The sequence below is a fragment of the Periplaneta americana genome, chromosome 2 (assembly GCF_040183065.1).
Source record: "Periplaneta americana isolate PAMFEO1 chromosome 2, P.americana_PAMFEO1_priV1, whole genome shotgun sequence".
In the NCBI taxonomy this organism is placed as follows: domain Eukaryota; kingdom Metazoa; phylum Arthropoda; class Insecta; order Blattodea; family Blattidae; genus Periplaneta; species Periplaneta americana.
The window spans coordinates 35,298,733-35,370,821 of NC_091118.1; the positions used below are offsets into that span (position 1 = coordinate 35,298,733).

Here is a 72,089-nt window from a genome sequence, read left to right on the forward strand (position 1 = left end):
TTTCACATAAATCGGTTCAGCCATTATCGCGTGAAAAGGTAACAAACATACAGACAGACATACAAACAAAAATTTCAAAAATGCGATTTTCGGTTTCAGGGTGGTTAATTATATATGTTAGGACCAATTATTTTTGGAAAATCGAAAATTACCAGAAAAATTTCTGCTACAGATTTATTATTAGTATAGATTGATGACTGTTTGCAAAGTTGAAACTTCGCCAACAACATTCAGCTGATATATTCTTATTTTAAAGGTAGGACGGGACAATATTTTCACGTTCTGTGTATGTATGGTTTTTATATTTTTTCTCTTGAAAGCTGCTCGCATACCTCCTAAATATCATGCGCGTACTCCTAGGGTTACGCGTTCCACAGTTTGAGAACCACTGGTTTATACCATTACCATGGATGAATACATTCATATACGTCATTAATATTTATATTATTTGTAGTAATACTGTTTTTAAAATGAATTCTATCCTCAACTGTAAGTTATCGTCGCAATAGAAGTTCAAATTAAAAATCTAGAAATTATATCAGTTAATGAAAGACTTATTGAAATGGAACATCTTTCAGCAGCCTTCTATTGACCTTCACATATGAATAATTCGTTCGTCATTTGTTCATAGATTTCTTTTCTACTTTTCTCATATATACATTAAATTTCTCTCACACTTCTAATAATAACAAAATGTCATTTTCTAGCCATTCACATCGTCTTCTTTTCTTTGCTATGTACTGCATAATACAATGAAAGGGCCAACAAAATTTCACTCCGACAGCTATCACACCTTACTAAATAACAGGAAACATCAACATGTCAAGACGATTCGAACCAAAGACTACTAAAATCTAATATTCGTCCACTGAGCCGTGTCTCAGTAGGCTGAGATTATCCAGTTCTGGAAACAGGATTAAGCTCCTGATCGCGATCGGGACGTGGACGAACTACAACCATGATGGCGATTAGGTAGATAATCGAGATTAGTGATTGTAGTCTGTCATTAGTACTACCTTCAGGTTTTGCAAGCAGGGAACAGGAATAAACAGGAGAGCGGTCGGGGCTATTCAAGGATGCTTTAACTTGGATAGGATAAAAGAACGAAAATTAAATTAAAACGGTATTCCAGTCATACACATTGTTTTATTTCACAAGGAGTGTTATAAAACTGCTTATTTAATGAGTAGTTTAAATCGAACAATTCGTGTTGTTATTGGGCATGAATTTACTTTCGTCGAGTCCCAAACTCTTCAGTGCTTTGCTTATCTTTTCTTTATTGTAAAAAATTAACGCTTCAGTGTCAGTCAGAACTCTAATAAAAGCTGAAAAGTGAACAAGAATATGAAATAAATAAACATTAGGGATTTAATGAACATAACATTCCAGCTATTAAGACTTAATTAGGGCTATATGAATAACAAAATTATAGAACAATTGAATACACTAAATGCCTATGTTGCAATATAAAATACGGAAATTACCACAAAATAAAAAACAAGATGGATCAATTCGTGTAGTTTTATGGAACTATACATCGAATTTTGGGGAGAAAATTTAGCAAAATTTGAAATTTTACAAAGTTGATAACATTTAAGTTAAAAAAATATATACAAATTTTCTCAACTTACTTGAACATCAGACAACAGTACGTATCAACTATATTTCTCATATGAGCGATCTGATTTTTTTTGTAAGCTATTCTATCTTTCGTTCACCACTAAATTATTTGAGCATATAAGATAACTTTTAGCACTTGAGGGATAAACTGAAACATGAAAGTGAGTTATGTTTCAGGGATTTTTAAAGGTAGGATGCAGAAAATTTTATGCAAAAAAGTTTATTATTGTACGAGAAATAGTGTTAGTGTTTTCTTCAAAATAGTGTACTTAGAACTTAAAAATAGCTTTTAGAGAACCCGGAAGTTCATTGCCGCCCTCACTTAAGCCCGCCATTGGTCCCTATCCTGAGCAACATTAATCCAGTCCCTAGCATGATATTTCACCTCCCTCAAATCGTTTTAATATTTTCCTTCCATCTACGTCTCCGTTTTCCAAAAAGTTTTTTTTCCTCCGGTCTTCCGATTAACACTCTATATGCATTACTGGATTCGCCCATACGTGCTACATGTCCCGTCCATCTCAAACGTCTGGTTTTAATGTTCCTAATTATGTCAGGTGAAGAATACAATGCGTGCAATTCTGCGTTGTGTAACTTTCCCCATTCTCCTGTAACTGCATCCCTCTTAGCCCCAAATATTTTCCTATGCACTTTTTTCTCAAACACTCTTAGCCTCTGTTCCTCTCTCAAAGTGAGAGTCCAAGTTTCACAACCATACAGAAGAACCGATAATATAACTGTTTTATAAATTCTAACTTTCAGTTTTTTGACAGCAGACTAGACGACAAAAGCTTCTCAACCGAATAATAGCACACATTTCCCATATTTATTCTGCGTTTAATTTTCTCCCGAGTGTCATTTATATTTGTTACTGTTGCTCCAAGATATTTGAATTTTTCCACCTCTTCAAAGAATAAATTTCCAATTTTCATATATATATATATAGTGTATAATTTGAATTTACAAAAATATTAATTCATATAATGTTGGACCAAATGAGATGAAATATTCTCTAAAGGAGAACTTTATATGCAGCACGATATATGTACAAATTTTGAAAGATCTGTCTCAAACGGTTAATCCTGCGCCTTCCAAGCACTTTCACTAAACATCAACGGCGAGTTGTAACAGTAACAGACTTGAAGAGGCAGGATACTCCTAGGCACAGCTATGCATACCTCATTTTTTTAGATATCGTTAAACGACGCTTCGGGTTATGTAAGGAATCAAATAGACTACTACCTCTTCCTCGGAATGTTGTAGGTTAGCGTTTTTCTAGAAAATTGAGTTAAGTTACGGAATTACATAAAATTCCTCCCAACGAGCCAGTAATCATTACTATTATACCACTGAACTCAAATTAAATAGTATTTCCAAATTGAAAGTTAAACTGATGGGGAACCTGAAGAAAATCGTTCCCACCAATTTTTCCGAATCCGCATTTCTGAATGGACGTTTTCCCGAAGCTACCTTTTTCCGAAGCCACAGTCCCGAATTTCATTTACTGTTCATTTCCCGAATATATTATGCGATAAATTCCCGAACAGTAAAAGACTTGAACTAACAATCACTACATGCTGCCACGAAACAAAAAAAATTACAAAGACTGCAGTAAAATACATGACCTGACAATCACAACATGTTTCCAAGAAACAAAAGATTACAAAAACTACATTTAAGCAAACAAATTTATGCAATTTATGTTATGAGAATCATGGCAGGTGAAGGTAGAATTATAACCAACGTGAGGAGGTAAAACGCTTTTGCTGCAAAGTAACGTGTATATTAAGAGCAGGAGTGCGGCTGGAGGAAAAATATACTGGGATTTTGCAAATGTACCTTCCAAAGAATGTTCTGTGTGGGCGATTACTTCTGGACCGCCTAATAACCTGCAAGAACTGAAAGGGTCAGCCGCAGAGAGAGTGGCTACAACTTCAAACACGAATACGAATTATCGTGCAGGATTATCACACCTATGCAACCGATAACAGACACCTCGATTACCTGAGGACACTTGGATATTATTTCACTTTGTAAAGTGAAAGTGTAATAATTGATTATACCAAAATTTTATTAAAAACATTTGTGTGGTAATATAAACTACTGTATTAGCTATCGGGAAATGGAAATCAAAGAATTCGGGAATTTTATATTCGGGAAAATGGATGTTCGGGAATGCGGATTCTGGGAAATGTTCGGGAATTGAAGAAAATAGGTGTGGATTAGAAAGAGGGAGGCTGTTCAGTAACAACGAGTCAAAATGATATTAGAGGAAATGTTAGGAGGAAGAGAGATAGGGAGAGGAGTACGTCAAGGATGTCCTTTGTCACCTACCCTATTCAACATCTACTTGGAATATTTAGTGAAGAACTGTTTCAGAACATGGGAAACGTGATAGTAGGAGGAAGAAGAATAAAGTGCTTAAGATTTGCTGATGATATGGCTTTGTTAGCAGAAGAGGAGGTGATACTAAAGGATATGCTACTGGAGCTAAATGACAGCTGTGAGCAGTATGGGATGAAGATAAATGCAAATAATACGAAGACCATGGTCATAGAAGAAAAATAAAGAAAGCAAATGTGCGAATTCTAAATGAGGCACTAGAGAAGTGGACAGCTTCAAATACTTGGGGTGTACTATAAGCAGTAACATGAGCTGCTGCCAGGAAGTCAAAAGGAGGACAGCAATGGCCAAGGAAGCTTTTAATAGAAAAAGGAGCATTTTCTGCGGACCTCTGGAAAAAGAAGAAAGAGACTAGTGAAGTGCTTTGTGTGGAGTGTGGCATTATATGGGGGGCAGAAATATGGGCATTACGACGAAGTGAAGAGAACGAATACAAGGATTTGAAATGTGCATATGAAGGAGAATGGAACGTGTGAAGTGAACAGTCAGAATAAGAAATGAAGCTGTGTTGGAAAGAGTGGGTGAAGAAAGGATGATGCTGAAACTGATCAGGAAGAGGAAAAGGAATTGGTTGGGTCACTGGCTGAGAAGAAACTGCCTTATTGAAGGATGCACTGGAAGAATTGATGAAGGGAAGAAGAGTTCGAGGCAGAAGGTATCAGATGATAAACGGCATTAAGATATAATATGGATCACATGCGGAGACAAAGAGTAAGGCAGAAAATAGGAAAAATTGGAAATACTGGGTTTGCAATGAAATACCTGCCCTTGGGCAGAGAAGTATGAATGAAACTATGAATTATTGAATTGAAAGTTTTAAATTATAGTATTCTGCCTCTACTTTCTGCGTTCATTCTTATAGTTCCTGTTCTGTCTCAAATATTTATGTACATTTTTGCAATTCTGTCTCATTTACTCACGTTTTTCAAAGTCTTCAAGGCAAGCACCCAGTATTAAATAGCTCACATAGTCCGTTGCCAGTACAGTGTAGGTACCACTCAAGACTCTAAAGATTTCTGAAATCAAGGTGAAATAGACAAATTACTGTACTTATCTTTCATTGGATATATAGCCCTAGTAATTTACTCCTAAGCAGTACGCTACTTACAACTATATTAGTTGCAATTAGATACGACTGTAACAAACTGATATAAGAAATACAGTTTTAAATTATTTTAGTTATTTTCTGAAAACTCTACCTGCTTGCAATTAAACTAAAACATTTCAATCTTATTATACAGAATGTCCCAAAATTCGCACACACAGACTACATTGACCCCCAATTTCGAAAGAAAATTGTAATAGAAAATAAAATACTTTGGACATGTTTTAAAGTCACATAAATGCTTGCAGGTAGTCTTTTACATTCCAAGATTCATTATAGATACGTGTATAATTTTGAATTTTGACATTCTTAACTGTAAATAAATTTTAAATTTAATATTACTCACATACTGGCCGAAAATTTTCACCCACGCCCAAAATGGTCGCCAATTGCTGCAGGCCCCCACCTGCGCCTCAAGCATGGCGCAAACTCTAGGTCGTAAGAATACTACGAAATTACACACCAACCTAGTGTCTCTTATTTCCCTCCTAATAATAATAATAATAATAATAATAATAATAATAATAATAATAATAATAATATTATTATTATTATTATTATTATTATTATTATTATTATTATTATTATTATTATTATTATTATTATTATTATTATTATTAATCATTCATTTATTGTGGACTCTCCTAAGTTCGACTGAACAGAATTGAAAGTTCAGTCCAATAAGGGTAGTGAGCTTGGCAGGTGAAATGAATACAAATTCTTATTGGTTATCCATCAACGAATACAGTACTGTACTTGCATTTCCTGCCCGCCCCGAGACGTGTGTGCGCTTCTAGTACCACAGTGGGTTTCGACAGTTCCGTCTCACAAACGGCACAATTCTCAAATAGAAAAAGAAGAGTTCATTAGTTTAAAATCAGTGATTAAATATGGATGTCCTAATCAATAAAATAATCTGTTTTCCTTTAACAAAAGTATCACTACAAGGCACATTCAAATGGCAAACCCATTTGAAGAGTCCACTGCAAGAATGATGGATGTCACTTTCTTGTCGAAAATGAACCAAGACTGTCAATGCATAGCTTAAGAAATTTAGAATGTACATAGAGAGTTATATGGCATTAACACTGATAGTCATTGTCCAGTAATGATCGGAAAATCACAGTTAAGCTTTGAGCGCTAAGCATTTCAAACTTTCAATTGCTTCTCCTGCAAAATGTATTCCAAATGACATCCATCATTCTTGCAGTGGACTCTTCATTTCTTAGTGCCCGTATAGGGGTGTGTCTACTTCTCCTAAGTAAGCAGTCGAACTTAAGAGCTTCCACTATATTTATTTATTTATTTATTTATTTATTTATTTATTTATTTATTTATTTATTTATTTATTTATTTATTTATTTATTTATTTATTTATGTGCTGGACAACAGCTATTGGCCAATAGTTACAATTAATACAATGATAAAATGAACAACAATGTTATACATTAACTATATAACGGTGACAATAAAACATATAAGAACATATTTTGCAATGGTTATTTTAAACAAACAATGCAGTTGAATAAATATTACAGAAAATATTACAATTTTGTGTAGAAAAACTTTGCAACTAACACAAAATCAAATGACATCGTCATGATCTAATTTACTTCTATACGTCTACATTGAATGGATCGAAATCACATTCATGCAAGTTGGCAATTTTAGTGCATCTGGAGATTGGAGAGATACATTTAGAATTTCTAAAATAGAAAAGTTTGTGAAGTCTCATATCCTTCATCGGAATATGAAAGCTGAGACTGCTTAAGAAATATTCACAGTTAATGTCACCTTAAAGGACCTTACATAAGAATAAGTAATATAGCTCCTAACGTCAAGCATACAAGCTTCGACATTTAAAGTACTCGCGTCTTTGCTCATAATTATACGTGGAGTTACTAGGCAGAAATCTGTACGAACATAATTATATAAATTTCTCTTGAATATTTTACAATTTAGCCGAATCAGTAATTCATTCCTAACATTCTTATTTCATGGTTTAGCCTATTCATTGTGGTTGTGAAAATATAATTTATTGTCGATTAATACACCAAGGTGTCTTATACAATATTTTCTGTTAATTAATATATGGTTTTGATGATAGTTTTGTAAGGATGGAAAACTGAGGAAGTTGAATAACGGTGATCTTTGTACTTTGGTTCATAATAAAATTGCACTCTTACTTGTATGGTTTTCAGGCAAGTAATCCATAGTCAGTGTATTCTCCCCGTAGTTTATACTTCTGTGTCCCCTTCGCACGAACTGTTGCTTTTTTTCGCCGAAGCTATTCCTGAACAAACATAAAACCATTGAAATATCCAATCATATATTTCTGCATTCATACAAAATCAAGGAAACTCAAAAGTTGTTTCATCTAATGGTAAGAACTGGTATTTTAGTCAGTAAGTTACAGCACAGATAAGTCGGGCTATATAGCTGTAAGTCCCTATTTACACTTGCTATTTGTCGTTCGACTTACAGCGCGGGCGCATGCGCAGTACGGATTTCGTTCCTTCCCTTTCGACATCTGCTGAGTAGAAGCTGTTTCTATTTCTGTGCGACATTTCCTAGGTGGGCCAGCCGAATTGACGCGATAGGACCCGAACATGGTTCGGAAAAGCAGTAGCAGACAACTTTTAATCAGCTGTTTCTCTCTGTTTCCGCGCGCTTTGTAGCATAATGTCAGAGTGGAACAAAAACCAAGTAATGAAATTAATCAAGCTTTACGGGGAATTTCCATACTTTTATGACATCAAAAATAAGGACTATCACAATAGGATTCGGAGGGAAAATGCACTGGAGTTCATTTGTAAAAATTTGGAGTCTGTTCGTCCCAATACTATTCCCTCCGACATCAAAACAAAAATAAAGAACATCAGGAGTCAATATGCAAGAAAAAAAATTAAACTTTCAATTTATTTTAATATAATAAATATCTATTGGACAATTTTGTTCCAGTTTGAAATCTTTACTGAGAACGTGGAATAACCCTTTCTCCTGCCTTCTGGACCTCCATCTCCATTCCTGGTCTCTCTCTCTCTCTCTGTTTTTTTTTTTTTTTTTTGCGCTTCTCATTAGTGTGCAAGCTAACAAAACACATGAAGCTGCAGAAGCTAAAACAGCTACTTTTTATTGTTAAAATCCATTCTGTTCATTTAAAAAGCTCACCACATCATTCACACGTTGCTCGAGCTCAACAACTAGCCTCGAGTAGCAGACGAGAAATCTGCCAAGAGTGAACGGTGATGCTACATATAGCCGACAGAAAGCGCTTGATGTTGCGCGACAAATGGCAAGTGTAAATAGGGACTAAGGATTCAGGATCTAATCTACGAGCGGGCCCGGGTTCAAATCCTGGTTGGGACAAGTTACCTGGTTGAGGTTTATTACGGGGTTTTCCCTCAACCTAATAAGAGCATAACTTTCGGCGTTGGACCCTATACTCATTTCGCTGGCATTGTCATCTTCAGTTCATTCAGACGCTATATAACCATAGGAGATGAAAAAACGTCGTAAAATAGCAAAACAATTTAAACAAATCTAATCTCTATATTCGAACTTCTTTTCTCGTTTTAATTTCATACCTAGAAAAAGTATGGTGGAGATTCAAAATATAGATTTCCAGATTTTCATGATATTGTATAATCTTTACGCTGTTAATATAATCCTTATGTAAACACAAGCACGTGGCTGTCATACCCGTGATTGGCTCGCAGTCGAAATAATCACACGACGCACAGTGTGCAATTTTCCCAATCTAGGTGGACAAGAATCAAATTTTGACTTGTTTAGTTGATCATAGGTGAATATGAATTCATGTTCTTTAACATTTGGAGAATATTGTGAGGTATAGCTTTTACTTTTTATTAGCTGTAAGCTATTTTTAGAAGGGTATGTTCAATTGTATACAGAGAGGGTTATTATGTGGGTGAAAAGAGCCAATAGTGATTTACTGTGTTTTGAGACATGGGATCTGTTCAGATAGGTAGTTTCTTACTAATGAAACTTCAATTTCAAGTGTCTGAAGTATTTTTCTTCTGACAGTACGGTTTAAATATTGCAACTGAAAAAAAAAATAAAGTTTTCCAAATATAATGGGAGTTTTAGTATAGCCGATCACGCCCGGTTACAGCAATTCTTTTACCATTTAATACAGCATCATTTAGTGTGCTGAATCCTTTTTTTAAAATTTGCGCGTTCTTGAGCATTTATCTTTCTTTTTCTCAGTGGTGGGGCGCACCATAACACGGCGGCAAATGTCCCATGTTTGGTTTAACAGCAGAAAAGGATCATGGAATAATGAAGTTTTTAACCACTGTGTGAGTGTTTTAGGCCTCCAAAATTATTCACATGGCATTAAACATCAGGTCAAAAATATATTGAACGCATTTTAATCTAACCTTAGCAAACGCACCGTGGATCAGAACGCAAATCTAGTAGCTGGACAAAATCAGTAACTTCTCTCCCATCTAACAGATTTTATTATACTTTATACAGAAGTTGCAGGTAGAATATATTTTTGTCTACAAAGTCTGATTATTAATTCTATAAGAGAATCTGCCCTTTACAGTAGTGCATTTAGACAAATGTAATAACTTCTCTCCTATATGATAGATATATTTTTATGAAACTTTGTACAATTAGGCCTATAGGTAGCATACAGATGTAATGAGAGTTCTATCTGTAACTCTTGTACAAAGTTTCGTAAAAATTTGTTGTGTAGGACAGAAGTTAATTTTATGTAAATGCACTACCTATAAAGGAGTAGTTCTTGTTATGAAACAATAAATATAGTTTGTACATAAAAAATATGCTAACTTTAATTTCCGTACAATGTTTCATAAAAATCAGGTAGATAGAGAAGTTACGAATTTTGTCTAAAACCACTCTCTATAAAGGGGTAGTTCCTCTTACACAAACGTAATCAGAGTTTGTAAACAAAAATATGTGCTAGGTATAATGTCTGTACAAAGTTTCATTTCAATCCGTTAGAATGCAGAGAAATTATTCATTTTGTACAGCTAAATTTGCGTTTTTGCGACGCAGAAAAATATACTTGATGACCACAATTTTGTATTTATTTTAAAAGAAAATTTGAATTGTAGTTGATAAACACGATAAAAGATATAACTTGACTCTAATGTGCAATATTAGATAAAAGAAAATAAACTTTTATAATTGTGAGTTACTACGAAAGTGGGTGAATACAAAGAGTAATATTTACCAAGTCTGTTCTTGTAACAAGCTGGCGTCACTTGACCTTCAGCTTGTCCACGTAAGCATCCTTCTGCATCCTCAGTGTGTGTGGTTAAACATTAACTGTGGTAACACCTTTATTCGATAGCGATTGATCTTACACGCAAATTTAAAATAATTAAATTCATTATAAAGTACTGTAACTATTTCCAGCAATGGAATGGAATAGGGATATCCTGAACTAGCACCAACAGATAGCGCGCGTGTACTTTGAGGGAAGCGCTTTGCGTGTGCATTTGTTTTCCGGTATATAAACATTGAGGATTTACGTAGTATATTAGTACATTAAATACTCTTAAAAACAACTCAAAATGCCAAACTTTTGTTGTGTTCCTGTATGTAAAAACCAGGGAAAGCCTTTTGTCTTCATTCAAGTCCCGAAATATTCTGAATATATGCTTTAAACCTTAAAAATTTAACTAATTAAATTGCGCTTCGAAAGTGCTAGCAAATAAACAAAAAGAACTGCTTCAAGTAAGGAATGGCTGGCTACAGTTTCATTTTGGAAGAAAGAAAATAAAAATTGATAAAAACCTATGCAACCTCGACAGCAAGTTATGTTAGCTTAGTACTTCTCCGAGGTTTACGCCTGCAGTAAACTCTCGATTAATTGGGATGTTTATTATCCAGGACGATCCATACTGAAATCCATTTCGTGAATAATGTTTTTAATGTGCTGTAGACTAATTAATTATTAAATCTATGTTTTTACTTCAAAATCATTCTATATAGTATTCAAAACTGCATGTCCTTAACCTACAAAACACAGTTATAATCGTGATACTACTGCGATCATATATTATATGATTTTATCAAATAATGCATTTGATCTTTCTGCAACTAGAGAAAAAAATACGAGGAATTCAATCTCGATAGTCCGTTCCCTATAAAAAAAAACACATTGGTGGCTGCATGCCCTATTTTTAGCGTACGGTATTTACAATACTAATGATTAAAGATTTAATATCCACCTTCGACAAAGTTTCTATTTTTTTATTTATTATTATTTTTATTCGTGCACCTCGGTCTCAAAGTTCTCGTTTAGGTTCATGAATATTCAATTTACTCGTACCTATATTCTGCATATTGCAGAGTTTCCCATCCATCTCTTAAGGAAAATCGCTTAGTATTTTACAAGTTTACGCTATCATTTATTGTAAATTAAATTAAATTAATTATGAGGTAAGAAAATATTGAATTATATTAAGTTATACTAGGCTATACGAAATAATTATAAATATAATTTTCATACGCACAGAAAACCAGCAAGCGGGAGAACGTAATTAACTGTAACATTTGGCATAATATAGCTCTACAACATGTTGTGTCGCATGGAACGCTTCTGACATCTAACGGTAAAACTTTGCATAAGATATCCCTATTTACGGGAGATGGGCACTAAGGGTACATACAAGACGGAGCCTGGTTCGTTACCGAGTTGGTCGCTCGTAACCTAGTTGGTCGCTGGGCAGAAAGTCGGGGTGTACAAGACGGAGCCTGACTGGTTATTGTCCAAATTTCACGAGAGGATCCCTGGGAGGGGAGTACGGTCCTTGCGGGGTAAGAGGAGAGTGTAAGCCAGTAACTCGCGTTCTTGAAGAAGCAGGTGGATGGGAGTGGTGTCATTGGCCGGACAAACAAGGTTCAATCAAGGTTTACATTACTTATCTTTGTAAGAGGCTTCGTAAAACAATTTATAAATTCGTTAATCTTCGATGCTACTTACCTATTAGAGTTCTACGAAATGTTTATTTGGCCATTATTCAGTCTATTATTCAATATGGTATAATTGTTTGGGGTGGAAGTACAAAAATTAATCTTAGTCCGTTAAATTTACTACAAAAACGAATAATTAAAATTTGTTTGAAGAAACGTTTCGATTATCCAACTAAATTAATTTATTCTGAATTTAATGTATTTAATATTGAACAAATTTATAAGTATACGCTGTTAAAATTTTATCATAAAAATCGTAATAAGTTTGTATTACAGACACACAATTATGACACAAGACGAAATATTAATTCAAAATTAGTAGAACCTAAATGTCTCACATCTGCTGGTCTAAAGCATAGCATTAATTTTGGCCCTCGGTTGTACAATGCTTTAACTACACCCAGAACTTCTAACATGTAACCCACTAACATATAACAAGAAAATTAGAAACGTGTTAATATCTTCAATTTGATTAAATAAATTTATAGCCTATGTGTATGAATTAATCAACCTATATTATATTTGTATTCTATAATTTTGAAATATATATTAGTCCTACTTTTCACGTGCGATATTATTCTTCTCTAGTGTTAATATTATATTATATAATTCCATTGCCGCTGTAATTATATTTTAGTTCCTATTTTATTTTACTTATTTATTTATATTATTATTATTATTATTTTTTAATATTATATCTGAACTGCGACCGAGCACGAGCGCTGCTCATTCGGTCTCAAATTTTGTTAATACTACTGTATCTTCTTTTTATATTGCTTGTATTATTTTATTTGTATTTCTCTTTGTTTTGTTTTGTAATTATATTTCTTTATTCTGTATATTTGAATTAAATAAATAAATAAAATCAGTGGCCGGCCGGTTTCGTGTCGGGGGTAGGTTATAAGAGTGGGGGAAAAACTCGCATTCCTTGCTCGGATCGTCTCGTGAAATGCGGACTGTACCGTGTTGGTCGCTCGTAAGCTAGCTGGTGGCTGCGCAGAAGGTCGGGGTGATGTGCCTGCCAGTCAGTGTAGCTGAACTTACTCTGCTTTTTCAAAATTGTCTTTTAAAAACAATAATTTATAAAAGTGTCAGGATGGATTGTATTGGTCTTCGAGTTATCCTAAACGTACCTTAGATATTTGGGTATTTTCAGTACGGAAATAACCACGTAAATAATTCCACTTTTCTGGAAAGCATCATAATGAAACCCTTTCATTAAATCCCATATAGTTCCTTCTTGTACACATAGAGTATTGATAGAATAACATGTATTAATTGCCAAAAGGTCAGTACCGGTAATTATATTGTATCTAAAATCGCCACTTTCTGTAAAATATAAATTATTCATTTACAAAGTTATTTATTATTGGTATCCATTTCACACCACCTCATTCTAGTGCCGAGATCAAAAAAGCATGGGGCTCTATACCCATGATCCCGAAGTGCATTTATGGCATGTGAAGGAGCTACCTTTACCTTTATTAGTATCCATTTCAACTCCTCCTTCATCTCACAATTTCACAATATGATGTGGGCTTTGGTGGTCGGGTTGAACCGATTTCAAAATTTGTAAACATCCTACAGAAAAATTGTTTTTAGAATTTAAAGTTTTGAAAATACATCAAATTTATAAGTAGATAAGGAATGGTGGGTACCAGTGGTGGTAGGCTGGCTAAATGGAGGTAGGGGGTTCCATGTGACGTCACAGGTGGGCGTGGCCAAAGCATTACGTCAGACGTGGGCGTGGCCAAAGTATTGCGTCATGGGCGGGGCTTAAGTTATGACGTCACGGAGGGGGTGGGGGGCTTAAATTATGACGTAGGAAAGAGGCGTAACGTCATAAATGGCAATCTAAGAGTTCAAGGTTAAAGTGATGACGTAGGAAAGGGGCGTAACGTCATAAATGGCAATCTAAGAGTTCAAGGTTAAAGTGTGACGTGCAGGTATGTAATGGCATGACATGTTTATCTCCTCAATGTAGAAATTATGACGTAGGAAAGGGGCGTAACTTAAATTACGTCAAGGTTAAAGTGTGACGTGCGGGTATGTAATGGCATGACAAGTTTATCTCCTCAATGTAGGAATTATGACGTAGGAAAGGGGCGTAACTTAAATTACGTCAAAGTTAAAGTGTGACGTAATGCGGGTATGATGTTTATCTCCTCAATGTGGAAATTATGACGTAGGAAAGGGGCGTAACTTAAATTACGTCAAGGTTAAAGTGTGACGTGCAGGTATGTAATTGCATGACAAGTTCATACATGTTCATCTCATCAATGTTGCTATGTGTGCTGAGTCATATCCGGCAATTGTTCTAGTTCATACATGTTTGAAAACTGCTATGTGTGCAAATATTACACATCCGGCGAAGAATTAATCTATCACACTTAAACACATACATTCTTTTAATGTAATGGTAATTTAATTGATTGGGGAATGGGTGTTGGAACGTGGGACATAAATGGATAAAAAATTAATCTAGCACACTTGTAAATTAAACAGGATGTGGCTGAAGTGACGTTATAAATATGTAATTGAAGTTGGAAATGGGGGAGGGGGGGTAAAAATGTACTTTAAGCCAATTGTTGAGTAATTGATAAAAAATATTAAGATTCTAATGTACTGGTAATTGAATTGATAAATATTAATGGCAAATGGAAATTGGAATGTGGGAATTATTGATGGCGTAAATGGTTGTACTTTAAACCAATTTATAAAAAAATTAATCTAGCACACTTGTAAATTAAACACATACATTCTTCTCATATTATTATTATTATTATTATTATTCCAATGTAATACATTTTGAGTGGTTTGTTTAACGTATTTAATACATTATTACCAACATTAATTTCATCAGAATGTGACATTATTACGATTTAGAGCAGTAATTGTAGCAGATAAATCAACGTAGATAAATATTGCATGATGCAAATAATATGCAAGCTGTTAAATTCACATCCGGTGAAGACGCAAGTGCTGAATAATGGCCAGCTATCCAATGGATGTCCTGAAATTGGTTGTACTTTAAGCCAATTGTTGAGTAATTGATAAAAAATATTAAGATTCTAATGTACTGGTAATTGAATTGATAAATAGTAATGGCAAATGGAAATTGGAATGTGGGAATTATTGATGGCGTAAATGGTTGTACTTTAAACCAATTTATAAAAAAATTAATCTAGCACACTTGTAAATTAAACATACATTCTTCTCATATTGTTATTATTATTCCAATGTAATACATTTAATGTAGATGTATATGTTGTGTAATGCATAAGTGTGCAAATATTATGCAAGCTTGCTGAATCACTTCCGGCGACGATGCAATTGCTGAGTAATGATAAAAGCATGTTCTTTGAGCACCTGCAACGCGTCATATTACACAAATATTGCATGATGCAAATAATATGCAAGCTGTTAATTCACATCCGGTGAAGACGCAAGTGCTGAATAATGGCCACCTTATTATTATTATTATTATTATTATTATTATTATTATTATTATTATTATTATTATTATCGTTCCAATTTAATACATTTTGAAGTAAGATTTATTGGATTGATTAATAATTTAATACATTTTGAAGTAACATTTATTGGATTTATTTTAAGCCATATATTATTACAGAAGCACTTCGTAATATAGTAATTGCTTCTTCTTCTTCTCATTATTATTATTATTCGTCATAAAGAAGATTAAAGTGTGACGTTATAAATTTGTAATTGAAGTTGGAAATGGGTGAGGGCTGTTTATAATTTGAAATACATATGTCATAACTTAAAGTGTGATGTTATAAATTTGTAATTCAAGTTGGAAATGGGGGAGGGGAAATTTGATAAAATTCTAATGTAATAGTAATTTAATTGATAAATAGTAATGGGTAAGGGAAATTCGCAAGTGTTAATTGAAATTGGAATGGGGGAATTATTGATGGCGTAAATGGTTGTACTTTAAGCCAATTGATAAAAAAATTAATCTACACACTTATAAATTAAACACATACATTCTTCACATATTATTCCAATGTAATACATTTTGAAGTAAAATTGAGTGGTTTGTTTAGCGTATTTAATTTAAGCCATACATTATTACCAACATTAAATTAATCAGAATGTGACATTATTATTTCGTAATACAGTAATTGTAGCAGATAAATAAATGTAGATGTATATGTTGTGTAATGTTATTACATATGCATAAGTGTGCAAATATTATGCAAGCTTGCTGAATCACTTCCGACGACGATGCAATTGCTGAGTAATGATAAAAATATGTTTTTGAAACACCTGGAACGTGTTATATTACACAAATATTGCATGATGCAAATAATATGCAAGCTGTTAATTGACATCCGGCGATTGTTCTCACAGCGTTTTATGTTATACAAATATTGTATTGATTACAAGTAAATAATAGCTATCTGCTATGTGTGCAAATATTATGCAAGGTTGCTAATTTTATATCCGACGATGAAATTGCTGAGTATTGATAAAAAACATGTTTTTGATAATGACCTTGGAGGTAATATGGCTGGATGATGAGGTGAATTATTTAGAAGTGTAATGAAAGAAGTATTGCAGTTTGGAATAATTGACATTGAACAAGTTTAGACAGCAGTGGGAGGGGGGGCAAGATGATGAATAATACGCTCGAATTTATACAACTATTACACTATCACATATTTTATAAAAGATCTTTGTCAAAAAAAAATTTGGTAGTGTAATAGCAGCCATAGCGTTAATAATGTCTCACAATATTTATTTTTAATTTTAATTTAGATGATACTGCATCTCCAGTCTCGGTTTGAGCTGAAGAAGAAGAAATCGCACAATTTAAATGCTCTGAGTGTAAAAAACAGTGACCATGATGAAGCGTGGTGAATGTTAAGCTTGATTATGAAGAATGTAATAAATGTTCTTTTTGGAAATAGTTTTGCACTGTAATTTCTTCTATGTCTTAACCATCCATTTCCATCTCACATAACCAAAGGGTTGGGTTCGTTTAGAGAATTAAACTATAACACTTTCCTTTCAGATATTAGTAATCCTTTTCCAATATTGAGAATTGGTATATAGGTTTTCAAATATTAATAATCCTTAAGAATTGGTGTATAAGTTGAGATTATTCTAAACATATATGTTACAAGAATATAACATAATTCCAGTGGTAGCTTATTGATTTGGGAGCGGTGGATTCATTACATGTTTGTATGATAAAACCTGAGGATGATTGAGAGAATGTCAATGATTAAACTGAACCTAGTCATTGGGGATGGGGATGTGCTTGGTAAAAGAAAATAGTAACAACATAAAATTATGCGTATATATTTATTCATAAAAAGAAATACAATGCATTGAGTATTGAAATATATTTTCAGTTAGTGAATCCCAATTTTGATAATGTTTTCACCAAAATTGAAGAAATTTCTTCCAAATTATACACATAACTGATGATAAATAATTTTTCCACACCCTTTGTTTAAACACAACCAATAAGATGGCGCCAAGTGACGGGGTGTTTTCAGCATCCTTGCTGCAAATTGCCATGGAGACGGCGAGTTCATTTAAAATGCAGTTGTTTGTCCAATCTTCTCGAAAACCATGTACATCATAATAGACGTTCTGAAAAAAAAAACGGTGTAGCATCATACATATTGTAAATTGTATAATATCACAGAAAATAGTAACACATACTTACATTTTTAAATATATGAAAGCACTTTATACATAATCCAATAGGAAACCTTGTACATCAATGGACGTCCTGAAACAAAATAAAAAATGTGTAGCATGGTACTTATTGTAAATTATGTCACAGGAAAAAAGTAACACATACTTACATTTTTAAACATATGATATGAGTAAAAGCACTTTATACATAATCCAATAAGACACTTTGAACATTGCGTTCGAACAACGCTCTTACACCCTTTTTGCACACATCTCCTGCGACTTTTGAATGGGATATATTGTACCAAATGATTTATACCATCATATCGATATTCTCTACTGTTATATGTAATCGGAGAACAAGTTAGTCTCACACCCGCTTTCTTTGTGATAAACATTGCAACTGATACGAAAATCGTAATCTTGTGACATATACGTTACAACTTGTCGAAAATCATAATCTTGTGACATATATGTTACAGCTTGTTGAAAATCGTAATCTTGTGACATATACGTTACACCTTGTCGAAAATCGTAATCTTGTGACATATATGTTACAACTTGTCGAAAATCGTAATCTTGTTGCGATAATGCAACACCATGTCGAAAATCGTAATCTTGTGACATATATGTTACAACATGTCGAAAATCGTATTCTTGTGACATATACGTTACACTTTGTCGAAAATCGTATTCTTGTTGCGATAATGCAACACCATGTAGAAAATCGTAATCTTGTGACATATATGTTACAACTTGTTGAAAATCGTAATCTTGTTGCGATAATGCAACACCATGTCGAAAATCGTAATATTGTGACATATACGTTACACCTTGTCGAAAATCGTATTCTTGTTGCGATAATGCAACACCATGTCGAAAATCGTATTCTTGTTGCGATAATGCAACACAATGTCGAGAATGATTTTCTACAAGTTGTAACGTATATGTCACAAGATTACGATTTTCGACAAGGTATAACGTATATGTCACAAGATTACGATTTTCGAGAAGGTGTAACATATATGTCACAAGAATACGATTTTCGACAAGGTGTAACGTATATGTCACAAGATTACGATTTTCGACAAGTTGTAACATATAAGTCACAAGATTACGATTTTCGACATGGTGTTGCATTATCGCAACAAGAATACGATTTTCGACAAGGTGTAACGTATATGTCACAATATTACGATTTTCGACATGGTGTTGCATTATCGCAACAAGATTACGATTTTCAACAAGTTGTAACATATATGTCACAAGATTACGATTTTCTACATGGTGTTGCATTATCGCAACAAGAATACGATTTTCGACAAAGTGTAACGTATATGTCACAAGAATACGATTTTCGACAAGTTGTAACATATATGTCACAAGATTACGATTTTCGACATGGTGTTGCATTATCGCAACAAGATTACGATTTTCGACAAGTTGTAACATATATGTCACAAGATTACGATTTTCGACAAGGTGTAACGTATATGTCACAAGATTACGATTTTCAACAAGCTGTAACATATATGTCACAAGATTACGATTTTCGACAAGTTGTAACGTATATGTCACAAGATTACGATTTTCGTATCAGTTGCAATGTTTATCACAAAGAAAGCGGGTGTGAGACTAACTTGTTCTCCGATTACATATAACAGTAGAGAATATCGATATGATGGTATAAATCATTTGGTACAATATATCCCATTCAAAAGTCGCAGGAGATGTGTGCAAAAAGGGTGTAAGAGCGTTGTTCGAACACAATGTTCAAAGTGTCTTATTGGATTATGTATAAAGTGCTTTTACTCATATCATATGTTTAAAAATGTAAGTATGTGTTACTTTTTTCCTGTGACATAATTTACAATAAGTACCATGCTACACATTTTTTATTTTGTTTCAGGACGTCCATTGATGTACAAGGTTTCCTATTGGATTATGTATAAAGTGCTTTCATATATTTAAAAATGTAAGTATGTGTTACTATTTTCTGTGATATTATACAATTTACAATATGTATGATGCTACACCGTTTTTTTTTTCAGAACGTCTATTATGATGTACATGGTTTTCGAGAAGATTGGACAAACAACTGCATTTTAAATGAACTCGCCGTCTCCATGGCAATTTGCAGCAAGGATGCTGAAAACACCCCGTCACTTGGCGCCATCTTATTGGTTGTGTTTAAACAAAGGGTGTGGAAAAATTATTTATCATCAGTTATGTGTATAATTTGGAAGAAATTTCTTCAATTTTGGTGAAAACATTATCAAAATTGGGATTCACTAACTGAAAATATATTTCAATACTCAATGCATTGTATTTCTTTTTATGAATAAATATATACGCATAATTTTATGTTGTTACTATTTTCTTTTACCAAGCACATCCCCATCCCCAATGACTAGGTTCAGTTTAATCATTGACATTCTCTCAATCATCCTCAGGTTTTATCATACAAACATGTAATGAATCCACCGCTCCCAAATCAATAAGCTACCACTGGAATTATGTTATATTCTTGTAACATATATGTTTAGAATAATCTCAACTTATACACCAATTCTTAAGGATTATTAATATTTGAAAACCTATATACCAATTCTCAATATTGGAAAAGGATTACTAATATCTGAAAGGAAAGTGTTATAGTTTAATTCTCTAAACGAACCCAACCCTTTGGTTATGTGAGATGGAAATGGATGGTTAAGACATAGAAGAAATTACAGTGCAAAACTATTTCCAAAAAGAACATTTATTACATTCTTCATAATCAAGCTTAACATTCACCACGCTTCATCATGGTCACTGTTTTTTACACTCAGAGCATTTAAATTGTGCGATTTCTTCTTCTTCAGCTCAAACCGAGACTGGAGATGCAGTATCATCTAAATTAAAATTAAAAATAAATATTGTGAGACATTATTAACGCTATGGCTGCTATTACACTACCAAATTTTTTTTTGACAAAGATCTTTTATAAAATATGTGATAGTGTAATAGTTGTATAAATTCGAGCGTATTATTCATCATCTTGCCCCCCCTCCCACTGCTGTCTAAACTTGTTCAATGTCAATTATTCCAAACTGCAATACTTCTTTCATTACACTTCTAAATAATTCACCTCATCATCCAGCCATATTACCTCCAAGGTCATTATCAAAAACATGTTTTTTATCAATACTCAGCAATTTCATCGTCGGATATAAAATTAGCAACCTTGCATAATATTTGCACACATAGCAGATAGCTATTATTTACTTGTAATCAATACAATATTTGTATAACATAAAACGCTGTGAGAACAATCGCCGGATGTCAATTAACAGCTTGCATATTATTTGCATCATGCAATATTTGTGTAATATAACACGTTCCAGGTGTTTCAAAAACATATTTTTATCATTACTCAGCAATTGCATCGTCGTCGGAAGTGATTCAGCAAGCTTGCATAATATTTGCACACTTATGCATATGTAATAACATTACACAACATATACATCTACATTTATTTATCTGCTACAATTACTGTATTACGAAATAATAATGTCACATTCTGATTAATTTAATGTTGGTAATAATGTATGGCTTAAATTAAATACGCTAAACAAACCACTCAATTTTACTTCAAAATGTATTACATTGGAATAATATGTGAAGAATGTATGTGTTTAATTTATAAGTGTGTAGATTAATTTTTTTATCAATTGGCTTAAAGTACAACCATTTACGCCATCAATAATTCCCCCATTCCAATTTCAATTAACACTTGCGAATTTCCCTTACCCATTACTATTTATCAATTAAATTACTATTACATTAGAATTTTATCAAATTTCCCCTCCCCCATTTCCAACTTGAATTACAAATTTATAACATCACACTTTAAGTTATGACATATGTATTTCAAATTATAAACAGCCCTCACCCATTTCCAACTTCAATTACAAATTTATAACGTCACACTTTAATCTTCTTTATGACGAATAATAATAATAATGAGAAGAAGAAGAAGCAATTACTATATTACGAAGTGCTTCTGTAATAATATATGGCTTAAAATAAATCCAATAAATGTTACTTCAAAATGTATTAAATTATTAATCAATCCAATAAATCTTACTTCAAAATGTATTAAATTGGAACGATAATAATAATAATAATAATAATAATAATAATAATAATAATAATAATAAGGTGGCCATTATTCAGCACTTGCGTCTTCACCGGATGTGAATTAACAGCTTGCATATTATTTGCATCATGCAATATTTGTGTAATATGACGCGTTGCAGGTGCTCAAAGAACATGCTTTTATCATTACTCAGCAATTGCATCGTCGCCGGAAGTGATTCAGCAAGCTTGCATAATATTTGCACACTTATGCATTACACAACATATACATCTACATTAAATGTATTACATTGGAATAATAATAACAATATGAGAAGAATGTATGTTTAATTTACAAGTGTGCTAGATTAATTTTTTTATAAATTGGTTTAAAGTACAACCATTTACGCCATCAATAATTCCCACATTCCAATTTCCATTTGCCATTACTATTTATCAATTCAATTACCAGTACATTAGAATCTTAATATTTTTTATCAATTACTCAACAATTGGCTTAAAGTACAACCAGTTTCAGGACATCCATTGGATAGCTGGCCATTATTCAGCACTTGCGTCTTCACCGGATGTGAATTTAACAGCTTGCATATTATTTGCATCATGCAATATTTATCTACGTTGATTTATCTGCTACAATTACTGCTCTAAATCGTAATAATGTCACATTCTGATGAAATTAATGTTGGTAATAATGTATTAAATACGTTAAACAAACCACTCAAAATGTATTACATTGGAATAATAATAATAATAATATGAGAAGAATGTATGTGTTTAATTTACAAGTGTGCTAGATTAATTTTTTTATAAATTGGTTTAAAGTACAACCATTTACGCCATCAATAATTCCCACATTCCAATTTCCATTTGCCATTAATATTTATCAATTCAATTACCAGTACATTAGAATCTTAATATTTTTTATCAATTACTCAACAATTGGCTTAAAGTACATTTTTACCCCCCCTCCCCCATTTCCAACTTCAATTACATATTTATAACGTCACTTCAGCCACATCCTGTTTAATTTACAAGTGTGCTAGATTAATTTTTTATCCATTTATGTCCCACGTTCCAACACCCATTCCCCAATCAATTAAATTACCATTACATTAAAAGAATGTATGTGTTTAAGTGTGATAGATTAATTCTTCGCCGGATGTGTAATATTTGCACACATAGCAGTTTTCAAACATGTATGAACTAGAACAATTGCCGGATATGACTCAGCACACATAGCAACATTGATGAGATGAACATGTATGAACTTGTCATGCAATTACATACCTGCACGTCACACTTTAACCTTGACGTAATTTAAGTTACGCCCCTTTCCTACGTCATAATTTCCACATTGAGGAGATAAACATCATACCCGCATTACGTCACACTTTAACTTTGACGTAATTTAAGTTACGCCCCTTTCCTACGTCATAATTCCTACATTGAGGAGATAAACTTGTCATGCCATTACATACCCGCACGTCACACTTTAACCTTGACGTAATTTAAGTTACGCCCCTTTCCTACGTCATAATTTCTACATTGAGGAGATAAACATGTCATGCCATTACATACCTGCACGTCACACTTTAACCTTGAACTCTTAGATTGCCATTTATGACGTTACGCCCCTTTCCTACGTCATCACTTTAACCTTGAACTCTTAGATTGCCATTTATGACGTTACGCCTCTTTCCTACGTCATAATTTAAGCCCCCCACCCCCTCCGTGACGTCATAACTTAAGCCCCGCCCATGACGCAATACTTTGGCCACGCCCACGTCTGACGTAATGCTTTGGCCACGCCCACCTGTGACGTCACATGGAACCCCCTACCTCCATTTAGCCAGCTTACCACCACTGGTACCCACCATTCCTTATCTACTTTTATATCAATGCATTATTAAGTGTGATATATAAAAATCACAAATATTTCAGATCATATACTCACAAACAAAACCAAAAGCATGAATACAATACGTTCATTGGAACCCAAGTGTTTAACGAGCACTGCTTTCAACCAAAGTACTAATACCTGCCCTAGAATTAATAACAAATTAATAAGAAATACGCAGATTTATTTACCTCCAACAGTTTGAAATTTAAAAATGTATGTAAGCAATTTGTTATGAGTAATGATTAATTTTTAGATGTTGTTATGTTGTAATTTGTGCGTCTACATTAATTATGTATCGAATCCTACTCTGAGTACGAGAACACTCTCTTCTAGAGGGGTGCTACAATGTTGCAAATTTACAATTTCTTTGTATTGTATTTATCTGGCAATAAACTTTATTATTATTATTATTATTATTATTATTATTATTATTATTATTATTATTATTATTATTATTATTATTATTTGAAATTAATCTTTCCAAATCCATTATACGCGTCGAAATGACGAGCAGTAGGCGTTTAGCACTTGGGGAAGTTCTACGGACGCATGCGCAGTAAAGATATTTAGGTGGTTGGTAGCTGGAAAAATGAGGTGATTCATTCTACGAGCTAACAGGCGACGTAGCAGTCTACCGACCAGGGCTCGTCTTGCACGTCTCCATTGCTTAACGTTCGGGCATTCCTTCCGACTAGGTAACTGCTCAGGCTACCAACTACCAACCAGGCTCCGTCTTGCACGTACCCTAAGGCCCAGCACTGCTATCTGTTTCGGTCTATTGCGCTAACCCTCAAGCAAGTTGCATTCCTAAACCCACACCGGCTGACTTCACCTAGGTTTGCTGCGTTCCCAGGTTTCGAGCAGGCAACTCCCTTGATCCCTAAGCCAGCCCCCTTCGTGCGTCGCCAGCCGGCGATCGGGGAATGCTATGGAATGATGACGAAATGGTGAAATGGTGACGGAATGATGTAAATGCCTAATATGAGAAAAAAACAGGAGGCAGGGTCACGAATAGAGAATCGGTGGCGCCAAGTACAACCAATAAAGTCTCATTTCTCAAGCCACGTGATATAGTTTACAGAACCAGCAGTTGGAAATGCTTGCTCTTTAGTGATGAGAAAAATATTCAGATTAACAAAAGGGTGAAGTTTTACCACCTCCCACACCATCGTAACGTCACGCCAGTGGCGGTTCCTCGGAGGAGGGAAGGGAGGAACGTCCTCCTCACATTTTCCTTCTTTTGAAAGTAAATACCAAATGAAATATATGCCTTGAAATTCGAGGAAGATTCGATAATTTTTAAGTTCACAGCTATAAGAAAACCTCGGTTGATCGAATTTTAAACGACGCGCACTCATGTGCCGCTAGAAAACAGTGAGAAGGATGCGAGATTGTTTGTGTGGAGGAAAGTCAATCCATTCCTCCTTTACTGTAGTTAACACACATAGACAACAGCGCGCTAGCGGCCAGAGAAAGAAGCAGAGTTTTAAAGCAAGTAAATGAACGGAGAGGGAGGAGATCCTCCTCTGAATCAGCGCATGGGCGGGAAATAGAAACCGACTGATCTTGCAGCAAGCTCGCTACCGCTGCCATCTAACGATGCTGCATTCAACCAGACTATAACACATCTAGGAGGAGACACAATAAAAACAGTTTTAATGCAAAGCTATGAAAGACACCATATAAACTTTCTTAAAATTATAAATCAAAATTCATTGCACTTTATAATAAGCTACTATTCATGGTTTGAAACTTTCGAGGATATCTGGAAGTTGAAGTTGGATTTATATAAAACAAAGAGATACGTTAGTATCGCAGATCTTTTTGGCCCCTGAAATTCACTTCCATTCATTGTCTACTAGACAGGACTACAGCCAAGTTGTCAGTTTTGTACAAATATATTTGAAATTGAAAGTACTGCAAACTACATTATTTTTAACATAAAAAAATTAATCGGCCACCGGCAGCTTTGAACAGTAATGGTAGTATGACTTTACAAGAACTGACATTCTTCAAAAGCATGTGATACTGAACTTGTAAAATGTACATGTGGCGACATAGACCACATGGGTGGGTGCAGTGTTCTCGCTTTCCTAACAGATTATTTCTCATTCCCATTTCCGCGGTTCCGATTACGTGTTAGCAGCTGGTCTCTTCCAACACGTGTGATGCTGTAGTGTGGGCGAAAAATGCTGCGAGGTTGTGAATTTCCTTGTAATTGTTAATTTGTGCAATTATTCAACAACGAATGTAAGTGAAAACATATTATATTTTGGGCAATTTAGGAAACTCAGTTTACAAAAACAGATTATTGCTATACACCCCAACACTACCTGGTCTTACATGTATGCATGTAGGCTAATTTGTAGCATGTTTCTCTCAAGAAGGTGTCATTTTGAGCTGTTAACTTCTTTCCTCCTCTTAAGAAATATGCAGGGCCCGCCACTGCGTCACGCCTATACTTCTATTGGCTAGTGATGATAGTGATGTGATGACGTAGGCATACGGGCTAGAAATTAGTTCGCAGTTTCTTAAGAGATGTTCTTCGTGATTGATGATTTGGACGGAAGTGGAATGAGTTAAAATCATGAACCGAGATTCATGGCACGTGTAGGATGCATATACGGGTTACCACAATCTATTGTTTATAGTGGGCGCCAGCGATTTCGGCAAATGAATTTAGTTATTGTGAACTCGAGATCGAGTTCCTCACCGCTACAAGTTCGATTGTTATCTCTGTCGCAGCTGGAATGGGTAGGACATAAGAGTAAACATGCACGCCCGAGTATTCTATTGGACTCTGGACAGTCACCTCCAAAAACTAAACAAATATTACACGTACTGGGAGACATACTGTAAAATCATTGCGCACGAAAGTCGCTTGCGGCACGCTACAAATTATCCACTCGGACTATGCTGTGGTCAATTTGTATGTTTCATAACAATGATAGGCCTACTACTCTATATCCAACTAAAGATTGAAGTAGACGTAAACAAAACCGAAATGTATTACTCCGCAATCGCAAGCTAGCTACCAAAGCAGCCACCAGGGCGCATTATTTTCAGCAAGTGAGCACGCAGGGCAGCCACCGTCTGATATATTGCAGACATTTCAACATATTCATTGAACTAACCCGTAAAATGCTCACAGAGGGTTAATATTTATTATTTATCTACTGGGAATAGTGGACTTTCATTTTCTGTAGATTCGTGATTAAATGTTATTCTTTGAAGAGTGAAGAATTTCTTTAATTTTACAGAAATTTATATGAGGTTGACAACACTGAATCTCGCACTGTGTTATACCAGCTGTGCTGATGTGCTCTGTGAAGCTGCAAGTCACCTTGGGAGGGATTTAATGCCTATTACGCATGCGCGTTGCCATAATACACGTTACAATGATTTAACACGCAATGTCTGAAACTACTAATATAAACATGTTGTTTAAATTGTAAGAAAGTGTTCTTATAAGCATGTTTAATTCACTCGTATTCCATGTATATTATACATTTTATTATTTTAGAAGGAACTATTTTAATGTGAGGAAGAAGATGACAAGCATGAGTTTGTAGGTGTTGTGCGTCCAATAGCGAAGCAGGAACCATTATGCCACGTGCATTTATTTATATTTACTTCAATCTTTAGCTGGAAAGAGAGTAGCAGAGGAAAACGTTACCGCCATCTCATTCATGAAGGACAACAAATAGCTCGTCAACTGGCACTGTCAGCAAGGTCATTCGCCAGAACCGGTGGTTCCAACTGTAAAGTAGGCGGGATTGCGTTAGTCCGTATTGTTGTTTTTCATGCAACTACGTAAGCCACGATGCAACTATAACTGCGTCACAACCTAAGATAACCTGTACCTTTCGAATGTAATGCAGAGACTTGTCTCGCTCTTTCGTAATGCTACTACTCCCGTACGTGCATTTAAACATTAGACTATTAATATTATACTGAACAGAACACTAAGAGAGATCGGAATCTATGCTGTAGCATGGTGTACAATGCACAGAGGAATAGCATTAAGACGACTGCGTAATACAATTGTTTTAGTTGGCTATTTAATGACGCTGTATCGACTACTAGGTTACTTTATCGCCGAGTGATTGGTGATAGCGATATGGTATTTGGAGAGATGAGGCCGAGGACTTGCCATAGATTACCTGACATTTTCCTTACGGGTAGGAAAACCCAACCAGATAAATAATCAACCCAAGCGTGAATCGAACCCTTGCCCTATCGGAACTCCAGAGCGGCAGACAAGCGCCTTAGCCGACTGAGCTACGCCGGTGGCACGTAATAGGCTACAATTTGCATATAGTTATCAAATATTTATTTACCTCCATATCGTTCTTATGTGGAAAAATCGGACTAATCATTAACAAGGTATTATAAAATGCGTTATAGAATTCCATACATGTCTCATAGTAACTGAAACTAATTTCCATGTTAACAGACTGTACCGAACGCACGTGGACAGTTCCCGCGCTGCAATAATAAGACAAATCACGTTAGTATTTATTTATTTATTTAGTATTTATTTATTTATTTAACCTGGTAGAGATAAGGCCGTCAGGCCTTCTCTGCCCCTCTACCAGGAGATTCCAACTACAATATCAACAATAAAATTACAATTAGTATTAGATTTACAATTACAATTACAAATAACATTACAATTAGTATTAAATTTACAATTAGAATAAAATCAAAGTACGAAAAGATTATCTGAATAATTAAAGCTAGATAATTTATCATAGAGAAACAACGAATATTTTATATTTACTGAATTACAAATTAAATCTAGAATAAAAAATTTTATAGAGATGAAATTACTGAATATTGAAATATTTTGTGATAGATTAAAGAAACTATTTACAAGTAATCAATTACTGACCAAGTGCCTAGTAAGTTTTCGTTTGAATTCAATTTTATTTCGACAGTCCCTGATGCTAGCAGGTAGCGAATTCCAGAGTCTTGGCAGGGCTATTGTGAAAGAAGATGAGTATGAGGAGGTGCGATGGGATGGTATTGTTAGTATTGTTTCATGACGAGAGCGTGTGTTCAGATTATGGTGGGAAGAAAGGTAAGTGAAGCGAGACGACAGGTACGAAGGAATAGAAGAGTTCAAGATTTCGAAGAGAAAGAGAAGTGACTGTAAATATCTTTTCTTATCTAGTTTAAGCCAACCTATTGCTTCCAGGGATGGGGTAATATGATCATATTTACGAACATATCACAGCGGCATAATAGGCCCTACACTTCGCATCAAATGTTTCTTTACCTGAATATTTTTCTTATCTGGAGTATAGAAGTAGCCTCTGACGTTTAGGGTACGAACCGACCCACCTCAGTCCTCGCCTCTGCAGTATCTTCCGAATCAGCACTGTTAACGATCGTGGTGCCAATAATATTAAAATATACCCAACTTGTAACGAAGGTAATTTGGCTATTATAACCTAACAACACCGAGCGAGGTGGTTCAGACGGTAACGTTTAAGACTCTCATTCGGGAGGGCCCGGGGTCAAACCTCGTGGCCGGCCAATCGCACTGGAGTTTTTCATGGTTTCCCTCAGTCACAAAGACAAATGTCGGATTGGAAATTTACACAGCCTACCATGATTAATCACCGCCTCAGTCACAAATATCATAAACGTTAATCAAAATCTATCAGTTACGGTACATGAATACAAGCCTTCGATAATACACGGCAATAGAAACAGGATCTCAACAATGGTAAAAACGGCCTACTGACATACCCACAGACCATTACACGCGATATGACCGCAGATGTTAAAGCATGTATTAAAAACCTAACAACACACACTGGGATAAAGTTTCGTGTATTGCCTGCTCGTATTAATATGACTATTACATTTTTACTACGTCATACTACTTTTGACCAATAAAACGGTACGAAAGGACGTCTTTCAACCAATCATGGCTGCTTATCGCACAATTTTATCGCGTCCCTAGCATTTGTTTAATTTTATCGCTTCCCTGGCATTTGTTGTTTTTTTGTTTGCCAACATTTCAAACTGCACTGGCCTGGACGTCAAACAGACATAAAATTACAAACCACTCCAGTCGATGCACAGCAGTTTCAAATATGACTCGCATTGGCATTCAAGAACAAGAATGAATAAAGATCACTGGTCATATGTAGCTATGCATCTTCCCTGATATCTTATTTACAAATAAACGAAGAGCATCACTCGGAAATCCTGAATAAGTTGAGGGATACACCATGTACATCAACGAGTTCCACTTCTTTTACGCACACGTCCAATATAACATCAACTGAACCACCAACCACTAAAACATTCAAATTTGAAAATTGTACATTCAGTAATTGTTGCTTTTAAAATTATCCATGTTTATTTTTTATTTCATCATCGTTAATTAAAACTTTTTTTGTTTATTTCATCATCCCAAATTAAAACTTTTCTAACACTTGTTTATATTATGGAGTAACGGTTAGCGTGTCTAGCCGCGAAACCAGGTGGCCCGGGTTCGATTCCCGATTGGGGCAAGTTACCTGGTTGAGGTTTTCCCAGGGTTTTCTCTCAATCCAATATGAGCAAATGCTGGGTAACTATCGGTGTTGAATCCCGGACTCATTTCACTGGCATTATCATCTTCATCTCATTCAGACGCTAAATAACCTAAAATGTTGATAAAGCGTCGTAAAATAACCTACTAAAATAAAATAAGAAATGTTTATATTATTTAGGTTATGTTATAGGTTTTGCTATATGATATTATGGATAGTCACGTATCAGAGATTGTTTAATACTAAGATTTATTGAAAATCATCTGTCAAGTGACGTTGATTACTGGGATCCGGATAATTGAAGTGGAATATAACTGTTTTAATAAAAATGAAACTGAATCAACAAAGCCTTCTTGACCAGTAACCGTCCACACAGTTCAATGAAGATTCCATAGTTGGCACAACTGATAAGAAAACAGCTATTCATAACACACTATTGCCATCTATTAGCGTAATATTTATAATGATGAAATGGTACAAATTTGAAGACAGTTTTATATTTTCGTAAGTCAATTAATATTTTATTGTATTGGAGTACTTCGTTACTTCTAATCTTTATATACTTTCTTCGAATCGTGTAATCAATTAAAGCCCACTCGAGTTTTGATTTTGTCTAGATAAATCAAAACCTCTAGTGAGATTACTTTTGATAACTTGTAGGTTTTATTCAGTTTCTCGTTGCATAAAATCGTGTTACCACATAATACAATAAGATATTACTTAAGAACATTTAGCCGATTTGGTAACAGTAATATTAAAATAAACCCAACTTTTATAACAAGTTAATTTGGATATTATAACCTAAAAAAAACACACTTTAGTAAAGTTTCGTGTCTTGTGTAATTATGGTAAGTTTTAAGTTACATCCACTTGAAAATCTCCCGTTGCATTAAATCTTAGGACACTCAAGAATTGCAGAATCCTTCGAACAGAAATATCACCGCCGTCTCTTATCTTTAGCTCTTCAACCGACAATGTAATATAATAGTCATTTACAATGGTGTCCTTTGTGAATCTTTAACGTTTGCAAAAGTGCTCATCATCGCAAAATTATGGTGGATTTTCATTGTCTCTAAAATATCTTCTTGGCAAGCGAGGTTTATGTTCAATGGCATCTTCATTTCCAATAAAATTAAGAAAAATGATTAAATCGTCATTCAAAATAGCCACAATTTGTTTTTTGTTTTACAGCTGACTGAGATTATCCCAAGACCGCTCATTGGCAGTCTCAAGCAGTCTAAATTTATAAATGTGCATACGAATTGTACCGTTTTCTCCAGACCGGTCTCAAATGCGACTATGCATATGGGTTTTAATTTCGTTCGCAGCATCACTCATTTATCTGCCTTCTCACAGGCTATAACCTTAATGCACTAACAGAAGGATCTACCAAGAGTTAACCGTAATTTTAAAATTCATTTGCAGAACGAAAATTTGCTGCATTTGTTCGTATCAAATTTCTGCAAATTTAAAGGACAACTAAAATTCTTTCAATCACTTATCACAATACGCTGCTCTCTTAAATTGACTGGGCACAGAATTCGGAATTAAATCAATGGCTTTCCCAAAACACGCTATGAAATGTTTCACATAAAACAATTTTTTTCTTGAAAAGGAAGCAAAAATGAACAAAATTGAATAATTCTGAGGGAAAAATTGTTCCGGGGCCGGGTATCGAACCCGGGACCTTTGGTTAAACGTACCAACGCTCTCCCACTGAGCTACCCGGGAACTCTACCCGACACCGATCCAATTTTCCCTCTATATCCACAGACCTCAAGCAACCAACATTTGAGTGCACACTAACTCTGTGTGACTTTAAATTGTGGCTTTCTGTTACGTACAGTGATGTGTATTATGCAAATCAAGATTTCAGGTATAACTCCCTGTAAAGTTAATTTGAATAATTTCGAGGGAAAAATTGTTCCGGGGCCGGGTATCGAACCTGGGACCTTTGGTTAAACGTACCAACGCTCTCCCACTGAGCTACCCGGGAAGTCTACCCGACACCGATCCAATTTTTCCCTCTATATCCACAGACCTCAAAGTGGGCTGACAACCGTCAAGCAACCAACATTTGAGTGCACACTAACTCTGTGTGACTTCAAATTGTGGTTTTCTGTTACGTACAGTGACGTGTATTATGCAAATTAAGCTTTCAGGAATAACTCCCTGTAAAGTTAATTTGAATAATTTCGAGGGAAAAATTGTTCCGGTGCCGGTTATCGAACCCGGGACCTTTGGTTAAACGTACCAACGCTTTCCCACTGAGCTACCCGGGTGTCGGGTAGAGTTCCCGGGTAGCTCAGTGGGAGAGCGTTGGTACGTTTAACCAAAGGTCCCGGGTTCGATACCCGGCCCCGGAACAATTTTTCCCTCGAAATTATTCAAATTAACTTTACAGGGAGTTATTCCTGAAAGCTTAATTTGCATGAACAAAATTGTCTTTTGTCTGAAATTAATGACATTACTTGTGGTTCAACCTGTACGCTGAATATCAGCGTTCTCCTCTTTGAACACACACATGCAGCTAGTAATAAGTAAAGACCGTTTTCTTAGTCCAACAACTTTGGAATGAGTTTAAGTGTGCACATGGTATACATTATGCCACGTGTCCTTCAATAGACACCCTGCTTACAAACACAAGTAATGCGCGCTACAAAGTCATTATAAATCAGGTTTCTTACTCCTAAACAAGTACAGTTTGCTTCAGTTTAGCACTGTTTTTGATATTATACATTATTAGTTGAAATAAAGCTGCCTAAAACAAGTGGGAAAGTACAGAAGTGAGTAGAGGAGTTCGAAAGACAGTATGCCTGGATAAGTTGCGGCATAATTGTGTGTAATTTATGTAAGACTGTAATTTAAAAAAAAAAACCTAAATAATTTGTAATTGTTAGAAAGAAGTGAGTCTGACGATCTACCTTCAAATAGTAATTCAGTGCCTGCGGATGAATTTAGCAGAGATCTACTGTAGGACAACATTCAACACAGTTGAGGACAAGCACTTTAAATATTTTGTTGGAAAGTCCACTTGTACACAAGGGCAGTACCTATGTTACAGTTGTACCGGTGTTTTAAATTAAAATTTTACAACAAAAATTATCGTAATGTAGTCTTAAACATTAAATTAAGAGCGGTACCTATCAAACAATAACATTTTAAGTTGAAATTTTACATCAGAAATTGTTGTAAATTAGACAAATATTTAGAAACATGTTTATGATTATGGTGATCACTTTCACGTGTTAAATTTAAACTAAGATTATAAATACGCTTAAATATTTAATTAAGAGTAGTGCCTGTCAAGCAGTAACATTTTAATTTAAAAGTTCACAGCAAAGACTATGTGTCTTCTTCTGTAATACACAAGACAGCCCTGCTCTTGAAATCATTCTTATTTAAATAATAAGACCAGTAACAGAACAGCGCTGCTTGATAACCCACTATGACTGTATTTCGGCTTTGACTTACTAGAGGATGCGTAATTATTTTGTATATGAACGTAGCTGTGCTGTGACGTCACATATACTTCGAATTAGGCAATTTAATTCCAGCTTATAGGTAGCTGAATTACTAAGGCTACTCATTGCACAATCTCCGTACTCACTTAACTTCAAAGAATAGTGGATAAGATTCCGATCTCAGGTAATAAGAATTAGATATGAAATGATTTGTTCTACTTAACACTGTATAGTCCACACCTGTGGAGTAACGGTTAGCGCGTCTGGCCGCGAAACCAGGTGGACCGGGTTCGATTCCCGGTTGGGGCAAGTTACCTGGTTGTATCTTTTTCCGGGGGTTTCCTCAACTCAATATGAGCAAATGCTGGGTAACTTTCGGTGCTGGACCCCGGACTCATTTCACTGGCATTATCATCTTCATCTCATTCAGACGCTAAGTAACCTAAGATGTTGATAAAGCGTCGTAAAATAACGTACTAAACACTGTATAATTGACTCACGGTCGTGAAATAGCATAATAACTATTCCAGGCGAAATCGTCTTCGAGGAAGCAGATACTGTCGGTGAATATTTTCGAGTTTGTCAATGTAGTGTAGTAATTATATGTTTTTTCCTCCTGCACCTGAAAAAAAATGTAGATATTAATCACACAATGCCATATATATTGATTATAATCACACTATTAAAATATTCAAACATGTTGTACTATTATGTACTGAATTACGCAGAATCATACATAACTTAAATATATTACTTACCGGTACTCTATATTCGCAAGATCCCAATAGGGCTAATATTTTTTTAAAATATATTTATCCTTTGTGCAATCGATATTACTTTATGATGCCACATGGGGCAATGTTTCTAAATCCATAAGAAAGCTACAAAAATTACTACAAAAGCGTATAATCAAAATATGTCTAAAAATATATTGATTACTTCACTAACTTTCACGTATTATATATTACAGTACCCGTTTATAATAAATGTCAGTATTCCTTGTGAAGTACTATGCCAATAAAATAAATAAATAGAAGATGTCCCACTATCATTGTACAACCTAATGGTAATAATAATAATAATAATAATAATAATAATAATAATAATAATAATAATAATAATAATAATTACTTACTTACAAATGGCTTTTAAGGAACCCGAAGGTTCATTGCCGCCTTCACATAAGCCCGCCATCGGTCCCTATCCTGTGCAAGATTAATCCAATCTCTATCATCATATCCCACCTCCCTCAAATCCATTTAATATTATCCTCCTATCTACGTCTCGGCCTCCCTAAAGGTCTTTTTCCCTCCGGTCTCCCAACTAACACTCTATATGCATTTCTGGATTCGCCCATACGTGCTACATGCCCTGCCCATCTCAAACGTCAGGATTTAATGTTCCTAATTATGTCAGGTGAAGAGTACAATGCATGCAGTTCTGCGTTGTGTAACTTTCTCCATTCTCCCGTAATTGCATCCCGCTTAGCCCCAAATATTTTCCTAAGCACCTTATTCTCAAACACCCTTAACCTATGTTCCTCTCTCAGAGTGAGAGTCCAAGTTTCACAACCATACAGAAGAACCGGTAATATAACTGTTTTATAAATTCTAACTTTCAGATTTTTGGACAGCAGACTGGATGATAAAAGCTTCTCAACCCAATAATAACACGCATAATAATAATAATAATAATAATAATAATAATAATAATAATAATAATAATATGATTCAGAGGATGATGGAAACAATATCGAAACTATTCAATCAGGTAACATAACACCAAAATGTATAATGTTAACACCAGTCTTAGGAACTTCGTACCAAATAGTAATTGTACGTACCGAGAAATGTGAGACGTATCTGGTCGAGAATGTAGTTTGAGAACCCGAGGGCTGAGGTTTCCAAGCATTCGAATTCAGATAAGTCACTTAATTTTGCGGTTAGTGAATAACTTTTAGCAATACTTGAAAAAAATATAAAAAGTAGTAATAAATCAAAATTTCATTTCAAAATTTTGCAACAGATTCATTATTTCAAGTAACACATGACTTGGTTGCTATGTTACTTGTTTATGTGTTAGAATTTGGTTGTTGGGTTACTATTCTGTTGGGTGCTCCGTTATTTCCAACTCGTACTGTATTTCAGACCTGTCAAATTAGTGCTGTAAGTATTTCAGACCTGTTCAAGAATTGTTGCCATGGAATTTAAGAAATGAATTGTAAATTTTACTTCCACTGCCAAATACATAAATAATGAAGTTACATATCAAGTATTGCAAAAACGTTGTTTTCAGGATGAATGTAGCAGGCATATATTGTAGACTAGCCGTACCCGTGCTCTCCGCTGCACCCGTTAGAAATAAATATAAAGTAATTACATAATTAAAATAGGACATTTGATCCAGGGAACATTCGTGTTTGATAGAAGGATAAATCGTTTATTATGTTACTTAATTTAAATTGTATTAAAAAATTAAAATGCGATCATTTTGATCCAGAGACCACTCATTTGGTCATAAAAATTATTTTAGGAAATACAGGAAACGAATGCCTATCAAGTTTTCTGTGCATAAGAAGCTATTTTAATCTTACCTGTCCTCGATTCACTCATAAGTTACTGTAATAACATTATAGCATTATGTCCATCTAGAGAAACTACACTTTCCAATGGTAAATTAATAATTAATTATACAAATCGGTTAATTTAGCTTCCGATATTACTTCATACAAACACAGAAACATTCTCTGTAGGCTACCGTATGTTTCATAGCTTTCGATTGTTGTTGTCCAAGGCCCCTTATAGACGAAGTCATTTGTTTTTTATTTCATTACACCGCCTTAGATGGCGTTGTTATTGTAATTTTGAAACTCATTTATCTCATTAAATATCAGTCCTATAAAAATTTTGCATGGAATAAAACTTATCGGGAATTATTTTTAAAGAAACGTTTTTCATGTAATATTTTTCATGAAAATTAATAATAAGGGAGATATTTCGCTTTATTTAATTCAAGCCCCCTTATAACCCTCCTTCTCAATAAAATATTTTGAAAGCCATATAGGCTAAATTCTAAGTTACAACGAACTTACTTGATATTCCAATTTTCATATAAATCGTTTCAGCCATTATCGCGTGAAAAGGTAACAAACAGACAGACAGACAGACAGACATACAAACAAAAATTTCAAAAAAGCGATTTTCGGTTTCAGGGCGGTTAATTATATATGTTAGGACCAATTATTTTTGGAAAATAAAAAATTACCAGAAAAATTTCGGCTACAGATTTATTAGTAGTATAGATAATGTACATGGACTAGCATACTATACGCTGTTCATTTAAAGAACTCCTAGTGTATCCGCAACTATGGGTGGATGACTTAAGTTACTATATTACAATAATATGCACAGTAGAGCAGCAGTTTCATTACGTACTAACGTTCGCAGTGGAGTTGTACAATTTAACGATCGATTTTCAACGTGACAGAAGTTAAATCCCCCAATCGCGTGACGTTGAATGCAATAATTAAGAATTTTCTGGTAATCGCAGAAACAAATGAACAAACACTGTACTGGAAATCATGTAATGAGGAAATTTAATCTATAAAACGAATAGTAGTTCAGGAACACTGTGCTATGGAAAAACACGTGGAATACCCCTCTCTCTTTACAGGGGAAATGCAGGAATGAAGAGAAACCGTCTTCTTCAAAACCTGAGTCAAGTATACATAGGCATAATTATTTTCGATATATTATAATGTTGGTATGTTTGAATTTTCCTTCATACAATTGAGTTGTCTGTAACAATCCTTCTTCTTCTTCTTCTTCTTCTTCTTCTTCTTCTTCTTCTTCTTCTTCTTCTTCTTCAGTCCCTTCTGCTGCTAAGCGTCGGGTTCGCCTTTCTCCGTCCATTTCATCCATTTTTCCCGGTCTCTACACATTATCTTCATCTCTACCGTTATTTTTCCTTTCTGTTGACCTATTCTTTCTATTGTATCCTCCCATTTAATCCTTGGTCTTCCTCTTCTCTTTCTTCTTCCACTCTCATTTCCATCACCTGTTTAACCTTCCTTTCCTCTCCCATACGATATACATGCCCAAACCATTTCAACTGCCTTTCATTAATCACCTCTGTTAATGATTTTCTCATTTTAACTTCTTCTCTTGTCCTATCATTCCTTATCCTATCTCTTCTGGGGCCTGTTTCTCAAAAATACTAATTAGTAGTTCACCAGTTACTAGTTACCAGAGTATATTTCATCAGCTCTAGTAGATTCTGTTTCTCAAACTATTTTACCAGTCTATTAACTTGTGGCAATTTTTCACTAGTCACATGATCTTTTTCACTAGTCAGCTGATTGAGTTCATTTGTTTATAGCCATTGGTAGGTATTGTTATTTGAGGTTAGAAGGCTAAGTTGTTTGTGTTTTGGTTCTTACTTCTCTCTTTTCTTGAAATTCCATCAATTGAAAGCAAATTAACTACACTCAATATGATTAATGAATCAAAGGATATATTATTTGGTGCTTTTTCAAGCATAGTAACAAAAAATGATAAAGTAAACGAATGGACAAAAAAATTTGTAATATGTGAGGCTATGGAATTGATACCTCAGAACAAAGATTATGCATAGGCTACGTTAGGGACACTTACTGGCCCAACATTAAGAAAGCAACTTTGACGAGTACCAATTCAAGTTCACAGTATCATAATATGAACACATTATGTAGCTAGTGGGTCTACTGGCGACATGAATGCTACTTATGACTTGAAAAATTCGCTATTTTTTTTTTTGTTTTTTTTTTTTTTTGTTTTTTTTTTCAGTTTTACGTTTGATCTATTCGTAAATTAGTGTCGTTTTGTATTTAATTTGTAGGCTAAAGTTGACAATGTCAGAAGAACTGGCAGTGGAGGAGGAAAGCCAGCAAAAATTACTGCAGTAGATGAATTGGTATTAGATTATTAGGAAAAAATTCTGCATGTGTTGCTGGTCTAGGACAGAAAAACCAGATGGCATTGGAAAATAATCAACATCCCGATTTGTAGAGCCATTTGTATTTGAAGCTTTGCTGATAATGCATGACTTCTATTTGTTTGTCTTGTTATGACAGGTCCCACTATATTTAACGACTCTCCAAGCTTTTCAGCACTTTATTTAAACCATTCATTATATTTAAACAATGCTCCCATAAAGGAATAATAATTGTTCTTTCCCGATATAGTTTTAGCTCTTCTCACAACAACTTCTTTATTACTTCAATCGGAATCACTAAACCACATATTAAAAAATAACTACAATATTTTGTTTTGATTATCTGAGAAAGATTGCCACTGGTAACTGATAATATAGAAATCACCAGTCTTTAGAGTCTTGTAGGAATATTCCTGTGGAATACTAGTATAATCAACTAGATTAGCATTTTGAGAAACAGAATCTCTTAGGAACTGGTGAAATCGACCAATATTACTAGTCTGTGAGCTGGTAACTACTACTTTACCCTTGTAGTTTCTAGAAACACAGACTTGTAAAACAAACTATTATTACTACTGTACAGACTAGTATTACTAGTCCGTGAGTTTTGAGAAACAGGCCCCTGGTCTTTCCTACAGCTCTTCTAAGATATTGCATTTCCACTGCTGTTACTTTACTTCGATGTTTATCTAAGAGTGATAAGGTTTCGGTACTATATTGTATTATAGTTTAATTATTGAATTATATATCTGTTTTTTAGTCTTAGTGGTTATTTCTTTTTTCCCAACTATTGTATTACTTATTTGTTAGTATGCTGATGTTGCTTTCTTTACCCTCTTCAGTATTTCTTGATCTACTCTTCCATCACTAGTTATTATTGTTCCCAGATATTTAAAACTTTCCACTCTCTCCAGGTTTTGTCCTTCACATTCGATGTTAAATTCTACTCCCTGTCTATCTTCCCTAGAGATCCACATTACTTTACTCTTATTGACATTAATCCGCATCCCTTTTCTCAGTAACTCTTCGTTCCATTCCATCAGCATGTGTTGTAGCCTTTCAGGTGTTTCTGCTATTAATATTATATCATCACAATCACTCTACTGTTATCCATAAATGTAGAAATGACTGAAACCGTGGGTTATGTTGAATAATATTGTTCAGGTATATTCCCCAATCCGTAGAAGCCCCAATAATCAGTAAAGCAAAAATATGAAAAATATCCTTGAAAAGAATTTGCCTATGGGTTTTAATATCATGTGTTACATACGAGATGCACTATTAGAGTCATAAATATTGCATCATATTTCAGATTTTCTCCAGTCACGTCTTGTGACGTACAACGAATATTTTCCGCGTACGAATAGATTTTCTGAACACAAAAAAGAGTAATTCTTTTAATAAACTGAAAAATGTACGTTATTAATTATTGTAACAAGTCTAGAGACACACAACTATGCATTTGAGTGCTAATTTTTATACGTAAATTATTTTAGACTGACTATTACACTCTTACTACGTCATACTACTTTTGACCAATAAAACGGTACGAAAGGACGTATTTCAACCTATCATGGCTGCTTATCGCACAATTTTATCGCGTCCCTAGCATTTGTTTCTTTGTTTGCCAACATTTGAAACTGCGCTGGTCGACGTCAAAAAAAAATATATAAATATATATATATATATATATATATATATATATATATATATATATATAAAATTACAAGCCACTCCAGTCGATGCACAGCAGTTTCAAATATGACTCGCATTGGCATTCAAGAACAAGAATTAATAAAAATCACTGATCATACCTATGCATCTTCTGAAATCCGATTTACAAATAAATGAAGAGCACCATTCGGAAATCCTGAATAAGTTGAATACACCATGTAGGCCTAAATCAACGAGTTCCACTTCTATTACGCACACGTCCAATATAACATCAATTGAACCACCAACCACATTAAAATTTGAAAATTGTACATTCAATAATTATTCCTTTTAAAATTATTCATTCGGAAATTCTGAATAAGTTGAATACACCATGTAGGCCTAAATCAACGAGTTCCACTTCTATTACGCACACGTCCAATATAACATCAATTGAACCACCAACCACATTCAAATTTGAAAATTGTACATTCAATAATTATTCCTTTTAAAATTATTCATGTTTATTTTTTATGTCATCGTCGTTAATTAAAACTTTTCTAACACTTGTGTATATTAGTTAGGTTATGTTATAGCTTCTGCTATATGATATTATGGATAGTCATGTATCAGAGATTGTTTAATATTAAGATTTATTGAAAATAATCTGTCAAGTGACGTTGATTACTGGGATTCGGATAATTGAAGTGGAATGCAACTGTTTTAATAAAAATGAAATTGAATCAACAAAGCCTTCTTGACTAGTAACATTGCCATCGTGTATACTGTAGATCTAGAACTTCTCGACGAGAAGGCATTGCTCACTACTGCCATCTAGCATGCATCTAGCGTAATATTTGTAATGTTGAGATGGTACAATAATACATTTGAAGACAGTTGTATTTTCGTAAGTCAATTAATATTTTATTGTATTGGAGTAGGCCTACTTCGTTACTTCTAATCTTTATATACTTTCTTCTAATCGTGTAATAGTCAATTAAATCTCACTCGAGTTTTGATTTTCTCTAGATAAATCAAAACGTCTAGTGAGATTACTGTTGAAAATTATTATGAAAGTTGTAACTGAAAATTAGTGTCTTTTTATATATTTGCTTATTGTATTTCTTGTTCTGTGGTCATGAAATATTGGCACAAGGACAAGTTTGGTTACAACTCGATAAGGCATATGGCCTTCGAAATTACTATTTTGCTATGATTCCGAAGGCTGTGATCACTTAATTCGGAATTAAATTCATTGACTTTATTTTAAATCCCTATTAGTTTCGTGAAATGCGAACGAATTATATAATATAATTCCGTATTTACATTAAATTACAATTAGTTAATTGTGGATTATCAGTTCATAGACAGCAAGTGAAGAGGAAAGACGTATTGTGGAGACGCTCTTTAGAAGTGCAATATAAGCAAGTATGGGTGTTGACCTAGTTACCTACAGGTTACGCATTGGATGTTTCAATGCTAGGCGGCAAAGGAGGTTTATAAGCGATGTAAGTGCGGGGAATGAAGTAGATTACTGCACAATTATATCGGCGGCAGTGTTAGCAGTGCTACTAATTATTGGAAACGTGGAGCTAAATCCGGGTCCGAGCAACATGGATTCAAGAGACAGCTGCGATGAGGGATTCAAGAAGGAGCTGAAGGACTATATGAAGGAAATGAGAGAGGACCGCCAAAATGTAAGTGTTCTCCTAAGAAAAGTAGCTGCTGATGTGGACACACTAATTAACAAACACACGGAGGTCGAAAACAAATTGAGTAATGTAATCAAGGAGCAATGCATATTAAAGGCTGCAGTAAGTAGAATGGAAAGTGAAAATAAAGTAAATAACATTGTAATTTACGGTATAGAGGAACACTATTATGAAAGAGCATTAGATACGTGCTATTTGGTGCTGGAGTTTCTTACAAGATATTTTGGACTAAATTTGGAAGAAAGTGCTATAAATAATGCATACAGGGTGGGTCGAGGAAGAAATCGCCCGATTGTTGTGAAATTCAATAGCTATTTTGTCAAAGAGCACATTATTATGAATGCGCAGCGACTGCGGGGATCAAGAATAAATATTGATAATGATTATACGAAGGAAATTAGGGATACTAGAAAGAAATTAATACCGATACTAAAAGAGGCGAGGAAAAAAGGTTTGAGAGCGGTTATGATAAAAGATAAATTGAGGATAAATGGGAACATATTTGATATGGAATTCTTCAAGCGGCACAGCGTAGAAGATATAATGAAAGAAAATAATGAACATGGTCGAAATAAAAATATGACATATAGAAACAGATCTGCATCACCTCAACGAACATGGAGGAGTAGAAGTATATCAAATGGAAGAAAATCTATAAGTTTGGAAAGGAGCGAGCAAGCAGGGGATTCTACACGCAGGAGTGAGCTGGCGGAAAACAACGGTAGAAGATTATCTGGGCCATCCAAAGATGGGGATATTAGAGCCTTCTTTAGTAAGGCGGACATCGAGAACAACACTACTCATGAGGGAAGATATATTAACGAAGGGGGAAGACATCACGTGGAAACAGCTGACAAGCCAAGAGGACACGAAGGAGCCAGTGCTGAGGGGCATATGGAGGGGAGCAGCATGATTGGAGATATGAGGCGATCAAGAGGACAGGTGGAGTCTACTATGGGGAGATCCAGAAGTGTGTCGGCAGCTGAGGAGAGTGCTAGTAATGGGGATGTCTTAAGAGGTAAATTGGCAAATAGAGAAATTCTTAGAGCTAAAACAGATCAATAAAAAACCAAGGCTATGCTAAATACAGATCATAATTATCAATTAAGGGGAAGGCATCAATATCAATTAAACTTCCCACCAATCAGAAAAAATAATATCTAGCTAGATGTGGGTAGTCATACGTTGAGAATATTGTTCAACAATGTAGAAGGCTTAAGAAATAAAATTGAAGGAAAAGAATTGGTTAATATATTAGGTAATAATGACTTGATATTACTAGTGGAAACGTGGCTTCCCAATAAATTTGTATTAAATATAAATGGTTACTGTTGCTGGTTGGTGGAAGGTTGTAGAAACCATAAATTTGGAAGGGAGCAAGGAGGAATAGCAGTAATTATTAAGGAGGAATGGAAAAATATTGTTACTATAATAAAATCAAAGATAAAGAATGTCGTATGGTTACAGATTGATTTGTGTAAGAACGATCTAAAAATTATGATAGGAGTGGTTTATAACCCTCCACATAATTCAAAATATCATAATAATGAGATTTTCGTTAAGTTAAGTCAGGAAATGGAATCATTTGCGGGAAATGTAGGAAACATTAAGTATATAATTTTTGGGGATTTTAACGCGCGCATAGGAGAATTAAACAGTAATTATCATAATCCACTAGAAAATATACTTGATAACATTAATATAGAAAGAAGAAGTATGGATAAACATATAAATAATGAAGGTAGGAAATTAATTAATTTCTGTAATGAAAATAATTTATATATCCTTAATGGAAATTTCGGCTGCGGTAGATCTGATAACTTCACATATATTTCTAAAAATGGAAGCAGTGTAATTGACTTAGGTCTATGTTCATATGATATACTAGAATTAATAGAAAGCTTTAAGTTAGATATGACTAGCTATAGTCACCATCTTAGTCTTATTATCAATATGCAATTTGAAATTTTAAATGAAGTAAATATTAGCAAAATGAAAAATAATCTCTTGGAGAAGATAAATATAAATAATACTAAAAAAACGACAGTATATATGGGAAAATTATAAGGAAAAAAAATTTTTTATTAGGTTAAATAGCAAAATATGTGAAATATTAAGTGTGGGTTTTGAGTTTTTTGTGATAAAAATAAGAAAAAAATGCCATGGAGTTATTATATAAAATTGTAAAAAACGCGGGCATCGACATGATTCGAGACGAAACAAAGTATGTGCATGCAAAAATTAAAACATGGTTTGATGACGAATGTAAGGAGGAAAGAACTAATTTATTTAAAAAATTTAATCGTTGGAAAAAGACACAAAGAGAAGAGGACAAACAGGACTATATAGACAAAAGAAAAAATTATAAAGACTTGATAATTAACAAAAAACAAAGTTTCCTTATGAATGAATCCAAAAAATTAAATAATTGGATAAATAACAATAACATAAATGAAGTTTGGAAATATCTAAAAAGCACTAAATTAAATGCTAGCTCAAACAAAAAAAATTGATAAGATTAAATGGAGGGAATATTTCTATAATATATATAATAAAGGGGATATAAATAGAGAATTAAGCTTTATAGGACCAATGAATAAATATAACAATGACTTAGATTGTGATTTTAAAATTAAAGAACTACAAGTAGTAATAAAAAAAGCAAAGAACAAAGGGGCGGGTAGCGATGAAATACCAACAATTTTCTGGAAGAAAATGATGACAAAAAACAAATATCAACAAATGATATTAAAACTATTTAATAAAATAAAAAATTCTAACTATTATCCAGCAAATTGGGCTTGTGCAAAAATAATTACAATTTATAAAGGAACAGGCGATAGGAATAACCCTGGAAACTATCGAGGTATCTCTATATCATCCAGCCTTAGTAAACTATATATAAGCCTGATTGCACAGAGACTTGCAAATTGGCTGGTTAAACATAATATTATTAACAACTTACAATTCGGATATAAAAAAGGAACATCGACTGTAGATAGCTTAATATTAGTTAATGAATTAATAAACAAATACACTAAATACAAGAGAGGGAAATTATATTGCTGCCTTGTTGACATATCAAAGGCTTTTGATTTTATAAATAGAAATAAACTGTTTTTTAAATTGGCGAAGATCGGTCTGAGTAGTAGTTTCATTAAAAATATAAAGGCGATGTATGAAAATGCTTGCATTATAATAAATGAGGTAACGGGGGCAGACAGCGAATGTGAAATTCCCATGACTAATGGAATAAATCAAGGATCAGCACTCAGCGGTTTACTGTATATATGTTACGTAAATGATTTAGCTGACGACATAGAGAATAACTGTGGGCACTGGCCTACTCTTGGGAATGTGCAAGCACCTGCATTGCAATTTGTTGACGATACACTTCTATTGTCAACAACGGTAACAGGTATGAGGAAATTATTAAACACTATGGAAAATTATTGCTTAAACTGGGACCTGAAGTTAAACAAAGATAAAACAAAACTGTTAATATGTAAACAGGGGTGTAAACGATCAATGTCTGAAAATATACTTATCAATGAATTTAACTTAAAAACGACGACGAACTTAAGATACCTCGGAATAAATATAAACTACAAAGGAGAATGGTCTTATCACATAAATAATATATATAATGTTGGTAGGGAAATTGTAAAGATTATAGACTGTACTATGTATAAATTGCCCAACATCAAGGTTAATATGCTTAATAGAATTTATTTCACTACGGTTGAAGCTAGATTATTATATGGATGTGAGATATGGGGATTAGAAGATAAAGCTATAATGAAATTAAATAGAATAAGAGCAACTTATTGTAAAAAAGTATTAAATATTAGTTCAAATTCTTCAAATAATGCTGCTAGAATAGAAATGGGAATGGATAGTATCATGAGCACAATATTAGTCAGAAGCACAAAATACTTAATTAAAAGACTCCAAAGTGAGCAAAATAAGTTGATGAAACAATATTTACCAAATCAAATTGATAATACGACAAATAAAGCAATAATGAATATTAAAAATTACATCTTTAAAATTGGACTAGGGTGGTTATGGAATAGTTTAGCTACAAGAAATATGTCAGCAAGCCTAAATCTAATTAAATCAAGATGTAAAAATATAACTAGGCAAAATGATTTCAGTAGTAACAATGAAATGCGATCCCTAATATTTTTTAATGAATATAAAAAATATGGGGAAGGAGTACATATATAGAAAATGTAAATATAAAGGAAAGATTTGGACTAGCTTGGTTTAGACTGGGGATTTGGAAATTAAGAAATAATAGAGGCAATATACCTCAAGGCACATGCCCATTGTGTGGAAGGAGAGAAGATGACATTCACATTGTTCTTGAGTGTCAAAATACTGAAAATATACGTAAGAAATTTATAAAAGAAAAATTCCTTCAAATAAATAAAGAAATAGCTATAAAAAAGCTCATGAACATTAATAACATAAAATTGCAAAAGCAATTAGGTTTATATCTTTTTTTGGTTAAAAAAATTAGATTGGATAGAATAAAGGAAATAGATGTGAACGAAAGTAATTAAGAAATATATAAATAAATAGTGAAACAATTGTAGTGTATGTGTATGTGTATATATGGTTCTTTTTCTTGTTATAGATGTAAAATTATGCATGGAAGAAAGTAACAAGTGTAGATGTATGGAGAAATACGAGGAAAGTCAACATCCCTTAATAATAAACAAATACACGGAAAATAAAATACCGGAGAAGATTGCAAAATTAAAAAATAGAAGGAAGGAAGCATTAAGGGAAAGTACAGTTACTGAGCCGACTAATAAATTCAAGTTTGGAAGGTACGCTTTGTCTAGACTCACAGATAATAACATATTTGACTTAGTTAGAAATTATTTGGCTATCTTTTTTATTTCTAAATTTAATAGTTTTGAAGGTACGTCAAAAGAATATTATGAAATAAAATTAAGGAATGAAGGCTTACCTACGAGAGAGAGCTTGTATGAACTGTATAAATACTTTTGTAAGGAAAGAGGTATGGAAGAAACTAGAATTAGAGATGATTTAGATACGCTAGCTGCACATTGCAGAGTGAAGAGGGAAGTACATCTTAGGAAGGTAAACCAATACTGACGGTACCAATATTCTAGAATGAGTTGAGTCTTGCACAATAACTGAAAGCTAGTGCAAGACAAAACAAATATGTTAATAGGTAAAACGTAGAAATTGTATTTAAATAATAATATATCTTTGTGTAAAATTGTTGTATGTAATGTGTCTGTGATCTATTATATATAATAAACCTAAACCTATATGTAACTCTAAGTGTTAAAGAATTACAATAATTGTGGATTAGTAACATGTTGGTGAAATCAGCCTTAAGAGGATGTTCTCATTAATTTGCACGCTACTGTAGGTAGTAAGCTGGTTAAATGAGAGGAATATTGAGGTTGATTAATCAATTCAAAGTCAACTTCATAAATTTTATGCAATTCAGTGAGAGACTTGTGAGCGGATAATTATTTTTTTTTTTTTAATTTTACCACGAAGTTCCTCCACAATTTTTTTGGAAGCTCGGTTAATAATGAAGACTAATATGCTCCCATCAGAGATCTATCATGTTCTACATTATTATTACAGTATTATTCCTTCTTTGTCCCAAAAGAAAAACTGCGAAGAGATTTCCTGCCGATATTTTAACGCGAATTTTCTTTTTACCGAGAACACAAAACAATATTTCTGATAGGGTACATTATAGCCTATCTACAGGAAAAGCTACCTGAGCTAAGGATACTTTTAAAACTGTTTGTTTCAGGTTCATTAAATTAGATAAACTAATTACAATGGCATGTTACGTACACGTAGGCGGCGAGAGAAGTCTTTCATGGGAGGCGCTCCAATGTCACATTTTACATCTTTCGTTTCCAAATCTTGATAGAAACTCGACAAGGACAAAATCAGGAGTGATACTCTCGCACCTGTAAAGAAATTTCGAGACAGTATAAGTATTCATGCAGTGCATAACGTCGATGCATATTGATATGTATAGTCGCATCGCTATTATTTCCGGCGTGACTCCTCCTCTTTGCTTACGCCTTAGAAAGTGAAGGCTCTATAAAGTCTAGGTAGGTAGTATCGTTCGCCATTTTTGTTCTTTCGTTGCCGAGCTACCAGACGAGGAATCTATTTGCCGCACCGTTAAACATTATCATGCCGTAGCTCTTATGATAATAAATCAAACGCACTGTAATTGAGCGGCAAATAACGTCCTCGTCTGCTTTCTGCGAACGCCAACGAAAGAATCAAAATGGCGGGCGATTATATTAAGTATTTATCGAGCCTTAGGAAGTGCATAACGTCATCAGCAACGAATGAAAAGACGCACACGTTTAAATGTAGCCGACCTGCAACGTGACTGGCTGTCGGAAATAAGTGCGACGGGACTATAGTTAAATGAATGTGAACAAATTCTACCCAATCAGGAGACATCGTTGTCCACAGACGACGACTTAGCCAAGTCAATTTTTCAGTGTATCAGGAATGCTGAAATCATATCTCTCCATACAATGAGTAAGTAAAAAACATTGATTTTCCTGAGAACAAAATTCTTTCACTGACTATTTCGCCCAAGCACAAATACGCCAATGGCATGTAAGAAGCCGTTGAATTTCAGCCAACCAGAGCCATTGTCGATTGCAAATTTCCAATTGTGTATTGTGGCTGGTGATTCGTAATTGTTTCCACAAATCAATGAGGAACACTGTAACCTAATTATAAAGAAATCCAAAGATAATAAAAAGAAGTTTTTTCACCATAGAGTACACCTAATAAATTTACTTTTTATTGAATGTCACTTCCGCAACTGTACATTTTTTAAAACAATTTATTGATCGATCAGGGCATTTAGCGGTATACTGACCACTTCTAAATGAAATATAAATACAACACATGATATAGAATTGAGTGCAGCCTAGATTGGGCTTCTCAGTGAACAAAAAGTTGTTAATAAGCAATATACATAGGTTAGTATGATGATAAATTTTGATTATAATATGAAGTCCATTGGAAGTCGGCTCTTAATTCTGGTGGGAAATATGGTCTTTCTTCCAAAAAGTAGTGGATGGCGCCTGGAACATTTTCTAGGTTGTTATAGAGCTTCTTAGCTTGTGAATGAATAAATTGTTTGATTGTGTCAATACCATTTTCTCTGTGTAGTTGGCTGTTATGGACAAACCAAGAGGAATTGAGTGAAATTCGTAGGACTTTATTTTTAAATGACTGGATGTGAACTTACCGTATATTTAAATACATTTCCATCTTTCTAAATGGCACTATGTTTATAATAAAATTTAAAATTGTCATTATTCTGTTGGACTTGGACTAGTTAACGCTGCAGGGCTTTAGTCGTTTTTATGAATAAATATTTTCACTAATAATAATAATAATAATAATAATAATAATAATAATAATAATAATAATAATAGAAAGGCGGTATATGAACTCTGTGCTAACAAGGGTGGTATCGAAGTTTGTAACTATGAGTTCTGTCACGTGTTGTTTATGAACTCACTTCCGCAGAAAGTTATCTACTTCGATCTGTCTCGTAATGTTTATGAACTCCCTTCCGCAGAAAGTTTTCTATCTGCTCCGATCTGTCACGTGTTGTTTACGAACTCACTCCCGCAGAAAGTTATCTACCTGCTTCGATCTGTCTGATGATGTTAATGAACTCACTCCCGCAGAAAGTTATCTACCTGCTTCGATCTGTCTGATGATGTTAATGAACTCACTCCCGCAGAAAGTTATCTACCTGCTTCGATCTGTCTCGTGATGTTAATGAACTCACTCCCGCAGAAAGTTATCTACCTGCTTCGATCTGTCTGATGATGTTAATGAACTCACTCCCGCAGAAAGTTATCTACCTGCTTCGATCTGTCTCGTAATGTTTATGAACTCCCTTCCGCAGAAAGTTTTCTATCTGCTCCGATCTGTCACGTGTTGTTTACGAACTCACTCCCGCAGAAAGTTATCTACCTGCTTCGATCTGTCTGATGATGTTAATGAACTCCCTTCCGCAGAAAGTTTTCTATCTGCTCCGATTTGTCACGTGTTGTTTACGAACTCACTCCCGCAGAAAGTTATCTACCTGCTTCGATCTGTCTGATGATGTTAATGAACTCACTCCCGCAGAAAGTTATCTACCTGCTTCGATCTGTCCCGTGATGTTTATGAACTCCCTTCCGCAGAAAGTTTTCTATCTGCTCCGATCTGTCACGTGTTGTTTACGAACTCACTCCCGCAGAAAGTTATCTACCTGCTTCGATCTGTCTGATGATGTTAATGAACTCACTCCCGCAGAAAGTTATCTACCTGCTTCGATCTGTCTCGTGACGTTTATGAACTCACTCCCATTCTGACGCCCCTCTCCATATGACCGGAAATAATTCTCGACAATAAACACCTCCTCTGCTGTGAGAATCATAATTACAGAAGTCAACACAACACTGAACTCACAATATGTCTAACTGTTGTATAACAATAAATAAATACTTCGTTGCTAAGGAAACGTGGACAGTAAATGAGCGATAATTTCAGTACTGTTTATTTTTGGCGCATACCATACATCAAACTTACAGTATATTATTAAATTGTATACATAAAAATTACATATTTCTGATCATATACTCACAAACACAAAATCAAAGACATGGATACAATACGTATGTTTGAACCCAAGTGTTTAACGAGCACTGCTTTAAACCATAGTATTAATATCGGCCCTAGAATTTATAACAAATTAATAAAGAAATACCCACATCCATTTACCTCAAACAGTTTGAAATTCAAAAATTTATGCAAGGAATTTCTTATGAGTAATCATAAATGTTTATATGTTATTTTATTGTTATTTATGAATGTAAATTTATTATGTATCGAATCCTCCCCCGAGGATGAGAACACACACTTTCACAATTTCTTTTTATTGTATTTTTCTGGCAATAAATCATATTATTATTATTATTATTATTATTATTATTATTATTATTATTATTATTATTATTATTATTATTATTATTATTATTATTATTATTACAATACGGAACTGGTTCAGTTTATGAAAGATGCCTTTGAACATGCGTCCTTTCTGATCTCGCCCAAGGAACAACTAGATCTACAGTAATTCTTGCATAGGCATGGCATTTGGCCGTAATATGGGCAAGTTATAGGCCTATTGTATGTACTACGTTTCATACTTCAGCAACCATACGAACATCTTAAGTACAACCATTTACAACACTTCTCAACTCACAGATGTAACTTTACTTATGAAAAACATAAATACTTTGGTTGATGTAAATAAATCATATATGTACGAGTACATATAGCAATATTTTGATAAAGATTTAACTTTATTGCTAAGGTAAAGTTCTTTTAAGACAAAGTCTAATATTTAACGTTATTTCACGTTAATCCTGCAACCAAAGGCCACTAATCATTTTTAAAAGCGTTGATGTTCTACACAACCGATTGAAAAAGGTTATGTACCATAATATGAATATTTGAATTCAGAAACTGAAATCAGCTTGTCTTACCAAACATGACGTATTGTAGTCTACAGTACTTCTGAGCTAAATATCTTCCAGAGAACTTTGCGTCGACAAGATCCACACAGTATTTTATAGAAATCTGGAACTATCTCATGGCCAGGCTATTGCGTCATACAGCAGATATTGTGAGTAGGTCTTTGTCCTTACACTGGTTCATATCTTTAAAAAAATTGTAACTAGGCTATCTTCATCACCTATGGGAAAACTAATGGAGAAGAAGGGTAATCGGACCTTGATACTTTCCTACATTACCATAATTATCATATATATCTGGCTACTTTAAAATGTATCTCTTTTTGAAAATGCACATTTGGTTTTGGTGACCTCATTTAATTCTTAGCCGCTAGATAATAGAACTCAAATTGCACAATCAACGATTCCACTTTTCAATGTTCGTATACTAACCAGATAATATTTACTTAATTACTTGTTCATTCATTCATTCATTCATTCATTCATTCATTCATTCATTCATTTTGATGAAAATAGTGACACTCGTACTTGCGAAACTCGTGACAAAAACGGCTTCGGAATATGTATTATATGATATTCCGAAGTGCTACAGTGTTACAAGTTGTGTAATTAAGATGTATAAAAACAGCTTTTGTTTAAATGTTATACATTTTCATTTCGAGGATAATAATATAGGCATAACACGTTTTTTATTGCAATATGTTCCTATAAATATACGGAGTTGAGTTAGTGTTACGAAAAAATCTCTCCGTTTTATCCTAATGACATTCGAATAAAGTTATTCAGTTGTTTTTGTTAAGTACAGTGGACTATCCTAAGTTCGACAGAACAGAATTCAAAGTTCTGTCCAATAAGGTAGTGGGTGTGGTAGGATAATGAATACAAATTCTTATTGGTTATCCATCAACGAATACAGTACAGTACTTGCATTTTCTGCCCGCCCCGAGACTTGTGTATGCGCTTCTAGTATAGTAGCCTCGTTTAATTATTAGGCAGCGGCATTCCTTTTAAGATTTGTAGGTCTTTATTGCATGCACCGATAATAAAATGAAAATGCGACGTTGTCACGTCTTGTTTGTTGCTGCTATATATTAATATAACATGGATATGGGCTAGGCCTTCAAAAGACGTGACGACAATGGACAGCGCGACATAATTAAAATTATTGAAACTACAAAGCTTCCGTCCATACACTCCGCGTGGAGTATTGGAGCGGCCTTCAAAAGAGTTGACGACAATGGACAGCGCGACATAATTAAAATTATTGAAACTACAAAGTTTCCGTCCTCTTTGACACCGCTAGCCTACTAATTGAACGTGGCCACTATACCACAGTGCGTTTCGACAGTTCCGTCTCACAAGCGGCACAATTCTCAAATAGAAAAAGAAGAGTTCATTAATTTAAAATCAATGATCAATATGGATGTCCTAATCAATAAAATATTCTGTTTTCCTTTAACAAAAGTATCACTACAAGACACAGGACCAATTCCTATTCAAATGGCAAACCCATTTCTTAGTGCCCGTATAGGGGCGTATCTAATTCTCCTACGTAAGTAGTCGAACTAGAGAATGTCGAACTTAAGAGCTTCCACTGTATCTGTGATCATACCGCGAGTTTAGGATCTGTGGGTATACCAGTAGGTCATTGTTATTATTGCTGAGTTCCTGTTTCTATTGTGTGTTGTAGATGGTTTGTGTTCATGTAACTGACTTTAGGTTTTAATTAATGTTTACGTTATTGATGATTGAGACGGTGATGAATCATGGTAATTAAATTTCTAATCCAGCATTTGCCTTTGTGAGTAAGGGAAACCACGAAAATTCTTACAAGTTATAACATTATTAAGGTGGTATACCATACCGGAACAATTAAACTAGGCCTATTTGAACCCGGGACCTCCCGAATGCCTGTCTCAAACGCTACCGTCTGAGACAGCTCGCTCCATGTATTCAACTCTGAAAAGCTTTTTACTGTTATGATATTTTGTCAACTGAAAATGTTATAGGAATATTATTATTTTTATTCTTACTTACCGATTCATTATACAATATGTTAGGGCAGTGATGTCAAAGCAAGCGCATTTTTCTGACCTTGAAGTCGTGCGCGGGCATCAAGCGCTAGGTATAGAAGGAGCAAGGATTATGTATATGAATAAGCAGCTTGTTGGATTAAGAAAACTGTGGTGTAAAAACTTCAAACAGAACGTGAAATTTTATGTCGTTATTTTATATGGCTACTTGCTGTTTGATATTATCTATATTGTCTGTAAAACAAAGTACTAACACCAGTTTCTTAATATTGCAGTTAATAACATAATAAAGGGTTAAGAAGGAATATTCACATAAATTTCGTAGTAGTAAAACTATACTATATTAAGTGAATGAAACATAATTCATAAAAAAATTGATATCCCAAAGAAAGAGGTGAAGTATGACTTGGTAAGTTGGAATTGATATTAATGGTATCTTTAGGCTTATAAATGGAATTAATAAACTAATCTAAACAATATTACAGCACAAAGCAAAGTTACCTAGATATAAGTTTCAACTGTAACTAATATTACATAACAAAGCCCTTATCGCATTATGCTTTTAAGGTGATATTAGTGCGCAACTTCCTGTCATCAGAATATTAAATTATTTTCTCGAAATCTGCTGAAGCTATGGAGCTGACGTTTTTACAACACATGAGCACATATTTTTTTATGATGTAACAGTAGTTCCTTTGTTAATTCATTTCCTTACAAATATTTTCCATGCGAATATTTTCAAAAATTTCAATACGTATCCTCAGTAATACACATTTACCATATATTAGATTTACGAAAACATTGTTTCAGTACCTGTAAGGCTACTAAATAAACATATCTGAAAATTTCACCTTTCTGTAAAAAGTTGAGAAAATACTACTTTTGAATAAAAAGGAAACTCGTGAAAAATGAGCATTAAAATTGAAACTTAAATTCTTATAATGCACTTATATTTCTCAGACTAATCTAAAAATTAACATGGATATAGCTCGACCAAGCGTATATACTACCTCTTTCGTCTGTCTCTTTCCTTTCCGCTCTAAAGCGCTCAGGCTCTTCTGAGCTCTAAAGCGCGCGCTTGCCCATATGGGCATCAGCTGACATGACTGTGTTAGGGGAATACATACAAATACTTCTTGAGGTAATCGGGTATAATATACTGAACCACATTATGTAAAGAATTTTGTGCGAGATCGTGCGTATTTGCTTGTTTTCCGCACAGAACCAATACGCGGTAAGTGTGAAATACCACATTCAGTATTCCCAACGTAACACACATAACAATTTCCCTCTTCTTACCGCTTAAGCGCCACATTCATTTTACTGCTTTAGGCTTTTAACATATTATTTTTAGAGACGTTTAACATAGTAATAATTATAAATTGGAAACTTACCACTGCAATTTCACCTGAATTGCAATGTTAATTATTGTTTTTAAATATTTGCAAAAATTAAGTAAAATCTACTATTCCACGAAACTTATTGCATTCCTGATACACATAACATTTAGGAAGCCGTGAAAAAATCAAGATTCCAGATGCCGATGTTATTACTGCAATATGTTACATAAATAATATTGTTAAAATATTAAAATGAAAAATAAATCATTACATAACCTTACCGTTTGTTTTAAGTTCGCATTTATACACTGGGGGGTCCACACCTGTGGAGTAACGGTTAGCACATCTAGCCGCGAAACCAGGTGGCCCGGTTTCGATTCCCGGTCGGGGCAAGTTACCTGGTTGAGGTTTTTTCCGGGGTTTTCCCTCAACGCAATATGAGCTAATGCTGGGTAACTTTCGGTGTTGGACCCCGGTCTCATTTCACCGGCATTATCACCTTCATCTCATTCAGACGCTAAATAACCTAAGCTGTTGATAAAGCGTCGTAAAATAACCTACTAAGAAAAATACACTGGGGGAAAGAAAAGACAGACGTATATCACGGCCTGCTGGAGTATAGTAAACACAGAAAACATTTTATAGCAACAATGTTGAAGAAAGATATTTTGGTTTTCCGAAGTTGCCGTCATTAAACAGAAACCAACATGGAGATTTCATTGCAACTAATTAGAAATTCGTCTTTCAGGTATGTAATAAACGATCTTCACACAAAATAATGCGGTATGTTTGTTTTCATGTTCTCGGAAATTAAAAAAAGCTCAACTACGTTTCGCTTTTTCAATCTTTTCCTCGACCATGAAAACGTCAACATACCGCTCTTGTAACGTATGTTGCTATTGGGCGTGTGAAAATACCATGTTTTAGGTTGTACTTTTAGGAGATTTGTTTTCTCTTCGAACCCCAGTCAGATCGACCGGTCACGAGGGTATTGGTATAAAGGTATATTATAGTTTACCAGCTAACGTCAAAGATAAAAATAACATTATTAAATTTAGGAAATACATCTAGAAAATGTTAATACAATTGTGTCCTTAGAGTTTAGAGAGCGAACATGTGGGCCTTTTAAATATTAAATAATATTTCATTGACAATTTTGTACATATTTTAATGTAAGTAGACTTTTTTACCATGTCTATGCATTTTTCATAGTTTGATAATATAGTTTTTCTATCTGTCTTTCTATCTTGCTTGATTGACAGCTCTCTCGCTCCTCCTAGCTCATTTATTTATTCATTTATTTATTTACTAATTTATTTGTTTACTTATTGACTCATTTATTTATTTACTTGTTACTTTTTTATTTTTTACTTGTTTATTTCTTTATTTTTTACTCATTTATTTCTTTATTTTTTACTCATTTATTTATTTATTCATTCATTTATTCATTCATTCATTCATTCATTCATTAAAGACATCGGCTCAAAGAATTTGTGTGACCACAAGGGCCCTGAATACAAAAGATATGTGCAATATAATGTGATATTTGAAACATTCAAAAGAAAGTTAATTGTTGAAGGCAAAACATAAGTGAACTAATTGAAATAGGGATGATGACGTAATATTTGAAGAGAATCCTTGATAATATTTATAAGACTAGATATTACCTAATCAAAAAGAATGTGTAGCATGGCTGATCCTAGCAGTGACAGAAATTTTGCTGACTTGAGGTGTTTAGGAACTCGGACAATAATTTGATCAGGTCCTGGAGCTATAACCTATCAATCTTCATTTTGGTGAATACGATTTTCATTTCTTTTTCAATTACTATTATAGAATCAGAATCTTCGGATGTATCACAAGAATAGAGAAGATTTTCGAAGTCATATTACTAGAATGGTCAAATATATCAGTAAAATGATTTTCAACTATATCTTTAGAAAGAGAACAAAACCGTTGTTTTTCAGTGTTCATTATTGTCGTACTACCACAGTCTAGTATATACAGTCACGAAGATTGAGTTTATGAGGGTATTAGGAACAATAGACTCTGCAGGTAAGCCTACTATTTCGCATTGTCTGTAATGAGGCGATAGTAGCGATCCTACTGATTAGCAACTATCTATGGATGCATATTTACTACGTATTGAGCTTCGTGGTAGTACCACAGTCTAGTGTATACAGTCACGAAGCTTAATACTTACTAAATATGCAAACATAGACTGTTGAAATATGCATCCATAGATAGTTGCTCACCACCAGGATCGCTACTATCGCCTCATCACAGATTCTTTCCCTAGTAGACCATAAAATGTATTGTACTTTCGATATCGTGTTCTTTTGAAAAAATTAACACCTTCCTTCCACTATTGAAATATGAAATACATAAGCTTTATATATTATTTTCATAAAATATATATTATATTCTATAAACTCACCTTCCTGGATCTTTCGGAAGAAGGATAACTCTAACCTATTTTTCTTACAATTTATAGTACCTATACAAACGTCTCCTTGTCCCATATTATTATTCAAATTATTGTATTTTAGCCATTTACATTTATTACAACCGATAAGGAACATTTCACAGTTTACATAGCATTTTCACAAAAATGCGAAATACGCTACAGTCAATGCTTTTTCGATCTAGACCAGGCCGTAATGTTTGTTCGGGTTTTCTATTTCAGTGTATGGAGCTCAGTGAAATATTATATTATAACTTTGTTGCTTATCATTGCTAAGCTTTATTTAGTGTAATGTGTCCATAAGTTCCATTTACTTCTTGTTGCATAATATGTTGCAGAAATAATTACAAAACTGTGTTATTTTAATGTGAAGAGAATTTTACATGTTAACACAATCTGTTCGCGTCAACATTTAAAGTTTAGAATGGAAGCTATTTTGAGGTTTAATAAAAAAGAATTTATATTGTGATTTCAGTTTAGCACATCTACCTTCCTTAATTTGAGACAAAACATTTACCATACACTCCTATGAAATTAGCGTACGTACAATTGTGTTACTTCGTCTCTTAAGAAGTAGATAAATACAGTAATTCAGTACTCAATTGTAGTATTAAAATACAGACAAATTGAATGTCCGGGATATCATACATGACATTATACTTAATTATAATGTATGATTGCGAATTTAGGAATATAAGCGAAATATAGTAAACATAACCTATAATTTTCATATGAATGGCAAGGCATTGGAGATCACTAGATTTAGACAGAAAGGGGCAACTGGTACAGTAAACATAACCTATAATTTCAACATATCTAAATATCCGTGCGGTGCAATTGAAAATTATTTAATCGTGCATAAATGAATGTACAAGAATTTCACAATATTTAATCGAAATAAAGGCAGGTATTATTACACATACGAACAACGTAATTTTCACAGCAAAAATAATATTACTCGCAAGTGAATTATGTCTGAAGTGTCTCATAATCATTGTTTTAAATTTTATTAATGGAATTACACTACATTTTAGAGAACCACATGTTACTGTTTATGCATTCCAACTAATTTATATGGTTGAACGGCGCCCTTCGTGATCGAGTTAAGCGAGTTACATGGTCTGCCTTACGGCCTGTATTAGATCACAGTCTATTGTGCCTAGTACTCACAGCGCTCCAAGCGGCTAGCAACTATCGCGAGATTTGCAAAGAATCATCCCAAACTTCGTGACTGTATATAGTAGACTGTGGTACTACCTTCTTTCGGGTCGGCCTGGTTGGCGAGTTGGTATAGCGCTGGCCTTCTATGCCCAAGGTTGCGGGTTCGATCCCGGGCCAGGTCGATGGTATTTAAGTGTGCTTAAATGCGACAGGCTCATGTCAGTAGATTTACTAGCATGTAAAAGAACTCCTGCGGGACAGAATTCCGGCACATCCGGCGACGCTGATATAACCTCTGCAGTTGCGAGCGTCGTTAAATAAAACATAATATTAACCTTCTTTCGGTTATTGTAGAAATTATATTGCGCTAAATCATAAGAGTATCTTTCTCTGGTTTTATCATTTTGTACTTTATTCCGCTTTTGTGGGTTGGAAGTTTCAGTATAAGTGTAACGTCTGTTAAGTTTCCCATTGCGACAATGATTAAAATATTTGACTGCTGGGTGTTGAGGTCCAGGAAGGGAAGAAATTGATTCAACAATAAATTTCAAAACTTCAGAAGTAACTCGATCAAGATCTTGCGAGATATCATTAGTTATAACGTGCTGTAATTTATCTTTCCATTCCTACAAAGGAGATAAGGATAATGAGTTTGCAGGCGTAACATAATTGTGGTAGATTGATTGTGATTCTTGTTAGAAGAACACGGATCTGGATTTAGAATACCAATAACAGATAAATTAGCAATACTGGAATCTGAATATTTGGCAGTTATAGATTTTTTTTGTGTTCAGAAGGGTGTGTCTTACATAAATAAGATAACAGATTTATAACATTAACCACATAATATACATTGATATTTTGACGCGTCTTAAAGCACCTGAGAATCAGTAGAATCAGTCATTATCCAGGAAAAGAAACCCCTTGTATTTCCTGTTAGTAACTATGCAGTGAAGTATAGAAACTCTTTTTCACATCAGAACAAAATTATTCAGATATTATTATAGATACTTATTTATATATTTTATTGTTATTTTTATTTTTTACTTGTTTACTTATTTATAATTATTATGTATTCTGTTTATTTATATCCTATTTATTTATTTATCAAGTAGATAAGTCATTAATACATTTAAATTAATTATAATGCATTATAAACATTCTGTACATTTGCCCATAATCGCTTATAAAATTTCATATTTTGGCACGTGCGCAATAAAATTGTCATAACAACAATTGCGCTGTTGACTAGTTTATATTTATAACAGTTCTATGCCATAATATCAATATTAATTATAACAAGAATTTCGAAGAGAAAATAAATTATTAATCAATAACGTAATACTTCTGAATATTAAAATTAAACGTAAAACTGAAATGTAAAACTGAATCTACTGACTTGTTCTGATAGATGTGATAATTGTTATTTACGATATGAGTTTCGTAATGTTTCATATTAATACCAGATTGGAAAGTTGTCAAACGAGGTCGCTGGCCGAGTTTGATAGCGAGTCGAGTATTGTAATATGAAGTTACGATAAATATATCGCAACGTTTTACCCACTTTGATAAAAATTAATTTTTAATAAAGGCATTTGCACAATTTTATTAGTTTTGAACATGTATTGTGTAGTGAGGCGATTGTATTATTATTAGTTTCTTCCTGTAAGAGGCGATTCGTTTATGTTTGTTTTATTAGTTTTGAACACGATAGGTTTTTGTCGATAACAGAACACAGCAGTAGGTCTACTAGGAGAAATAAATCAACATTGTTAAAATGAGTTGAAACGAGGGTTCAGATATTGAAAATGCTGTAAATTTTGCAATTGAATGTTTAGTACCATCAAAATCCCACGTAAAAAAATTTGAAGATTGGTGTTTCAAGAAAAATGTAGAAAATATCATTACCTAACTAGTTTGCTTAATAGGAATATCATTATACCTAGCTAGTTGCGTAATGAATATGTGTACAACTTTTTTATTAGTGATGTAGACTCAACATTAGATAATCAAAGCGGATAAAGTAAATTACACACGGAATGAAATATAAAACATAATCCAACTGATCTGTTCCATTAGTTACTCGTATGCCAAACCGATTGTTACTGAAAGCTCTTTTGTTTTCTTGCTCTCCAACCATGTAATCAATTTCTCGTGCTGTCTTTCATAGCTCTCACGAAATTTTTTTTGAGAATTAAAACCAATTCTGCTTCATAAGCTCATAAAATATCTGCTGGTAAACTGATTTCCAAATTTAGAAACGATGTTAAACTCAAGACGTAACGAGTATATTGGCGACTCTTGTTTCAGAGCAACTGATTAGAAATTTTATGTCTTATTTACCTACTAGCCGGTACCCGTGCGCTCCGCTGCACCCGTAGAAATAAATATAAAGTAATTACATAATTAAAATAGGACATTTGATCTAGGGAACATTCGTGTTTGATAGAAGGATAAATCGTTTAATATGTTACTTAATTTAAATTGTATTTAAAATATTAAAATGCAATCATTTTGATCCAGAGACCACTCATATGGTGCAGTGACAATTCCTTTAACATGTTTCTTAATTGTTATTACCAATTATTTTTGAAAAAGCGAAAATTAACAGAAAAATTTTGGCTGCATATTTATTATTATGTTTATATTATATTATATTATATTATATTATATTATATTATATTATATTATATTATATTATATTATATTATGAAAAAGTGTGTTGATAACGGATGTACTCGAATTAGAAAGTTTTCAATTTGTTGTGGGAGCTCTTGAATCTCAGGAGGAACAACTTTTACAACAGCGCAACATAATCTGCTTGGCTCATTACCCAATTTTTTTGCATTGCATTTATTGCATATGTATTTTAACACGATTCAATTGAGCATAGTTAAAATTTGAATTATAAAATAATGGATTGCTATTACTGCATACTAAATCAATACACTATCGTTGTTCGTTAATTCTCTGAGATAAAAATGAATATGTTCATAAACATTATTATAAGAAATACAGGAAATGAATATACAGAATAACCTATCAAGTTTTCTGTGCATAAGAAGCTATTTTAATCTTACCTGTCCTCAATTCACTCACAAGTTACTGTAATAACATTATAGCATTATGTCCATATAGAGAAACTACACTTTCCAATAATGAAATAATAATTAATTATACAAATCGGTTAATTTAGCTTCCGATATTACTTCATACAAACACAGAAACATTGTCTGTAGGCTATGTTTCATAGCTTTCGATTGTTGTGTCCAAGGCCCCTTATAGACGAAGTCATTTGTTTTTTATTTCAATACACCGCCTTAGATGGCAGTTATTTTAATTTTAAAACTCATTTATCTCATTAAATATCAGTCCTATCAAAATTTTTCAGAGACTAAATCTTATCAGAAATCATTTTTAAAGAAACTTTTGTAATGTAACATATTTCACAAAAATCAATAATAAGCGAGATATTTCGCTTTAATTCAGGCCCCCTTATAACCCCCTTTTCAAATAACGTATTTTGAATGCCATATAGCCAATAATCTAAGTTACAACGAACTTAATTTATATTCCTATGTTCATCGAAATCGGTTCAGCCATTATCGCGTGAAAAGGTAACAAACATACAGACAGACAGACAGACAAACAAAAATGTCAAAAAAGCGATTTTCGGTTTCAGGATGGTTAATTATATATGTTAGGACCAATTATTTTTGGAAAATCGAAAATTACCAGAAAAATTTCGGCTACAGATTATTATTAGTATAGATTCCGTCGTTTTTAGTTATGTTGTGAAGCTGTCGTAGAAAAAAATAGCGTTGGAAACTCGTTTATAAGGTTATAAAGTTATAGTATTTGTAAAAATTAGGAAACCATTGGAGATTATTTAAACGTCTTATACCAGGGCGGACGGTTGAAATATTAAACCATTCACAATAAGTACTTTTCTCTAAGAATTTCTCGACTGCTAGTGAGAGGTTTCTCAATCGTACGACTGAGTTGGTTGAAATTTGTAGTGTGCCAGGAGTTAAGATTATTTTACAGTATACTATCGGTATTATAAAATACTTTTGAGTGATGAAAAAACAACACATATTTGTGTAAAACACGGAACAAACATGGATATACCACATGATCCCATAAACTTTGATATAGTGGAAGTCTAATCCATCGATGAAACGGAAAGATATAAAGAAAAAAAGGAAGGAAGAAAATAAGAAGATAGGAAGGAAGGAAGGAAGAAACAAACAAACGAAGAGCAGAACTTCTTAAAAACCTAAGAGTATCGGGTCCATTGCTCATAAAGTCATAAATATCGATCGCTCTTGTTTCCCCTAAGTATTAGTGTATTGAAGTATCGAAAATAGAATATCGAGGACAATAATGACTTTTGTTAGAAACAGTAATTGGTGTTTTGGTTAAGTTTGTAGAATTTATATAATAATGGAAATAAACGTCGGAAGAAAATTGTCTTTTTTTCAGAATTCGGTAGGCCTATGAATTTTCAGATTCGTACCACGTGATGAGAAGACACCCTGAAAGTGCAATGTAAATAGAGAGATCCAATGATTAGAATAAAACTAAACAACTGACATAACCACATTCCTTAAAATGAAAATGCCCAAATTCTGTGCAAATGACAACCAATACCTAGGCCTGTATCATATTGAAGATTTTACGGAGACAGTGTTGCTTCTAATACCGAAGAGAAATAATGCCAAGAAATGTAGCGAGTTCGGGACTATCAGCCTGATATCGCACTCGGCGAAGATTCTCCTGCGAATACTGAATCGACGTTTAGCCTATATTCTAAGATGGAAGAACAGTTGGAAGGAGAGCATTGGCTGCAGGAAGGGAAAAGGTACGAGAGATGCAATTGGACTGCTAAGAACAATCAGCTAAAGATACCTAGAGAAGAATAAAGAAGTGTATGTAGTATTTGTGAACTTAGAAAACGCTTTTGACAGAGTGGATTGGAATAAACTGATGGGTATCCTAAAGAAAATAAGTGTCGTTTGGAAAGAGAGAAGACTGTTCAGTAATCTTTATATGAAAAAGAGAATCAAAGTCAGGATAGGAGAAGAAATGTCAGAAGGAAGTGAAATAGGAAGAGGAGTACGTCAAGGATAACTATTCCACATCTACTTGGAGTATTTAATGAAGAACTGTGTTCAGAACATGGGAGGAGTGATAGTAGGAGAAAGAAGAATAAAGTGCATAAAGGTTTGCTGATGATATGGCGTTGTTAGGAGAAGAGGAGATGATACTAAGGGTTATGCTACTGGAGCTAAATAACAGCTGTGAACAGCATGAGATGAAGATAAATACAAATAAGACGAAGACCATGGTCATAGGAAGAAAAATAGAGAAGGTAAACTTGCGAAATCTAAATGAGGCAGTAGAGCAAGTGAACAGCTTCAAATATTTGTGTTGTACTATAAGCAGTAACATGAGCTGCTGCCAGGAAGTGAAAAGGAGGATAGCAATGACCAAGGAAGCTTTTAATAGAAAAAGGAGCATCTTCTGCGGACTTCTCGAAAAAGGACTAAGGAAGAGACTAGTGAAGTCCTTAGTATGGAGTGTGACATTATATCGGGCAGAAACATGGGCATTGCGACGAAGTGAAGAGAAGCGAATAGAAGCATTCTAAATGTGGATATGGAGAAGAATGGAACGTGTGAAGTGGACAGACAGAATAAGAAATGAAGCTGTGTTGGAAAGAGAGGGTGAAGAAAGAATGATGCTGAAACTGATCAGGAAGAGGAAAAGTAATTGGTTGGATCACTGACTGAGAATAAACTGCCTATTGAAGGATTCACTGGAAGGAATGGTGAACGGGAGAATAGTTCGTGGCAGAAGAAGATATCAGATTTTAGACGATATTAAGATATCTGGATCATATGCGGAGACAAAGAGGAAGGCAGAAAATAGGAAAGACCGGAGAATGCTGGGTTTGCAGTGAAAGACGTGCCCTTGGGTAGAACACTAAATGAATGAATGAATATCATATTATGTGTTGGCATCACGGGTCGCACAGACTTTAGCCAATATTGACGAATACGTCCTGGAATAATACAGGCGAGTTATTTCAGGACAGTAGATATTCCTATTTCACGTTCTCTTTGACAGTAAGATTTTACTACCGAGCGAGTTGACTCTGACAGTAACGTGTGTGACACGCATTCGAGATATCCCTGGTTCAAACCCAGCGGCCGGCTAATCTGACTGGGGTTTTTTATGGTTTCCCTCAGTCACAAAGCCAAATGCCAGATTGGAAATTTATATGTCGCAATTCATCACAGTCTTAATCACCAATATCATAAACAGTCATCAAAATCTAAAATCAGTTGAACCCAAGCCATCTATAACACATGGCAATAGAAACAGGATTTCAAGAATACTAAAAACGGGCCTACTGATATACCCAAAAATCCTACATACCCGTTACGATCACACATGTTAAAGCGTGATTGAACGACTCCAAGTGCCAAGAACGAACTCGTGAAAAATTCTTCATGCTATTAATGTTATTTATACAGATTTTTAGAAAGCATTTGATAAGTTTGACCTTGATATTATTCAAATTGAAACAATTTTGAATTTCTTTCTTATTAGTATAATTAATTAAATCTTACTTGAAAGAAAGAGAACAAGTTGTGAATTTCCATGGACATATTTCTAAGTCTTTTGCAGTAAATTCTGGAGTGCCTCAAGGTTATAATATTGGTCCATTATTGTTTTTATTGTTTGTTAATTATACTGTGAATTGTGTAGGTACAACATTTAGAATTTTATTATTTGATATTAAATTGTATAAAGAAATCTAAACTATATGAGGTTGTAAGCTACTTCAAAAAGATATTACAGACTTACATATTTGGATTATTAATAATAAATTATTTAATATTAATAAGCGTATACATACGACCTTTTTATATTAAAAATACAATTAGATCTTCATATGAAATAGAGGCAAAAGTTTTACCTGGATAAAATGAAATAAAGATTTAGGTATATTATTTAGCAGTAATTTCACATGTCATAATCCTGCTGATGTCCTCTAGAGTCGTGGATGGGAGGTACACGACGAGATCCACTGCGTTTCATCCTTAGATTCGAACAGAAGAGCAGATATTGTAGTCATCCACAGGACTCAATCTAAGGGAATAGTTCTTGATCCTACAATGCGGTTTGAGAGGGATGCCCTGCAGGCACAACACGTTGATGAGGAGAAAAAAATCCGTCTATGAGTCCTGCATCCCATACCTAAGTCACCAGTCAGTGGAGTGCTTCTGGTCTACTGTTTGGTGCACGTGGCACACTTCCTGAATTCACATGTAATATTTTAAAAGCACTCGATCTCCGATTTTTTTAATTCAAAAAATTTTATTGAATATTCTTAAGGATTCAATCGAAATGTTACATTACCTTTTATATTTTGGCCATTGATGATTCTATACGGTTTGCATTTCTCTGGATTTTTTTACTAAACAATTCCTGCATTTAATCTTTTTGTCTTTCTAAATTATTCTGTAGTGCTTTTATTCTGGATCTTTGTGGTCACCCTCATTGGGCGTAGATTATTTTGTTAAAAATTAATATATAATAATATTATAAATCTGTTCTATAAACCTTTCGGTTTTCTTATGAGAAATTCTTGTAATATGTATTATATGCCTTACTCGTGTTAAATTTTACCGTACCTGGTTAACGTGTTTCGGCCTGCTACTGGCCTTCTTCAGAACTCTAATAATTTTGTATAGTTCGATCTAAGTTAAGAGTATGCAGCAGTTATCTGGAATCCAGTTACTAAAAAATATATTGTTACTAGAAAAAATAATCTATACTAATAATAAATCTGTAACCGAAATTTTTCTGCTGATTTTCGATTTTCCAAAAATAATTGGTGTCAGCATGTACAATTAATCGTCCTGAAACCAAAAATCGCCTTTTTTGACATTTTTATTTGTATGTCTGTCTGTCTGTCTGGATGTTTGTTACTTTTTCACGCGATAATGGCTGAACCGATTTATATCAAAATTGGAATATAGCCTAAATTAAGTTCGTTGTATCTTAGATTATAAGCTATATGATATTCAAAATATTTTATTTAAAACGGGGGTTGTAAGGGGGCCTTAATTAAATAAAACGAAATATCTTGCTTATTATTGATTTTTATGAAAATATTACCTAACAAACGTTTCTTTAAAAACGATTTCCGATAAGTTTTATTCTATGCAAAATTTTGATAGGACTAATATTACTATGATGTACGAAGTACATAATATTTCCGTGCAGGAATTCTGCATTACCACATGGCGAGATATATCCGTTTTAAAATAACAATGCTTTTTATATAATGGCCAGATCAGATTAAAATATGAGTAATAAAGATAAAACAAATGACTGCATTTATTTAAGGCGGCCTTGGAGTCCTTGGACAACAATCGGATTAATATACGGATGATATGATATGTGTTTATAATCTATACTAATAATAAATCTGTAACCGAAATTCTTCTGGTAATTTTCGCTTTTCCAAAAATAATTGGTGTTAACATATATAATTAACCATCCTGACACCGAAAATAACTTTTTTGAAATTTTTGTTTGTCTGTCTGTCTGGATGTTTGCTACCTTTTCACGCGAAAATGGCTGAACCGATTTATATGGAAATTTGAATATAAATTAAGTTCGTTGTAACTTAGATTTTATGCTATATGGAATTCAAAATACTTTATTTAAAAGGGGGGTTATAAGGGGGCCTGAATTAAATAAATCGAAATATCTCCCCTATTATTATCATTAAAAATGTTACATAACAAAAGTTTCTTTAAAAATGATTTCCTATAAGTTTTATTCCATGCAAAATTTTGATAGGATTGATATTTAAGGACATACTGTACATTAGTTTTAAAATAACATGAGACAAAATGTCATGACCATTTCAGATTATACGAGTAATAAAGATAAAACAAATGACTGCATTTATTTAAAGCGGGTTTGGACAACAATCTGATTAATATCCATAACTCATTTATTCGGATGACATCCATGTGTGTTTATAATATACTAAATATTAACTTACTAGCCGTACCCGTGCGCTCCGCTGCACCTGTTAGAAATAAATATAAAGTAAATACATAATTAAAATAGGACATTTGATTCAGGGAACATTCGTGTTTGATAGAAGGATAAATCGTTTAATATGTTACTTAATTTAAATTGTATTTAAATAATTAAAATGCGATCATTTTGGTCCAGAGACCACTCATTTGGTTGGAAAGTGTAGTTTCTCTATATGAACATAATGCTATAATGTTATTACAGTAACTTCAGAGTGAACTGAGGACAGGTAAGATTAAAATAGCTTCTTATAGCAACTTGATAGGCTATTCTGTGTATTCGTTTCCTGTATTTCTTAAAATAATGTTTATCTCAAAGAATTAACGAACCACAAGATGTATTGATTTAGTACGCAGTTAGCTTAGTATGTTAGCTTAGCATTCCATTATTTTATAATCCAAATTTTAACTATGCTCAATTGAATCGTGTTAACATACATAAAATACATATGCATTAAATGCAATGCAAAAAAATTGGGTAATGAGCCAAGCAGATTATGTTGCGCTGAAATAATAATTAATTACACAAATCGGTTAATTCAGCTTCCGACATTACTTCATACAAACACAGAAACATTCTCTGTAGGCTATGATTCATAGCTTTCGATTGTTGTTGACCAAGGCCCCTCATAGACGAATTCATTTGTTTATTTCATTACACCGCCTTAGATGGCAGTTATTTTAATTTTGAAACTCATTTATGTCATTAAATATCAGTCCTGTCAAAATTTTTCATAGAATAAAACTTATCGGAAATGATTTTTAAAGAAGTTTTTGTTATGTAACATTTTTCACAAAAATCAATAATAAGCGAGATATTTCGATTTATTTAATTCAGACCCCCTTATAACCCCCCTTTTAAATAATGTATTTTGAATGCCATATAGCCTAAAATCTAAGTTACAACGAACTTAATTTATATTCCAATTTTCGTCGAAATCGGTTCAGCCATTATCGCGTGAAAAGGTAACAAACATACAGACAGACAGACATACAAACAAAAATTTCAAAAAAGCGAATTTCGGTTTCAGGGTGGTTAATTATATATGTTAGGACCAATTATTTTTGGAAAATCGAAAATTACCAGAAAAATTTCGGTTACAGATTTATTATTAGTATAGATTATAAATAGTGAGTGTTTGTATGTGGCAATCTTAGAAAACTATTTAATCGATTTGGATAATTCTTTCATCATTGGAAAGTGTAGTTCCTTCTGATGGACGTAGACTTTATGTCAGTACAGAAGCTTCGGAGTAAATCTAGGACTGGACACAAATGCATGATAAGGTATGATTAAAACAAATTCTTACGCACAGAAAACTTGATGTACTGTCGAAACTAACGATGAATGAGCGATATGTGGTTAAATTTATTGATATTAGAAGGGAAATGTCTGCTTTACTTGCGTTTATTCATGAACCATTGATAGTCAGGGAAGGAATAATTTTACAGATATATTGTACAAGCGACACATACATATTAAGTATTAATTACTCAGTAAGATAACGATACATATTTTTATTGCGTAATTACATATTTGGGTGAACTACGGTAATGTACGAGTATATTTAAACTTTATTTGATCCATGTAAAATATTATTTTTTGCTAGATTTTATTTTTTTGTCCATGGAATATAATTGTATTTTTACGAATGTTATCGTAAAAGGCAAGTAGGCCTATTTCACCTGGACTAAAAGAAGGAATAAATTGATTAAAAATTAGTATTTTTACCTTGGAGTTCACCGTAGCTGTTAATTTTCTATTATTAGAGTCATTTTACAAACTGCCATGAAATGGCGTTCTTTTGCTCATTATGTACCCACATTTGTTTCCTATGGTTCTTAAAATAATATTAATATACTATGTTAACTTTAATGTTTTTTATTTACGTAAACAAAGATGCGCAATGAGGCCAACAAAAATTACTTTCGTACCCAATCCACGCTATATTCATATTGGTTTGGAATGGTTTGCTAAGGAATGTATTCAAGACTAATTCAGAAACGTGTTAAACGAATTATTCTTGTACCAAGAAAACGGATGCTCCCTGAATCAAATAGTGGTATTTCAATATGTAATTACTTCACAATTCCATCTGGTAGCCTATTGTATGACGTTATGACTGAGATACCTATTGTTAATTGTTTTACTCTTAAAATTAAGCCATAACAAGCAGAGTATATAAGATCTTGCGCGCAGAGGGCTGGAGTTCGTGGTTTGAGGTGGTCTATAGGTCTTGCAAGCAGAAGGAATGCGAATGAAACAATGCGATAAGGAAGAGAGGGCGACAGGAAAGGAAAGGTCACGAGAGAACTTGAATGTTATTCAAGAGTACAGTCGGAAGAGAAATAACATCGATAGAATCAGTCTTGCATTGTGATAGTTACTTACGACTTTTGTTTGTTCAATTGCATGTGAATACGTGTCTTGTATCGCACGGTATTATTATTTCAGTCGTAAACATATGTTACGCGTTTAATTAACTTCGAATTTTTCTCTTGCTACGTTGTTTATTTCCACAGCGATGTCACCATTTTTTCATCTTCTTGGAAGAGACAGTACTTCTATCGGCCCGCATCTCTCGCCCCTCGGCGTGCCTACATACACACACTCAAAACAGACAGCAACGACACCATTGTTTTTCGGTAATAGTTTCTTGCGCGAGCAATACACACCACAAATAGTGCTGAAGATGTTGTTTTGTTAATAATTATTCAATATGAAGTGTTGTGCACTATACAGAACTCTTACTTATTAAGTATATAACCTTCTCAGTGATCACATCGTGTCTGCAGAGTAGTGTGTTATAATTCTGAGGTTACTTTCATTGATTTAAGTACGTTGTGATGTGAGAGGATATCGAAATCTCATCTTATTTTGTTATCTAGGTTGGATATTAATAAATAATGTGTCCCATTTTGTAGGTAATATATACTACAGAGCATTCGCCTACGCCCCACATAATGTAGATTATCCGGCCGACACTCGACTGGCACGAAGGCCGTGCAACACGCGGCAAACCGTCTCGCGACCGCTCGGCAGTTTTATTATTACTGAACTTACCTGCAATATAAGAGGTGTTGGAAATGATGATCTTCTGCTGCAACACATCTCTGATATCTTTTAAGTATTTAAGGATTTCAATGGCTTCATATGCTGTGGTTTTAGAGACACCAATTTTTTGCACGAGATGACGGAGATATTTTTATGAGGTGTGATCCAATCTTTCTCATATTTCATCCAGTTTTTTCTCAGTAAGTACACAACGTGGTCTCTTGCTGCTTTTGTTCAATATTGACCCAGTTTCTCTAAATGCTTTAACGAGGTAGCGGTTAGCTTTGACATGTGGAATTATCTTAAGGAACTTCACATTCCTTTTGATTATGTAATGTCTATTCTTATAAATATTATCAAGGATTCTCTTCGTGTATTACATCATCATCTCTATTTCAATTAATCCACTTATATATTTGCCTTCAATAGTTAACTTTCTTTTTTTTTTTTTAATATTTCAAATCACATTATACTGTACATGTTTATTGTATTCAGGACCCTTGTGGTCACTCACATTCTTTGAGCTGATGTCTTTAATGAATAAATAAAATAAAAATTGAAAATCTTCTTGCAAATCATCTTTTTACCTTTCCGCAATCACTCTTTTCCACTCTAGTTGTGAACCGCTCATATTATAAATATGTTTTAAAAGAGTTAATATTATGTAAGAGACAAAAATAAAATGAACACAACTTTGTTATTCTAATTCACCTCAAAATGTGATATAGTCAGGCACGTAAGAGGCGTGGATAACATATGTTCGCCACTTCAGTTTGCAGATCGTTTTTACAGAGCGAACAGAGCTACTGGATTTATATCACGTTATGGCATCTAATGAGCAGTTATTGGAAATGGTGAATGCGTACACCAAATTGAACCGAGTAGGAATATACTAAAATTCACTGGGTGACAAGTGACCCCAATCTTCTGGTTAATTATTCGGACATTATTTGCTGAATGTAATAGATTATTTGAGCCGTTCAGAGCGGAAGTGGTGTAAGTCAAATATGGGTAATGAGGGTTAAAGTAGACATTCTGTAAAATACAGCGCAAAATAGCAATTAATATTCAATTTATTTGAACTATTAGTAGTCAGTGAATAGCAAGAAGGACGTATTAATTGTTACTTTGCGTTGTATTTTACAGAATTTTTACTTTAA

General features: G+C 33.8%; 1 protein-coding gene across 1 annotated transcript; it reads right to left on the reverse strand.

Annotated features, from left to right (window-relative positions):
- Nucleotides 1–1,126: 1,126 nt before the first annotated feature.
- LOC138692203 (uncharacterized) lies at nucleotides 1,127–51,849 on the reverse strand. The gene is made up of 6 exons (XM_069815293.1): nucleotides 51,761–51,849; nucleotides 48,027–48,145; nucleotides 34,335–34,456; nucleotides 7,315–7,421; nucleotides 4,944–5,039; nucleotides 1,127–1,325 (listed from the first exon to the last, which is right to left on the reverse strand). The coding sequence occupies exons 1-6, from the start codon at nucleotides 51,765–51,767 to the stop codon at nucleotides 1,192–1,194; spliced, it is 585 nt and encodes a 194-aa protein (XP_069671394.1). The 5' UTR covers nucleotides 51,768–51,849; the 3' UTR covers nucleotides 1,127–1,191.
- Between the last annotated feature and the right edge of the window lie 20,240 nt (nucleotides 51,850–72,089).

Coding starts and splice junctions, on each gene's coding strand:
- LOC138692203 (XM_069815293.1), bottom strand. Junction 34,457..48,026: donor ACTTCTCTCGCCGCCTACGT/GTACGTAACATG, acceptor ATTTTTTTTCAG/GTGCAGGAGGAAAAAACATA. Junction 5,040..7,314: donor CTTGCCTGAAAACCATACAA/GTAAGAGTGCAA, acceptor CCTTGATTTCAG/AAATCTTTAGAGTCTTGAGT.